Below are 60,948 nucleotides of genomic sequence, written 5' to 3'. Positions count from 1 at the left end.
CAAAATGTAAAATTTAAAGGCGATTGGACTTCCTAAATGCTTCACAAAATGCTATTATGACTCTTAACTGTATAGCTTCCCTGCTTTACAGCTAGGTAAGGCCTGGGACACATGGAGTTAGATGCTGGAAAGACTCAGGCCTTATCTGCATTTCTGTCTGGGTCCAAGGCTCCACATCTAGTACATAGTTAAAATTCCTTACTGACCCAGGCTTTCACCAAAAGTAAAAGTCACTTAGAGTTAACATTTTAATATGTAATTGAGACCACTGAAAAAATAAGTTTACAACAGTATTTTTAAGGAGAATAAAATGTGTTTTTGTAAGAGATTATAAAAAAGTATAGGAATGTAAATTTTTGACTAGGTTAGAGGGTTGAAGGATTGCTTACATAAAGCTAAAGATTTGAATAAGTTGTGAAAAGTTTATAGAAATTAATTTTAAGAGATTCTATGTGTGAAAATAGTGGCTAAAATTAAGATGGCATTATTCAGGTTTTGTTTTCCATAAATTGGACATTGGAATAGAAACACAACAGAGTTTTCTTAGCTCATTGTTCTGCTCTGAGGGAAAAATAATGTAAAGGAATGTAAAAGATTTATAAAAATCTTACATTATGGTCAAAATAATTAAAACTGAATAGATTTATTAAATGTTATTAACAACTAACTTAAAAATATATTAATGAAAACATAAAATTTGTATTTCTCTTTTCAAAAGGATTTTTATGTAATATTAAAAGATAATTAAATGTTTTTGTTTGCCTTCTAAGGAAATTACAAAAGAGAAAAGAGGTGGTAAGAAAGAAGGGAGACAGAGTCAGTCGCCCTCATGTTGTCTTCATTGGGTCTTGTTTGGAAAGCTGAGTCTCCTCTATATCAGAATAATGTTTTTTCCTTCAAAAATCTTTGAGTTATCATTTGAGCTAAATGAATGAATTATGTAACATAAGATTCTATTTTGTAATATCCAACATTTTAAACTTTTGGTATTGAACAAACCTTTCAAAATCAAGTTCTGCATTATCATGCTAAATCAGCCAACACTAAAATTGTTTAAATATACAATTTAAATGAACTCCATGGTCTAAGTCAAATGATTTATGATACCCCATTAGTTATCAGTGCTATGCACCTATATTGGATAAACAACTGGTATTTAAGAAGACATAAGTTCAATGGTAATCATGAACTCATGAAGAACCAGCAATCCCATTACTGGGTATTTACCCAAAGGAATATAAATTATTCTACTATAAAGACACATGCATATGTATGTTTATTGCAGTACTGTTTACAGTGGGAAAGACATGGAACCAACCCAAATACCCATCAATGATAGACCGTATAAAAAATAATGTACACAATGGTGTACTATGTAGCCATAAAAAGAAATGAGATCATGTCTTGCAGGGACATGGAAGCTGGAAGCCATTATCCTCAGCTAACTAACACAGGAACAGAAAACCAAACAAGGCATGTTCTCACTCATAAGTGGGAGTTGAACAATGAGAACACATGGGCACAGGGAAAAGAGCAACACACAATGGAACTTGTTGTGGGGTGGGGGATGAGGGGAGGGAGAGCAACCAGGACAAACAGCTAATGCATCAGTTCAGCAAATGTGCTGGCTGAATGTGAGGGTAATCAGTGAGGGATCATGCTTGAGTGATCACATAAAAATATTCAGTCAAATCAGTAAGGTATTGTAAAGTGAAGGATAATCTAACTTGTAAGGGATATTGAAACCAAAATCTTTCAACCAAGCATCTTGCTATTTTTCTCCCAGTTCAGCTACAGAAGAAAACCTTACCTGGTACTTGCAATATTATATGCAATAATAATAATGGTACATGTCTCTCAAGATAACCTAAAATTCTCAATATTGTAGTGAAATAAGATAAAGTTGTAATTTCAAGGTGCTTTCTTCTTTATTTCTATTTAGTGTTGAAACATCTCATGGGTAAAGAGAGTAGATTATTCTTATCTCTCTTTTACAGTTCAACAATAAAACGGACGTTTATAAAGTGCTTATCATTTGTAAGCCAAAGCAATAAAAAAAACATATTTTCAAGGAAAATAAACCCCACAGGACAAAGACTTCTACATATGCTAGCATTTTACAAGACTTGATTCAAAATATCCTGACTCTGTATGTAGCATTTCTTTTAGTACCAACGGATTTTACTGTTGATTACTAGAATACATCTTTTTAATAATCTTTTTCATAGCATTTTTTACCTCTTGATTCCTCAAGCTATAGATCAATGGATTTAGCATGGGAATCACCACTGCATAGAATACTGAGGCAAATTTGTCTTTATCTAGTGCATGGCTTGACTTAGGCTGTAGGTACATAAAACTGAGGGTCCCATAATATATGGAAATAGAAAACACATGAGAAGCGCAGGTAGAAAAGGCTTTCTGTCTTCCTGCAGCAGAGTGAATCCTTAGGATAGCAAAGACAATAAAAACATAGGAGATGAGAACAACAATAAGAGAACAAAAGACATTGAGCCCAGCAATAACGAGCAACATCAATTCCTTGACTTGTGTATCTGAACAAGACAGAGCAATCAGAGGAACATCATCACAGTAGAACTGGTTAACCACATTAGAGTCACAAAAAGACATGTGGAATGTGGCCATTGCTTGTATGAGTCCCACAGTGAATCCATAAATATATGAGCTAGTGACCATTTGAATGCAGAGCCTCCTAGGCATGAGAACTACATAGAGTAAAGGGTTGCAGATGGCAACATACCGATCATATGCCATGACAGAGAGCAACAATAATTCCCAAACTGAAAATGTGATAAAGCAACACACTTGACTGGCACATGCATAAAATGACATGCTTTTAATTTCACGCAAAGAGTTGACAAGGGTGTTTGGAGTGATAGCAGAGGTACCATAAAAATCCACAAAAGCCAGATGGCTAAGGAAAAAATACATTGGTGTGTGAAGCTGAGGACTGATTTGGATTAGCACAATTAAAGCAAGATTACCCATAACAGTAACTAAGTAAATCAGTAGGAATACACCAAAGAGAATGACTTGAAGTTTCGGATTATCTGTGAGCCCTAGGAGGATGAAGTCAGTCACCGATGAATGATTGCCTTTTGCCATGTAATGGATACAGGATTCTTCTAAAATAAACTCCAGAGCACACCTTCTGAATAATCTTGATGCTGTAAGAAATGATCAATTAAATGTAGCCATGACTTACCACAATATTATATTAAATTTAATTAAAGTTCTGATAAGTACTCTGAGTTATACATAAATTTTCCTTATGCTTTCAGAGTCACATAATTTGGTTCAGACTAAATTCTAAGATACGTAATTCATTAAGGAGTTTAAAATAAAATAATTTTAAAGAAAATACTGTAATTTATACAACAGCAAAATCTATGTTGCACTTTTCTTGAAAAACCAAACAAACAAACAAAAAAAAACGCACACATTGCAATGCTAAGAATGTAATAGTGACAATATATGTAAAATTATTTCTTAAATTATATGTTTATTTTATGAAATTATACACAGATGTATTTGTTCACAAGGATATCACAAATTAACAAAATTAAATGAGGACAATCTAACATAAAGAGTCAAAATCAAAATATTAACACTATTTATGTTTTTGGACATCCAGGTTAGAGAAATTTTAAAATTTTATTTTTTTCCTTATCTCTGTTTTTTCTTTAATTGATATTTAATATTAATATTAAACAATAACAGGATTTTTAAATATTCTGGCTTTGTCTTTCTGGAAGAGTACACACCCATGAACAATTTTACAGATTATAAACAGCGTTAGCTGACTGAAAAACATGATTTAACTTCTATCTTTAGATATCTAAATGGTCCAAAGTGTATAGCATTTGGACAGTGTTTTGAAGAGGTCAATTCTACAGGCCGTTTTCTCAAACCCAAACTGGTCTCTGACTGCTTGAAAATCGGCAGAATTAAATTGCTCCCTGCATTTCTCAAGCAGAGCACAGGATAAGTTAACTTGATTCTCCTTCATAATTATATTGTTTCAGGTTGCTTTACATGTATCTTGCAGATCTTTGAGGTAGGTAAAACACTCTTTTCTGTCACCTTCACTTCTCAGTCAAACATCTTAGCGCAGGCCTCCACTTTACCAATCATATTCATAACTTAACCGAATGTAATTTGCCTTCCTTTCGCAGTAAACCAAAACATCTCCTCACCAACTTCACTATTGACCTCACTATCCCCAAATCCAATCCAGCCTAGTTTTCTTTGGCAGAGTAGCAGACTGGATTCTGTTAATACACCTTAGGTTTCCAAAACAGAGTAGTCTCTAGGTTGTTTTTTTTGATTTTGTGCCTTGGAGGCTCTGCTTCTATTATATATGCTTTAGGTGACATGTACGTCAGATTCTAAACCCTGTGCTCTCTTCTTTACACTTTTCTTGTTCAGTGATTTTATTCAAGTCTATGTCGCCAGTAAGCGTCTATATTCTGGCTATGCACACATATATATTTCTATTTCAGATTTATTTTCTCTATTGGCATCTCTGCATGTTAAGCCTAATATTCAAGACTTTCTCTAAGTTAATAGTGACATTATTCACTCCGTTTTTCAAATCAGGGACCAATCATTTTTTACTATGCATTCCTGTTCCTTATGCCAATATTTTGTTGTTTCCAGGTACTAACAATGTTATATCTAACATGCTTTTAAAATCTGTTAACTTACATTTTTCTCTTGATGCAACAATAATTAGTTTTTTTGCTTTATTGTAACTGACAACTGACTCATATTCTTGCCCTCAGTCTTTCCTCCTTCCCTCGCTTCCTTACATCGCAGCTGAAATAAACTCTTTACAGATACAAACTTTATTCCAATATTCTCCTGGTTAAATCTCTTAATGACTTCTCCATTGCCCTTAAGATAAGTCCTAGGCTTCTTTCCTTTTTACTCTCTCTCTCTTTTTTTTAACATGGTTTATATAGCTCTTGGAAACCTAGGCCCTGACCAGACACGGTGGCTCACACCTGTAATCCCAGCACTCTGGGAGGCTGAGGTGGGCAGACAACGAGGTCAAGAGATCGAGACCATCTGGCCAACATGGTGAAACCCCATCTCTACTAAAAAAGAATACAAAAATTAGCTGGGCATGTTGGTGCACACCTGTAGTCTCAGCTACTTGGGAGGCTGAGGCAGAGAAATGCTAGAACCTGGGAGGTGGAAGTTGTAGTGAGCCAAGATCAAGCCACTGTACTTCAGCCTGGTGACAGAATGAGAGAAAGAATGAAAGAAAGAGAGAGAGAGAGAGAGAGAGAGGAAGGAAGGAAGGAAGACAGGAAAGAAGGAAGGAAGGGAGGGAGGGAGGGAGAGAGGGAGGGAGGAAGGAAGGAAGGAAGGAAGGAAGGAAGGAAGGAAGACAAGAAGTAAGGAAGGGAGGAAGGAAGGAAGGGAGGAAGGAAGGAAGGAAGGAAGGAAGGAAGACAAGAAGGAAGGAAGGGAGGGAGGGAGGGAGAGAGGGAGGGAGGAAGGAAGGAAGGAAGGAAGGAAGGAAGGAAGGAAGGAAGACAAGAAGGAAGGAAGGGAGGGAGGGAGAGAGGGAGGGAGGAAGGAAGGAAGGAAGGAAGGAAGGAAGGAAGGAAGGAAGGAAGGAAGGAAGGAAGGAAGACAAGAAGGAAGGAAGGGAGGGAGGGAGGAAGGAAGGAAGGAAGAAAAGAGAAAACCTAGGCCATGAGTCTCAGACCAGACTCATCTCTTGCAGCATTCCGCATGTGGCCTTCACATTCCAGATATAATCAACTATCGCAGTTATTCAAACATGATCTACATATCTATATGGGTTTCCTTCTGTGCCCAGAACACTTTTCTTCTGCTATTATTACCTATCCCTGATTTTTCTTCTACTTGACTTTAAATTATTCTGTTAAATAGTTTCCTCCTAGAGGGTTTCATGACCTTCTAGGCCAAAATTGGTGCTTCTCATATACACTATTCTGCATCCACTGATTGCTTTAAGCACTTACCACACTATATTGCAACAAACTGTTGACATTTCTGTAACACACCCTAAACTTGAAACTCTTCTTTTCAAGCAAATTTTAATTACTAAATTATACCCATTTTAAGTACTTACCTCTGGTAGTATCTAGTATAAACAAATCATCAATAATTATCTGTTAAGTGATTAAGTGAATAGAAGTAGTAGTCATATAAGTTTGATGCCTTTTTTGTTTTTTGTTTTTTCTACCTAATGCCTTTCTATATTCAAAACGTTGTCTTTCAGTTCAACAACAAATCTCCAAATAGTACATTGCACCTGAAAGCAAACTTTGTGAAGCCAGTAACATTTAAAATTACCTGGACGTGAGACAGCTTTGTATTATTTCTTTTTTATGGTCCCTCTGGAAACTTTGTATTTATTGTTACTTTTTTAAAACAAACATTGCAAAACAACATAATTATTATTCAGTAACAGGCAATTATTTGATGTTTAGTGTTTGGGGACAAAACTATTTCCCTTGAAATGGTAGAGTACTCTTTCAGCTATTAGTCAATAAATGAGTAGGGAGTAGAGGAATATTTTAATGATCTCTTTTGGGAAAACAATTTAATTAATGGCTATATCTGCTTTAATTATTTCCTACACTTGCTTTAATTTTGTTACATCGACTTTTTATTACAATTATTTAAAATAAATGTTGAGCTTGTGGGCCTCATATATAGCAGCAGATTTTATAAAGTTTTAGGGGAAAGATAACTTTTCCAGTTAATAACACTTAAATCTGCCTTCTGAGATTAATATCACAAAGTGTTGTTATAATTGGCATTGTAGTTCAACAGCAAGGATTAATTTAAAAAAAATTTATTGTCCTCCCTAGGAGAGGAATGCATACAAACCACAGATTAATTGTCACCTAGCATTGTCATTCAACAGAAATAGATGAACTCCTTCATCCAGAAGAATGTTTGCTAGTAATAGCTGAAGCTTGTTCTAGAAATTCTCTAAGATGGCTCCTTAAAGTCTATATTGAAAGATGCCAGACATTATATGAAACAGATAACTAGAAATACTCTCACATAGTAATGAAGACACACACAGGAAGAAAATTGAGAAATGTAGGAGTGTGATGATGGCTTTTTTATATAGAAATAAAAACTTATTACCTGACTATATTTTTAGGAAGTCACAGGAGACACTGTCTTTGCTCGGGCAATAAGGAACGCACTAGCATAGAGGGAACTGGTACAGTTTTCAGGGGCTCAGTAGTGGCTGTGCCTCCACTTTGGCCTGTGTGAATGGAGTGGCCCTGCAGACCTGTGCTCTCTAATAACACTAGGGATGTTGTCATTCTGAAATGGCGATAACAAGGTGGATGCAATACTGGCATTGGGTTATAATACTTTGTTAGGCTGTAACTGAGGTACTTAACCCAGTTTCTATGGTAATGGTTTATGGATCACAGTGTTCTTGGGTTTAGATGAATGGGCAGTTGATGTTGTTTAATAATTGTATATAATTCATAGTATTTTAAAATATTTTTTCCATTTGTGTATTTAGACAAAATACAGAGCTAGTGAGAAAAAAAAAAACTAATAACACCAGTCACAATGAACATTTTTTTCCTTAGGATTTTTTCCTAATTAAGTCCAAACATAGATTAAAGAGAACACATGGACACAGGCAGAGAACCATCATACACTGGGGCCTGTTGAGGAGTGGGGAGATAGGGGAGAGATAGCAGGGGGTGGGTTTTAGGGGAGGGATAGCATTAGGAGAAATACCTAATGTAGATGACAGGGTGATTGATGCAATCAACCACCATGGCACATGTATACCTATGTAACAAACCTGCACGTTCTGCACATGTGCCTCAGAACTTATAATAATAAAACTCTTTTATTGAAATGAGAACTGAATTTCCTTGAAGCAGGATCTTCCTAAACTACAGCATGTTAATGCAATAGCTCCTTTTCAGATTTTTTCCAAAGGAATATACAAAGTGCTTTGGATACGAACATACGAGAATATCAGAGACTTAATATGTCATAATTGGGAATGCTGCTCTAGCTCATTTTTCAGGCACAGTAGATTAATTAGTTGAATTAACAGCCCCAGTTTAAGGCTTCTCTGTAATCATGCTCTTTTTCTGTAAATGTGTAGTACTTCTGTATCCTGCCTATGACCTCAGTCCTGTGACTTGTTTTTAGCTGATGTTTTGATAGCAGACTTGACACAAATGTAGGCCTAAGAAAGGTGTAGTGTATTTCAACTTCCTGTCTTGCTCTTCTGCCTTTGTGAGGACCACAGATGCCTGCTAACCTGTTGGCAGATGAGAAGTCATGTGGTGCTAAAGCAGTTTTCACAGGTGGGGACATCTTAGGTCAGCTTGTTTCCAGGTAACTCACAAGCTGAGTACAAACTCATGAGTGGCTGCAGACAAGAGTAGCCAAGCATAGTCCAGTACAGAAACTGTCCTACGACATGTGGTAAATAACAAATTGCATTTGTTTAAGCCATTACGTTTTGGATTTTTGAATTCATCATTTTTGTGTCAATAGAAAACATTTATGTAATGCCAGTTGTGAATGGACACGGAGAAGATATGGGAGCTCCGAAACAGTCACAAACTGCAGTGCCCCTTTCCCTGCTACATAGGACAGGAGTTTTCTCAGGGATTCTTGTCTATGCCGAGTTTCCTGGGGGCATTTGCATTTCTGTTTAGGGCTAGGATCTTCATGATCTGTTCCACTCATCTTCGAGTTGTAGCTTTCCTAGTCCTTCAATGATTTCCCTAATCTTTATTTCCCTATCAATCTTTCCCTAATCTTTATTTCCTAAGATGCTCCATCATTCTTATTAGCCCTTATTCTTATAACAAGCCCTGTCTCTGTTTCTGTACAGAACTGTGGCACAGGAGTGAAGGAGAAAACAGGTATCTAAGGAAGGGAATGCCAGGCCAAAAGATGGCTTCTCAGTGGGCATTCATAATACCTTTTTAATCTTCTGACATTAAGTATGGAAATAGGGTATAGATGAAAAAGAGTGAAGAAAAAATATTAAATGATAGGTATGAGTCAGAAAATCAAACCTTTCTTAAGTTAAATGGTGGGAACACATAAACACATAGAGGAGAACAAAACATACTGGGGCCCTTTGGAGGCTGGAGGTTGGGAGGAAGGATTCAATCAGGAAAAATAACTAATGGGTACTAGGCTGAATACCTAGGTGATGAAAAAAATCTATACAACAAACCCCCATGACACAGTGTACGTACATAACAAACCTGCACTTCTACTCATGGCTTTAAATAAAGTTAAAAAAATACTTAAAGATTATTACACATACTCCCTCTATCACATTTATCAATTTATCAGCTGAGTTGTACAATAATCCTCATTTATAAATTGCTCCCTCAAGTTCACGAGACTTATAATTAGTAGGCTAGCTAGCATTCGAGTTTGCAGGTTCATAGAAGGAAGGGAAATGATATACAAGTGCCTACCATGAGCTATTACCCCTTTCCATGTTGCTTAGTCCTCAAAAGTCTCTAAACTGAGTAACATTATTCTCATTTACCTGATGAATAAACTGGTAAGAGCACACATGGAGCACAATGCCATGTTTGGAATCTGACCATGTTCTTTGACTATAAGCCGTGTGCTTATTCACTTAGCTACATTGCCTACTGGGTTCATTGTGTTATAAGCTATACCTTAATAAATAATGACCAGCTTACCTGAGCTTTGCCAAACACAGCTTTATATAATTCTTGTTACTGGTAAAATGATTTATGATGATTCAATGACTGTGAATATATTTGCTTGAATTATAATGCCCTCCCCGAATCCCTCCAGAATTCTATCCCTGAGTTGCCTTTTTCACATTTTGGGAAAAAGTATAATGAGATCTTGTAGGCATAAGAAAAGCATTCTCTTAAAAAATTAGTCTTCAGAGACAGAACAAGACTTCCAGGAATTAGAAGGCATATTTGATCAGTGCCATAGGTGAGCTTAGAAAGCAGTACTCTTTGTATAATAAAGGCGATATATTAAATGTATAAATATGGGACATTTTTATATTGTCATATCTTTTTTTAAAAAAATGAGGAATTGTGAAAGAAAATATTTAGATGATGTGTCTTTATTCTTCATGTGGGATATTGTAAATACAGCTTCAGAATCCTGAACTGGAGCTGGATGGGAGAAGAGTTAACCTTTGTCTGCGCTTTGAACACAACTAATTATATATCATGATGATGACTTTTTATGGACTCTTCATTTGAGAAATGGGAAAATTGGTATAAAATATTATGCAATACAATGAACAATTTTAATATATTTTTCATGTGAAAAATAAGAGAAGCAGTGTAAATTATTATAGTTACTTTTACACCAGACATTTTCAGAGAAATTCTCTGGAAAATTGTATTACACACCAAAAATATGTACATATAGATAGATCACATGTTAAGAAATAGCCATTCTGATAACTTCTACTGGGGAAAAAAAATCATACCATGACAAAGTTTATTTTTACTTATTCAAGTCACTTTCCTAATTTAATAAACACAAAAGTCTGGTTTTTATTGATGATGACTTTCTTCAGAGCTTCTTTCACCTCTTTATTCCGAAGGCTGTAGATCAGAGGATTCAACATGGGAATGATCACTGTGTAGAAGACAGAGGCCATCTTGTCTGTGTCCAGGGCATGGTTAGAGCTAGGCTGTAAGTACATAAAAATCAGGGTCCCATAGAATATGGTGACTGCCAGCATGTGAGAGCCACACGTTGAGAAAGCCTTCTGTCTTCCCTCAGCTGAGCGCATTCTCAGGATGGCAGAAATGATGAACATATAAGAGACAAAGACAATCAGAAGGGAGGAAATGGACATGATACCAGCACAGGCAAAGATCCACAGCTGTTTGGAGCTAGTGTCTGAGCAAGTTAGCCTGAGGAGAGGCATGTCATCACAATAGAAATGGTTGACAATATTGGAGTGGCAATAGGAGAAGCGGAAGGTGAGGATGGTGTGAAACAGTGCAACCAAGATGCTGTAGCTATAGGGAGCAGCCACAAGCTGAATGCAGATTCCTGGGGACATTATCAGTGTATATGTCAGAGGGTTACAAATGGCCACATACCGGTCATAGGCCATGGAAGCCAGTAGCAAGCACTCAGCTGTCATGAAGGTCAGGAAACAGCCCAACTGAGCAGCACATGCATTGAACGAAATAATATTTTGTTTGTACAAGAAATTCCCAAGCATTTTGGGTGTAATGACAGAAGAGTAACAGAAATCAACAAAGGCTAGGTTGCTAAGAAAAAAGTACATTGGTGTGTTGAGTTTTTCATCTGCTCTAATGAGTAGGATCAAACCCAGGTTGCCTACTACCGTGAAGAAGTAGATTGATAAGAATAGCACAAAGAGGGGTGTCTTCAACTCCTGACGATCTGTGAGGCCCACAAGAATAAACTCTGTCACCTGGGTGCAATTGATCTGAGTCATATCTCTTGAGGTGGTCTGGATAAAAAGAGAGTTTAATCAAGCTTAACATTGGTGTAAATTGTTTTAATACCTTAATATCCTTAAAATCAATTTTATTGTTAATATGTAAGTACTGATTTAGTGTTAAAATTATTAGCTCACTTAGGGTGTGGGGATGGGATGGGATGAAAGGTAAAGAAGATATTTTGCGGGGACACATTATTTCTCTCTGCACAAAGTATATTTATGAAGCTAAGAGCTGTAGTGGTAGTATAGCTTTGATCAACATTGGCTAGAAATCTGTTTAAAGTTCTGTGCATTATATTATTTAAAATTTAGCAGTAATTTTTAAATGTTTAAAACAATTATTGACATGTAATATTTATTGGAAAATGCTAGCAAAAAAAAAAAGCATAAAGGAAAACAAATCTTGTCTAATGACATCACTCTGACATATTTGTCATTGTATCTCCGCAACAGAAACTACACATTGCTGCAATTCTGACATATATAAAATGCTCTATTATTTTATTGTTCATTCATTACTTATCATGGAGAGATTGCTATCGCTTTCTATACAATCTTCATAATTGTTTTAATAATCCAAATACTGAAAAGACACAACAGTATGCTTCACAGATGTTTATTTCATTTTTTATCATGCCCATGTTAAAAATTAGGGGAAAAGTCACCGAGAGGTTAAGTACCTGAAGTAAGTAGAATGTAAATGTGTTTTTCTGACACAGGAGTCCATGTACGTCACTCTTATGTTTGTAATATATTAAATGTATTCCATCATTGCGTGTCTAAATTATCTCTCTAAATGTTCCTTGATACGTAGTTGCAGAAACATCTTTATATGTAAAGCATTAACTTACCTGACCAAATACAATGAATACTTACACTTTTAAAACAATATTTTGCCTAATTAAAATAAAGAGGCATTGGCTTTTCAATAGATTTACATCAATTTATCTGGGTCCTGCCTCTTTATCATAAATTAAAACATATACAGTCAGTCCTTCACATTTTTGTGTTTCACATCTGTGGCTTCAACCAACCTGAGATCAAAAGTATATATATATTATATATATATACACACACACACTCATATATATATGTATATGTATAAAAGTATATGTATGTGTATATATGTATATATACTGTGTGTGTGTGTGTGTGTGTGTGTATGTATTTGAACAAGTACTGAGTTTTTTGCTTGTCATAGCTTCCTAAGGGATTCAGTATAACAGTTTCCATAACATTTACATTGTATCAAGCATTGTAAGTGTTCTGAAGATAATTTAAAGTATACAGGAGAATATGTTTAGTTTATACGCAAATGCTATGTCATTTTATATAAGGGACTTAATAAGCATCTATGGTTTTTGGTATTTGTGGGAGTTCTGGAATCAATCCCCCTTGTATACCAAGGGATAACTGTATAATTTGAATTATTTTTATATTAACCATATTTTATTATTGTACCATCTTAAGTGGCATATTTTTATATTTACCTTTTGAATATGATATCATATTGTTTACCTATTATTTAATTAATTGCCTGTTATTTTGGCCTTTGTTCATAATTGGAATGTAAACATCATTAAAAAGTTCAGATTGGGACAACATAACATATATATTTTTGCTACTAAATCTCATAATGTAACATGTGATTTCTCTTGCTCTCTCTCTCTTTATATAAAAAATTTAAAACAACTTTGAGAAAAACGTAAATTTCGTTATCCACACTGGAAATTAGACTTGGTATACATATACAAATAAAGTAAGAACTCATATTTTCTAATTTTCTTTTCAACTAATGGCTCTTATATACTATAGCTCTTCCTTAAATTACTTTAAAGCAACTTCAGATTATGGATCTGTTTATTCATTTGCATTAATTTAAGATTTTTATTGAGCAACTATTTCTTAAGTAATTACTTTCCAGGTATGCTAATTTACTTTTAGCTTATGCTAAATAAAAAGGTTATATTCCCTCTTAGAATCCTGACACATAGATTACACGTTTTACATTATTTAGTGTTATAGTCCCTCTTGGCATAGTGTTTCAATATATAATGTTATTTATCATGTATTGACTGTAATTGACTGTGAGAAATGTGTGGTAAAATATCATAAATCATGTACTCAAAACAATACTCTCATAAGTAGATACATGGACACACAGATCCACCATGATTACCAAAATGCATTAATATCTTTTTAAAGATTGTATATTTCATTAAAATATGCATTGTATTCACCATCTAGTATGAATATACCCTGAGTGTAAAGTTATCCATTTTCAGTATTTGGATAATGTTTCATAAGGACAGTTTAGCTCAATGTCCTTCCCCACCTGAAGGTTAACAACCCAAAATGAAAACATACACTGCTTACTTACAAACACCTCCTAGTGGCAATATCTCTGGCTTTTCAGAAAAATTCTTTCAGTACTTTTCTGATATAAGTGTCACTTTTTCCTTGTACTTAGTACCTAGACTAATCATTTTTATTCTGTATTCCAATTAAAAGGAAATATATATATGTATATAGATATATATACACACACATATATATATGTGTGTATTTGTATTTATAACATATATAAACAAATACATATGTTACAGATATATGCTTGCAAATTAAGTTTCTGTTAACATTAAATCAAAATCATAAGGATTTTAATAATTTTTGCAGAAATATATATTACTGCCTTTTCTCCTAGAGCTTCTAGCACAGTGCTAAGCATTCAGTAGGTCCTCAGTAAATACTTGCTCAGTTAGATGAATCCTCTATCCTAACTCTTTACACCAATAGGCTTTCTTTTCATCATCAATTATAGTCTTACATGACAGCTGAGGCATACTGATTTTTTCTCCTAGTGCTACATTATTTTATAATATTTCATAGTATTGATAATGACCTTTCATAGTAAAGAGGCAATATGATATAGTATTAAAATATGAGATTATATTTTTAATTAAAGCAATGTCATGCAATAGTCATTGCACCTTTTAGTCAAGTTATTCAAGGTTTTTTTTTGGCTTTTTGCTGAAACATAAAAGAGTTAAATCTCATTCCATTTTTCCATGTATGTGAGTTTAAGGGGTTCTAGGGTGGTCTTGTTATATGGATCTATTGCACAGTTGTGAAGTCTGAGCTTTTAGTGTAACCATCACCTAAAAGGCATACATTTTACCCCGTCTGTAATTTTTCATTGTCACTTCCCTCCCAATCTTACTTTACATACTATGTCCATGTGTACATATTATTTAATTTCCACTTATAAGTGAGAACATGTGGTATTTTACTTTCTGAGTTCCTTCACTTAAGATAATGGCTTCCGTTTTCATCCATGTTGCTGCAAAAGATACAATTTCATTTTGTGTGTGTGTGTAGCAGAATAGTATTCAATTACCCTTAAAGAGTAAATGGGAATTTGTCATTACAGCTATGAGAAAGTAAATACAGTGAATTTTGATGAACTTAGCATCTTTCTAATAAACAATTGCATTTTAATGGTAGATAACTATTGAAAATGGCATTTTATTGACATTTAAGTCAAGCAGCATATAGTAGAAAGTACTCAAGGTAAAATTTGGAGAGTTGGAATTTATTTTCATCATTCTCTAGTTACATCAACATTGGCACATCAAAAATTCAGTTTGTTTTTTAGTTTCTAATCTAAAAAAGGTGCTATTTTCTATCTAAAATAATCATTGTTGCTACCAAAAGAAAGTTATCTCCAGCACATAACAGGTATAAATATATTTTAAATTAGAAAAAATGTAAAACCATAAAACTTGCTTCCCTGATGTATTAAAAGTTATATGCATGTAGAAGTCAGCATACTCACTTTTAAAATTCACTGACAGTTGGGTAGGTAATGCTATGGGTCAAGGTAATATACTTCCAGGACTTATACATAGGGAAGTCTGAAGAAATAAAAAACAAAAATAGTAAAAAACACATGGAAAATCCTTAACTGATGGAAGTAGATAGATATAGATAAACTTTTACATGTAATGTGTCTTTTAAGTTGAATAGAGAAAGTGTCCTAAAATTTTAGTTCCTGAAACATAATCTCAGCAAATAATAAATTAACAAAATAAACTAATTTATACGTTTTATTATTTCAGGAAACAGAAGGGGAATCTATCAGGAAATGTTAGATGTTCTTTATAAATTATGGACATGGGATTCAAAAATAAAAAGAAATTTGAGTATTTGTGCATGTATGTTTCTACCATTTTCTATGAAGAAGATAACCAAAGATAATATTGATCATTGCTGCTGCTGCTGCTGCTGCTTATTGTTATATGAAATAGGTGTATCATCCATCAAAGTTTTAAAAGATTTTTTGTTCAGCAATCCTTCCAAAATGTTTCAAGCAAAGATAGTAATGTCTTCAGTTTCTGAAATAAGGGCACCTTCATCAGATTATTTATCTATTTTTAGAAAAAGCTTGAGGCAAATGTGACTGATTTATAATGCTTTGAAAGGGATTACAGTACCACACAATGTCAAGCTAGAGTTAAACATACACTATTAGCTAAATAGGCACTTTTATGTATTTTATTTTTCATAATCACTGGTGACTGGTCAGTGTATTCCTCAATTTCCAAAATTTGTATAAATATCACAATTAGAAGAATGCCTGAGGTACTAAAGTTAGGTTGGCTATTTGTGTCTTAACACACATAAATACTATTGTTATTGCAACAAATGCCTTTTGAAACCATTTTCCATAATTGCAGATAGTTGTAAATTGCTTGCTTAATTTTTAGTAATTATTGCTGTTGACACCAGAGTTGTAGATTTTTGGTGTTGTTGAATGCAATAGAGAGATCTGTAAGATCAATAAAAGTAATTGGAAAATAAATATGAACCTCCCCTCCAAAAAAAGACTTTTTGGTATTCATACAAATACACGCATTTTGTTTTGAGATAATTAAGCAACGATTTGATTGAAAATTTAGTTTCCACCTCCAGAGATTTCAGGTAAGGCTGCACTGTTTGACAACTATAAGAAGTTTATTACCTCACCTCAAAGTACCACTTTATCTCATCTCAAAGGTAGAGTACTCATTATATTTGGAAAAATATATATACATGACCTTTTACAATATAGCCCATGATCTTTTCCATCAAAATTCCAGACACAAATCTTCCATCTGCCACTACCAACACCCAGTGATCAATTAAAAAGATTGTTTTGCAGTCCTCAAATACAACATGTGCTTACATGTTCCCCCACCTTTGTATGCCCTTTTGCTTCTGCTTATTTCCACCACATGAATGGCACATGGAGACCTGTAGTGAAAACTGTTCATACTTCAAGGTTTCCCTAATTTCTAGTTCCTATGTTGTGGTACCGTCTTTCATCTTTGTGTTCTAGAAACATTGTATACCTAATTCATTTACCTATATCACCTATATGGCAACTATCTGTTTTCATATATTTTATTTTGATAAACTGCTGACTCCATGGGTGGAAGCCATAAAATTTTAATTAATTTCTTAATGTAGCCCCTTTTAGATACTTGGTAATGGGAAAATAATAATTAATTTTTTTGCAATAACCTTTCAACATTTATTTCACTGGTTCACAATTAACGTTCTTTGCTTATAACAAACATATTAAGTGACATATTGATGACTTGGTTTTGATATGCTCACTTTCATTTGAGCAAAAATAGGAAGGATATTGTTGACGTAAATTGCAATCCAGTCAATTAACTGTCCAAATTTTCCAAGCAGTCTAATACATTTTATCTTGGTATTCCCAAACCATTTCTTTCCATCTCACACCAATGAGAAATATATTTTATATAACACATACATATATAACTGAAATAAGATGATATGAAACACTAGCCTTATTTCAGAAAATACCATCTCAAATACTATATTCTAAAGTTCATTATATTCTATGGTACTTTATTTTTAAATGCTTCTCTTGATCTTCATTTTGAAATATATTATTTGAACTTACTTGCATAAAGAGTGTTCCTATTTCTTCTCCAAGTGGGTTTGGGCAGCAACAGAATACAGAGTTTTGACAGTGACTCTGTCCCATAGGATCTTATTTAGAAGAATGATGCAAGGAAAAGTATCAGAAAAACAGTTAATAACCCAAGGGACTCCAAAGCAGACTAGAGAGAAATTAACATTATTATCTGGCTTTGAGGACCAAAGATCTATAGCTCTATTTTAGCATGACATTATTGCTGCAATGTTCTTATTTTTGGAATGCTATTTATCAATAATTTTATTATTAATAATGCTATTTATTTATACACTTTATAATGCTATTTATTCATGTTTTAATTGTTCATATTGTTGTTCTTATTGCTTATTTATTTGTTTGTATTCTTTTCCTTTTGTTGTTGTTGCTCAGTGATAGGGTTTAGACTTATATTTAAAAGAAAGATAAAAATTACCTTACAAAAGTTTTTACAATGTATCTTCCAAAGAACTAATACACAACTCCCAGTAACCTATTTCAGAATAATTTAACACATGATACTCTCTCTTTGGCTTATTCTTTGAAATGCTCATGAAATATTTTTGTCTTTTTTAAGGATATTGCTCTCTTTTATCATTTAATTTTTGTAGTTCCCTGGTCTACAGATTAGTCTTCCAAATTATTTTATTAGCCAATCTGTGGCCATGGCAAGAGAAGAACATTATTTTAATACTTACTACAGAACAATGCATCTGCTAGGAATTGAATTGTATCTCTCAAAATTAATATGTTGAAGCTCCAAACTCCCAGTGTGATGATATTTGGAGACAACACCTTTGGGAGGAAATTAACATTAGATAACTTTATGCGGGGGGGTCCTGATGATGGGGTTAGTGCCCTTATAAGAAGAGACACTAAAGTGTATGTTTGATCACTCTCTCTCTTTGTTCCTCTCTCTCTCTCCTGTAAGCTCACAAACAAGAGGTCATCTGAGCACACAGCAAGATGGTGACTGATTGCAAGTGATGAAAAGAGATCTAACTGGGAATGGAATCAGAAAGAATCTTGATCTTGGACTTCTTCAGAACTGTCAGAAAATAAATTTCTGTCATTTAGGCCACCGTGTCTAAGTTGTGTGTGTTTTTTTTGTTGTTTTTTTTTTTTGTGTGTGTGTGTGTGTTTTTTTTTTTTTTTTCTGTAGCCTGAGTTGAGCAAAACAAAATAATCATCTACAATGCAAAATGCTTTGTTGGGGGAGTGTTATGGGGAAGACAAGGGGTGGAAAGCAATTATAAAATTATTTTTTCTCCAAATATAGTATATTTTCTGCTATCTGAAAATGAAAATGGATGAGATTTCCCAAATATATCTTTTATAGACAGAATGTAAAAATCACAACTGAGTTTACACACAGTCAGCTGAAAAGACATAAATTAGAAGGCCAATAAGACATTTGACACAAATCCTGCTATCCAATCATTAGCTGATCCCTTAGCTAACTGAGCAGAACAGCCCAATGACCACACACTACAGGAAATACAGATTTTACAGAATTAGTCCAAAAAGTCATTAAGAAAACAAATGCTATCAATAAAAATTATAACAATATAAAAAGGACTGGGCAAAACCAACAAACCTATGGTGTGTGTGTGTGTGTGTGTGTGTGTGTGAGAGAGAGAGAGAGAGAGAGTGTGTGTGTGTGAGAGAGAGAGAGAGAGAGAGTGTGTGTGTGTGTGTGTGTGTAAGGTCTGATTGCTATAGTCGATACTAATGTAAAACCTCTAATTTCAATAAAAATTAGGAACAAAGAATTAGGAAATTAAGTTCCATTGATGAGGAAAAGAAAGCAATCAATAGAAACTTTCACCGAGGGAATCCTAGCTGTTGGTCTTTCTATACAAAAAACTGTAAAATCTCTGTTATAAAGTGTTAAAGAAAACAAAAGAGACCACAGGTATGAAGTTAAAGTATGAAAACAATATCTTACCAAATGGGGAAAATTTTTAAATATATGCTTTTTAAAGAACCAGGTAGAAAATTTGGAGATGAAAATACAATAACTGAAATGAAACGTGTTAGACCAAAGAGAATAGTGATAAAGTTGAAGACAGAATTAGTAAAATTAAAAATAGGTAAATAAATTTTGACTAATCCACAAAATAGAGAAAAAGAATATTACAGAAAAATGAAGAAAGTCCTGGAGACTCTAGGGCACCAGAAAGTGGTACCAATAAAGTGTGCCACATCAAGTGTACTAGTAAAACAAAAAATGGGAGTCCCAGAAGAAAGGAAGGGAAACGGGAAAATACTTGAAGAATAAATTACTGAAAATGTCTCCAATTTGTGAATAAAAAAACTAACATGTGGATCTAAGGAACTCAACCAACCACAAGTTAGATTAACACTAAGAAATCCTTAGGCTAATCAAAATCAAAGTGTTGAGTGGCAAAGAGAGCGAAAAATCTTGGAAGTTGTTGATAAATTCCATAGAAAACCAATAGAAAACCACAATAAGTTTAACAGGCGATTTCTTAAAAGGAAAAGATGGAATGTGATGGGATGACATGTCCAAACTGCTATAAGAAAATACTTGTTTACAAGGACTACTATATCCAGCCAAATTATATTGCAGAAATAAAGGTGAATTAAAGACTGGCCTGGGTAAATCAGATTAAAATAATTCATTGCTAGTAAATCTGTCTTATAATAAGTACAAAAGAATGTCTTTCAGAGTACAGGAAATTATTCTGTATGAGAATTTCAATCACAGAAATAAATGAAGCACAATGGAAATGGCAGGTATGTCAATCAATTTTTATATTTATTGACATATCAAGTCATATTACTGACATAAATAGTATTATATGTCGGTATATATACTGTGCATACATATTTTCCTCTTCATTTATATAAATGACATACAATTGCATGTTTCTTGTCTCCTCTTAATTTATCTTATTGATGTAAAATTGCATACATATTCAATTATGATAATACTGTCTTGAGGTTTATAAGTAGACATTGTCTATGTGTATATTTATGTCTGTATTTACATAGTGCTATGCTAGTATTAATCTGAAGTAGATTGTGATAAATTAAAATAGATATTTAAGTCCTTAGAGCAACCATCATTAATGCATGTCTGTGTATGTGTGTTTGTGTGCATATATATTTAACATATCAGAAATTAAATTTCTAACTTAAAAATTTTAATACAAGACATTAGAGCTCAAAAATGGAAATAAAAAAGACATGTTGTTAATATTTTAAATATTAACAACATAAATTCAACCATATCAGTAATCATGTTAAATATGAATGTGCTTTATGTTCTAATTAAAAGGAAGAGCTATTCAGAGTTAACTACAAAGACAAGATCCAACTATTGGCTGCTGTCAAGAGACAAAATTTACACTGACAGTCACAAATAAAATAAAAGCAAAATGATGGAATTCTATTTCATGCCTATAATAACCACAAGAGAGCTGAAGTACTTATATTGTCAGAAAAAAATAGAATTTTGGTCATTAAATGTTAACACAAAAAAGAAAGAGCATATAATAATGCTAATAAGAAAGGAAATCAGTAAATTGAGTAACTAGAAATTCACGCACAAATGACAAAGGAGCCCCAAAACATCTAAAATTAAAACCAACAGAAAATAAATGTAAATACAAAATTTAACTTGAGATTTTAATATCAGTCTTAAAAATCGATAGAGCAAATAAAGAGAAAACCATAATGTTACAAAAGGCTTCAGCAACCCTATCAACCAGCTTGATCTGAATGAATCGACAGAATGACTCTTGAGGAAAGAGTTATTTAAAGCAGGCTTTCTCAGCATTAGCACTACTAACACGTGGGGATGTACACTTTTTGAATGAGGGACCATGTTGTGAGTTGTAAAATATTTTGCAGCACACCTGGCCTCAACCCTCTAGATAGCAATAGCATTCCTTCATGATATCCTGTCATTGTGAAAATAAATAATAAGTCTAGGCATTGCCAAATGTGCCCCTGGGAGAAAAATTACCTCTATGTAAAGCCACTGTTTTACAGTTGCAGGTAATTTAATTAAATATAATTAAATTTAATTTTAAGTATACTGTAAAACACTCTTAGGAATGTATTAAAGAATTCATATAATCCTAAACTGGGCATTCAGAGTGCCTTCATTTTTTTCTATTCTTGGCAGTACCTAGTTGTATGACTATTAGATGAGACAATACATTTTTTAAATACATTTTTTACTGTGAGAAATGATGTAAATTCTTATGGTACTTTCTACATATGAAATATGATTTTAAGTCAAAAGAACTTAAAAAATGCAAAGAATGTTTTTACAGTAAACAGACCTTTATTTCTTACCAATTAAGAGCAAGGTACTCCAATAGTTTTACGAATATGGGGGAAAAACCGGTTATGAAAGAATGCCCATTTTTGTTTATTGAACTCATTTTCTCAGTTTCGGAAACATAGAAGCCTGGTTTCTATTGATGATGACTTTCTTCAGGGCATCTTTTACATCTTTGTTCCTGAGACTGTAAATCATTGGGTTCAGCATGGGAATGATCACTGTGTAGAAGACAGAGGCCATCTTGTCGGTGTCAAGAGAATGGCTTGAGCTTGGCTGCAAATACATAAAGATCAAGGTGCTGTAGAATATGGTGACTGCCAGCATGTGAGAGCTACATGTGGAGAAGGCTTTGCGTCTTCCCTCAGCTGAGCTCATCCTCAGGATGGCAAAAATAATGAACATGTAGGAGACAAAGACAATCAGAACAGAGCAGATGAATGTGATACCAGCACAGGCCAAAATCCACAGCTGTTTCAAGTGAGTGTCTGAGCAAGTTAGCCTGAGGAGAGGCATATCATCACAATAGAAATGGTTGACAATGTTGGAGCGGCAATAGGAGAGGCGGAAGGTGAGGATGGTGTGAAACAGTGCCATCAGGAAGCTATAGCTATAAGGAACTGCTACAAGTTGAACACAGATTCCTGGAGACATTGCAACCATATACAATAGAGGGTTACAAATGGCCACATACCGATCATAGGCCATGGAAGCCAGTAGCAAACACTCCGATATCATGAAGGTGAGAAAGCAGCACAGCTGAGTAGCACATGCATTGAAGGATATGACATTTTGTTTGTACAAGAAAGTCCCAAGCATTTTGGGTGTAATGACGGAAGAGTAACAGAAATCTACAAAGGCTAGGTTGCTAAGAAAGAAGTACATTGGTGTGTTGAGCCTTAAATCCGCTCTAATGAGTAGGATCAAACCCAAGTTGCCTACTACTGTGAATAAGTAGATGGATAAAAATAGCACAAAGAGGGGCATCTTCAGCTCCTGATGATCTGTGAGGCCTACAAGAATAAACTCTGCCACCTGGGTGCAATTGATGTGAGCCATGTCTTTTCTGGTAATCTAAATGTGGAAGTAGAGAAAACAGTTAAGTCTAAGTTATATTTTAAAACTGTAAATCCTATATGTGGTGTTTTTATATTTATTTTTTTGTAAAGAGATTAATTAATTAGATTTATTAATTTATTTAACTAATATGGGGATCGTTAGCATACTAGAATTCTGGAAATGTGATGAAGAGCAAAAATAATGCAACACCATATAAACATCATTGTATCTAATGCATGAACTTACATGAATGTAGGGAATAAAGCCTTACATAATTTTATCCTGTAAATTAGAGTAAATTTGACATTTGCTTTCCAAGAGATTTGAAAATTTATGTTTCTTTACAATTTAATTTGTTTCCTTTTAACCATTTATTAAAAAACTGATTTAATTACATTTTATGCATTAATTTTTGTTTTCCTACTTTATATATTTAAAGTTGTGTGTCACTCTCTTTTTCTTGTTCATTTTGACTAATCTTTATAATTGAATTACTGAATATCCAAATATTAGCAAATGTCTACATCTCTTCGACTCCCTTTTCTTCTCTCTCCCACCTTTACATCTAGTAATTGAAAACAAAGCTTTCCTTGAAAACCTATAAATTACATGCCCTGAAAATTACTATGTAAATAAATATATAAATAATATAAAAGCCTGTTTTTCTTCACTGTTCTTCAGACTTTACTAATAGCTCAGTTTATCAAAGAATCCATTTCAGTTATTTGTGGTTTGTATTAATAAACATATTTATTGGGCAACATTATGTGGTAAGTAATAACTTTCAAGAAATACTTATTTACCTTATTTTATTCTACACAAATTATATTTATTATACATATAAAATAGATATACAATATTTAAAACCAATGATATACAATATACAAAACCCTAATACAGGTGAAACTTTAATGTCTAATTATAGTAACATGGAAATTTGATGGATGAGGACCTAGGAATCCATAAATTCCAAATCTCTAATTGCATGTTAAAAACAAATGTTCACTCACAGATTGATATTAGATGGAGTTATTGAAAATGCCATTCCTCGAACTTTTAATAATATTCAAAAGTAGATGAATTCTCATGGCTGAATTTAATTTTACCATCAGAAACGAAACCTCATTATTATTATTACTTTTGTAATTATTCAGTAGCAGCAATATTCATTCAGTAGGCACATTATATATGTGAGGCATTATGCCACATGTTTTCAAAAACTGTCAAATTTCATTATCTATGAAATTTCTACCAAATAACTTTTTTTCTTTTGAGACAGAGTCTTATTCTGACATCTAGACTGGGGTACAGCGGCTCACTACAAACTCTGCCTCCCGGGTTCAGGCAATTCTCCTGCCCCAGCTTCCTGAATAACTGTGATTATAGGCACCTGCCACCACACCCAGCTAATTTTTGTATTTTTAGTACAGAGGGAGTTTCACCATGTTGGCAAGGCTGATCTCGAACTCCCGACCTCAAGTGATCTGCCCACTTCGGCATCCCAAAGTGCTGGGATTACAGGCATGAGCCACAGTGTCCAGCCCTAAACAAATTTTTTGTAGTTTCAATTCAATTGTTTCCTCTGTTTTGTCTATTAAGTTTTTATTTTTGAAAAGGTGAAACTCTAGGTTTTTTTTTTTTTTTTTTGATCAATATGCTAAACTTAAAACTAATTTTTTTGCAGTATGGGATATTTTTCCAGTGACTGTAACATAGATTTGACTCTTGCAATAAGCAATCAAACAAAAAGTAAGCAATCAAATAGCGATACCTGTGCTTACATCAGTGCCATTAGTTGACAGAAATGGAAGACGGGTGTGCCTAATGTACGGATGTGAGTACCCGCATCACCACAGTGTAGTTCTCATTAATCCTTGTAAGCAAAGTCCAGTGTTCTCTCCACTCTCTAATGAAAAATCTGTGTTTTCTCAACATCATTATTTTCCACTTTGACTTATATAGGTGGAGACTGGAAGGTTTATTTGTTTTAGTCCTCATTTTCAGGCTCTAGAGGGTTTAAAATAACGTGTACTTTTCTTCTAATGCCCTCAGAAAAGCCTCTACTGGGACATTGCTATTAATCTCACCTTTTCTCTTGAGTCGTGGGAGATTATGATGTGAGAGAACTTAACAGAGCCAGTGTAAACAAAGGACAAACATTACATAGTTTAGTGACTTTTTCATATTTAAGAAAATTCATAATACTGTACCACGAATAAATATGCAATTTCTGGAATCTCAAGTCTGTCATTGAAATGTCATTTCAATAATTAAGGAAATCATATTTTAGTTACGGCACACAAAATGACTCTCACTATCTAATTTTCCTCTAGGAAAATCATTAAAGATAAAATAGGTCTTGCTACCATAAGAAGAATAAACATTTATCTAAGGAACATGCGCTTTCTAGATTTTGAATTTTACCAGCCAACAGAATTTCCTTTTCCAATAGATGACTTATAATTGACAAATGAACCCTAGTGAACTTGGGCTTTTTTTTTTTCTTTGAGTGATACTGTAGTCAATAATATGGCTCTACATTTGAAGTATAAATGGTTCTAAGTGTTTTAAGGTGAGATTCATTCATGGTCAAAGGGCAATATTAGTGATAAAAACTTTATTGGCAAAGCAGAACTTATGGAGGCATCTTGGAGAATTAATGTTGGAAAATTACTAAACTTGGTGGGAGTGTAGATTACATTGTTACAGCTTCGGACAGCCTTTTGAGATGTATTTGAATTATATGGAGATGAGCATTGGCTGACATTTCTAAAACTATGCTAAGCTTGAACAGATAAACAGATTAGAGATAAGAAAGCCATGTATTCCACTCTCAGAGAAAGAAGTTGAAAATAATCAGTGGAGATGCCTAGAATGAGCACTGCGATGCTGGATTAAAAGCGGACTTATCACTATGTGCTTAAGCTTATCTAGATAGATATAATAGTGAAGTAGGTAGGCTAGAGAGATAGTTATAAAATATATATATATATAAAATATATATTGGTGTGTATATCAAAATATAAATTATACATATATATCTATTTCTGTTTACTATCAATATGACTTATCACTGCTAATGTCAGCTTTGATCATCTGGTTGGAATAGTGCTTGTCAGGTTTCTCCACTGAAAGAAAAGTTTCTCTTCTTGTTTTTTCTTTCTTTTTTTTTATTGCATTTTAGATTTGGGGGTACATGTGAAGAACATGCAAGATTGTTGCATAGGTACACACATGGCAGTGTGATTTGCTGTCTTCCTTCCCCTCAGCTATATCTGTCATTTCTCCCCATGCTATCTCTCCCCACCTCCCAACCCCAGTCCCTCCCCTATTTTCCCCCAACAGACCCCAGTGTGTAGTGCTTCCCTCCTCATGTCCATGTGTTCTCATTGTTCAACACCCATCTATGAGTGAGAACATGCAGTGTTTGATTTTCTGTTCTTGTGTCAGTTTGCTGAGAATGATGGTTTCCAGGTTCATCCATGTCCCTACAAAGGACACGAACTCATCACTTTTGATGGCTGCGTAATATTCCATGGTGTATATGTGCCACATTTTCCCTGTCCAGTCTATCATCAATGGGCATTTGGGTTGGTTCCAGGTCTTTGCTATTGTAAACAGTGCTGCAATGAACATTCGTGTGCATGTGTCCTTATAGTAGAATGATTTATAAGCCTATGGATATATACCCAGTAATGGGATCACTGGGTCAAATGGGATTTCTATATTTAGGTCATTGAGGAATCACCACACTGTCTTCCACAATGGTTGAACTAATTTACACTCCCATCAACAGTGTAATAGTGTTACTATTTCTCCACACCCTCTCCAGCATCTGTTGTTTCCAGATTTTTTAATGATCGCCATTCTAACTGGTGTGAGACAGTATCTCAATGTAGTTTTGATTTGCATTTCTCTAATGACCAGTGATGATGAGTATTTTTTCATATGTTTGTTGGCCTCCTGCATGTCTTCTTTTGTAAAGTGTCTGTTCATATCCTTCTCCCACTTTTGAATGGGCTTGTTTGTTATTACTTGTAGATCTGTTTTAGTTCTTTGTAAATTCTGGATATCAGCCCCTTGTCAGATGAGTAGACAGCAAAAATTTTTTCCCATTCTGTTGGTTGCCGATTCACTCTAATCACTGTTTCTTTTGCAATGCAGAAGCTGTGGAGTTTGATTAGAACCATCATCATAGATTATTACAAACAACTCTATGCACATAAACTAGTAAACCTGGAAGAAATGGATAAATTCCTGGACACCTGCATCCTCCCAAGCCTAAACCAGGAAGAAGTCAAAACCCTGAATAGACCCCCAATAACAAGGTCTGAAGTTGAGGCAGCAATTAAGAGCCTACAACCCAAAAAAAGCCCAGGTCCAGATGGGTTCACAGCAGAATTCTACCAGACATACAAAGAGGAGCTGGTACCATTCCTTCTGAAACTATTCCAGATAATCCAAAAAGGGAATCCTTCCCAAATCATTTTATGAGACAAATATCATCCTGATACCAAAACCTGGCAGAGACTCAACAAGAAAAGAAAACTTCAGGCCAATATCCAAGATGAACATAGATGCAAAAATCCTCAATAAAATACTGGCAAGCCTATTGCAACGGCACATCAAAAAGCTTATCCACCATGATCAAGTAGGATTCATCCCAGGGATGCAAGGCTGGTTCAACATATGCAAGTCCATAAACGTAATTCACCACATAAACAGAACCAAAGACAAAAACCACATGATAATCTCAATTGATGCAAAGAAGGCCTTTGAAAAAATTCAACAGCCCTTTATGCTAAAAACCCTCAATAAACTAGGTATTGATGGAACATATCTCAAAGTAATAAAAGCTATTTACGACAAACCAACAGCCAATATCATACTGAATGGGCAAAAACTGGAAGTATTCCCTTTGAAATCTGGTACTAGACATGGATGCCCTCTCTCACCACTCCCATTCAATATAGTACTGGAAGTTCTAGCCAGAGCAATCAGGCAAGAAAAAGAAATAACGGGTATTCAAATTGGAAAGGAGGATATCAAATTGTCTCTATTTGCAGATGACATGATTGTATATCTAAAAGACCCCATCATCTCAGCCCAAAATCTCCTGAAACTAATAAACAACTTCAGCAAAGTCTCAGGATACAAAATCAGGGTGCAAAAATCACATGCATTCCTATACACCATAACAGACTTAATGAGAGCCAAATCAGGAACGAACTGCCATTCACAATTGCTACATAAAGAATAAAATACCTAGGAATACAACTAACAAGGAACGTAAAGGACCTCTTCAAGGAAACTACAAGCCACTGCTCAAAGAAATAAGAGAGGGCAGAAACAGATGGAGAAACATCCCATGTTCCTGGTTAGGAAGAATCAACATCATGAAAATGGCCATACTGCCCAAAGTAATTTACAAATTCAATGCTATTCCCATTAAGCTACCAATGACCTTCTTCACAGAACTAGAAAAGAACACCTTAAACTTCATATGAAACCAAAAGAGAGCCTGCATAGCCAAGTCAATTCTAAGCAAAAAGAACAAAGCAGGAGGCATCACACTACCGGACATCAAACTATATTACAAGGGTACAGTAATCAAAACAGCATGGTACTGGTACCAAAACAGAGGTATAGACCAATGGAACAGAACAGAGGCCTCAGAGGAAACACAACATATCTACAACCATCCGATCTTTGACAAACCTGACAAAAACAAGCAATGGGGAAAGGATTCCTTGTTTAATATATGGTGTTGGGAAAACTGGCTAGCCATCTGCAGAAAGCAGAAACTGGACCCCTTTTTGACACCTTACACTAAAATTAACTCCAGATGGATTAAAGACTTAAACATCAGACCTAACACCATAAAAACCCTAGAAGAAAATCTAGGCAAAACCATTCAGGACATAGGCATAGGCAAGGACTTCATGACCAAAATGCCAAAAGCATTGGCAACAAAAGCCAAAATAGACAAATGGGATCTAATCAAACTCCACAGCTTCTGCACGGCAAAAGAAACAGTCATTAGAGTGAATCGGCAACCCACAGAATGGGAAAAAATTTTTGCAGTTTACCCGTCTGACAAAGGGCTAATATCCAGAATTTACAAAGAACTAAAACAGATTTACAAGAAAAATACAAGCCTATTCATAAGTGGTGAAGGATATGAACAGACACTTTAGAAAAGAAGACATACAGGAGGCCAACAAACATATGAAAAAATGCTCATCATCACTGGTCATTAGAGAAATGCAAATCAAAACCACATTGAGATACCATCTCACACCAGTTAGAATGGCAATCATTAAAAAATCTGGAGACAACAGATGCTGGAGAGGATGTGGAGAAATAGGAACACTTTTACACTGTTGGTGAGAGTGTAAATTAGTTCAACCATTGTGGAAGACAGTGTGGCGATTCCTCAATGACCTAAAAATAGAAATCCCATTTGACCCAGCAATCCCATTACTGGGTATATATCCATAGGCTTATAAATCATTCTACTTTAAGGACACATGCACATAAATGTTCATTGCAGCACTGTTTACAATAGCAAAGACCTGGAACCAACCCAAATGCCCAACGATGATACACTGGACAGGGAAAATATGGCACATATACACCATGGAATATTACGCAGCCATCAAAAGTGATGAGTTCGTGTCCTTTGTAGGGACATGGATGAACCTGGAAACCATCATTCTCAGCAAACTGACACAAGAACAGAAAATCAAACACTGCATGTTCTCACTCATAGGCGGGTGTTGAACAATGAGAACACATGGACACGGGGAGGGGAGCACTACACACTGGGGTCCGTTGGGGGAAAATGGAGGAGGGACGGGAGGTGGGGAGGTGGGGAGAGATAGCATGGGGAGAAATGACAGATATAGCTGAGGGGAAGGAAGACAGCAAATCACACTGCCATGTGTGTACCTATGCAACAATCTTGCATGTTCTTCACATGTGCCCCAAAACCTAAAATGCAATAAAAAAAAGAAACTTAAAAAAAAATTAATGGCAAAAATCACAATTACTTTTGCACCAATCTAATAAATTCATTTTACTCAATACCATCAATCTTACAAAATAACTCGTCATTCTACCCATTTTCTATAAGCTTCATAAAGACAGAAATGTTGTTTGACTTAACAATATATGTTTTCTGTAACTTGATAATATCTTCACACACAGTTCACAATTACTTAATCATCCTTAAGAATATTTTAACACAGTGCATTAAAATAGAGGGGTATAATCTAAGGTCAAAAAGTAACTAAAAAAATAGTGTAAATACCACCAAATGAGTTTACTTTCAATGGGGGAACATTTATTAGAAACATGGTATTCATACTGTGCCAACAATTTGTTTCACATACTTGTTAGCTGCAAAATGAATGCCGCAACTTTAAAGCATTCTAATCACCAGAACCTTAACTCAAGATTTAACTTAGCAACGGTAATAATGAACCAACTTGACAATATAAAATAGGGGTTGCAAAGAAAGTTAGGTATTTGTAGCAAAGGTTTTTATCCTGAATATAAACAATACTTTAGATATTACTTCCTGCTTATGGGAAACAAGCAATAAAGAAACATGGCAATGACAGAGAAAATAATTTCAAGATATTTAAAGAAATAAAGGTTTGATATTATTAAAAATTAATGTCATTAAGAGAGATATTATCATTATTAATATGATTAATATTATGAAAACCTACTGAAGAAATCCTAGGTAGATGCATAGACCCAGAGCGAGAGAGAGAGAGAGAGAGAGAGAGAAGGAAAGAAAGAATAAGAGAGAAAAAGAGAAAAAGCTGAAAGAAAAAGAGAGAGAGGGAGAAAGCAGATTTTTGTTTTGTTTTACCTGCATAACCCAGACAACAGATATTCACTATTCAGATTAAGTTAAATGTAGACCATTTAGAAAATTTGTAGAATCCACTTATTGTAATTATTATTTTAAAATACACCTACACACTCTGGTTTCTCTTCAGATCATATAAATCTTTTGCCTTTTACTAAAAATACTCTTATTTTTATTTTCTATTTCCTCAATTATATGTATCACTCTCTGTAATATATTTGAGTTGACAATGTTGTATGACATAGATATTATTATCCACATAATACCTGACATAGATAGACATCACTTTTTGGTACAGTAGGAAACTTTAAAACTGTATATCTCTATTGAAGGAAAAAAATTAAGATAAAACTATCAGAATCTACATTTTTAAGAATACTAGAAACTAGAATTTAGTAGAAAGTGTTGTTATGTTTCAACTCATCTGCCTACAAGGCCCATTCCCCGCACTGCGGCAACCACAAAGACGGTGACCCACATCATGGTGTGGCTGCCTGGTGACAGAGGGGGAAAAATAAGCCTTGTTCTCCGGGAATTGTAGTTGTGTTTTGAACTATCCAGCGGTTCCATGAAGGATCCACTCAGAGACTGGAGCTTTAGTAGTCTCCTGAGAGGACTTGGTTGAAAGTATTCAAAGGCACATATTCTAACTGCAGTTGTGTGGGGAAAGGGAATAACAAACAAGTCAGCAGCATATAGGCCAAAAAGGCCTAGAAAGAAGAGGCTAAGCAAGGAGATAAATGGGTGAATAAAAGCTTCAAAAGGCTTCAGAGAATTTTGAGAGCTAAACACGTCTAGGTCTATAAAATTGTTCAGAAAAGATCGGATAAAATCCTTAGATTTCAACTCTGGCTGAACTTTAGCCTCCACACAAGTCGGAAGTGAAGACTAAGGCAAGTTTTCAAATGGCCTCACTGAGAGATTAAGGCCTATCCCAAAACAGTCAGTGTTAAAAAAATATGATAAGTTTATTTTCTTTCTTTTGTTAAAACTTTTTGCTCTAGAAATTTAGTGATACCTCTGACAAATCACTGGCAGACAAATTGACAGAATAGACTTAAACATACGTAACAAAGAATTTTCTTTAAGAAAAAAATTAGAAAATTAAATTTATGAAAAATTTATTTAGAAGAACAATTTAGAAAAAAATTAAAACTACCATCCTCAACAACAAAGCAAAGCCTATAGAGGAAATAATATATGATTTCAGAGGAAACCTCATTAAAATACTCAAAAAGTTAAAGTTTAAATGAAAAAAAACGCATGCCAAGACACAAGAAAATATGTTTTATTCAGAAAAGTATAAAAAATAAATTGATAGAAACTATCCTAAGGAAACCCAGAAACTAGAGTTACTATACTAGAACTTTAACTGACTTATCAGCATAAGAATAATGAGAGTTTTGGAAGGAAAGACGAGAGAGAAGGAGAAAGAAAGAACACCTGGGGAAATAACAACAAAAATTTTTCACAAATTTGATGATATATATGAATATACACACACAAAGAAATGTAATCAAACCAACAGAGGATTGACAATGCAACATACTGCAATCAAAGTGTTAAAGCACTTTGTGTCTTATTGGTAGTAAGAACGAAGTGGCTTATCATGTAAAAGGTATTCTTAATAATATTAATAAGTAATTGTTCATACGATACTGTGAAGATCGAAGGGAGTAGAATGATATATTAAAGTGCTGAGAAAGGTATATCCAGTAAGAATTGTGTATCTGGCAAAATTATTCTTCAGAATTGAAGGCAAAATAAAGATACAAACAAAACTTGAGGGAGTTTGTCACTAGCAAATATGCCCTACAATCAACAATATAAAAAGTGCTTTAGGATAACATAAAAGGACCAACTAGACACCAACTAGAAGCCATACAGAGAAATAAAAAAACAACAGGAGAAATAACAAAATAGACAAATAAACAGGTGGTATGAAAGCTAATGTTATTGCTTGGAGGTTCCTAACTCCTCATTTTGCTCTTACATGATTTAAATACAAATTCATAAAATAATAATTATAAATTTTCATTAATTTGTGCACAATTTATAAAGATGCAATCTGTGAAATAGATAATTTGATAGTAGATTTGTCTAAACATTTTTAGATACTATTAATGTTCAGTAGGCATTCATTCAAATTAGGTTATTATAAATTTAGTTTAATTTTAATCCTCAATATATCACTAATAATAACAAAAATTTAGAAGGTGAAATAATACAACCTTGCAAGGTTGTATGTCTCCAGGGGTTCATTACACAGTAGGATGACTACAATTGAATTGAAGTTAACAGTAAAATTTGAGAAGGGATTTCAAAAGAAGGCATTGTTATCACAGAAGATGATAGCTCCATATATGTTATTGTCCCTATAGATGTTCCTGTGGGACAAGACATGGTGGAAGACAGTGATATTGATGATCCCAATCTTGTGTGGGTCTAGGCTAATGTGTGTGTGTGTGTGTGTTTTGTGTATGTGTGTGTGTGTATCTTCATTTTTGCATAAAAAGTAAAAAATAAATTAAAAAAATAGGAAAAAGCATATGGACTCAGTATACTAAAAAATAAAATATTTTTGTACAGCTATAAAATGTGTTTGTGTTTAAAACTGTTATCACAAGAGTCAAGAAGTTTAACATGTTTAAGGTTATAAAAAGTTTAAAATTTATAGTAAGAGCTAAGGTACTTAATTATTGAAGAAATAAAAATAATTTTTATAAATTTAGTGTGGCCTAAGTGTGTAGTGTTTATAAAGTTTGCACTTTTATACAATAATGTACTAGACCTTCACATTGACTTACCTGTCACTCACTGAGTCACCCAGAGCTACTTCTACTCCTGCGAGCTTCATTTTCAGTAAGTGTGCTGTACAGGTGTGCTATACAGGTATGCTATTTTTAATCTTTTATACCATATGTTTCCTGTACCATTTTTATGTTTAAATATGTTGAGATCCACAAATAATTATCATTGTGTTACAATTGCCTACATAATTCAGTACAGGTCCCAGTGACATCATCAACAGGTCAAAATAACAAAGAGGAAATGGAGGTTTTGCCTGAGCCCCCTCCTCCAATAAACAGGAAAAAGGACAAGAGACATGCTTCAGCTATAGGACTCTGTCTTAAGCAAGAAGCTTTAGAAGGGGATCTCTTGGCCTTCTTAGTAATGCAAAATCAGCAAAGTAAACAGTTGTATTCTTGTAAAAAGGAAAATGGTTTTAGAGGCTGAAACCATGCAGCCAAGCAGGCAGTGAGCAGAAGAAAAGGCTTCATGGCAGGGAAGCTCGCAGTGCCCTGGGCCAAAAAAAAGATCCATTTTATGGATGATATTTTACTGGCAGCTACCCAGTGGAGAAAGGAAGGCGCAGGAGGAAGAGGCGCAGACAAAAGGCAGCACTTAGGCAAGTGTAACATGGCTGCCAACCCAGGACCCATGCTGCTGCTCTCTGGCTCCTCGAGTGGCCCACAGCAAAATCATATGTTCCTTGATTACAAGTGATGTTCCAGATTATAATTCTCTGCTAAGATTTAAGTAAAACTTAATTTGTAAGACCTTTCTCTGACAATGGCCACAGTTGTTATTCCAACCCTATCTCTAACATAACTCTCTCCAAATCCTATTTAAGTAAAACAGTAACCTCTGAAGGGAGAGAACTTATGGAAAGCCCATGAACTAGTTGAGGCTAATTTGTAGCCCATAGGACTTCTGCAGTGGGGCCTCCCTTCCCCCACAATGATTCCTCCAGATTGGCCTATAGTTGTTGTTGACTTAAAAGACTGTTTATATATATTTCCTCTAGCAGAACAAGACAGAGAAAAATTTATGTTTACATTGCCAGCTATTAATAATGAAAGGCCAGCTTGTTGATTTCATTGGAAAATGCTGCCTCAAGGAATGCTGAACAGTCCTACTATGTGTCAGTATTTTGTGAATCAGTCTTCACTCCCTTGTAGAAAGAAATATCCCAATTGCAAAATTACTCATTTTATGGATGACATTTTACTTGCAGCCCCAGCAGAAACAGTACTTTTAAATTTATATAATTCTGTCTTAAAGAATACACACTTATCATTGCGTCTGAAAAAGTACAGAAGTCCTCTCCCTGAAAATATCTTGAAAACACACTGACTTTCCAGTAAGTAAGACCTCAAGGATTAAATTAAATACTACCAATTTACAAACCTTAAATAACTATCAGAAATTATTGGGAGATATAAACTGGCCCCATCCCACTTTAGGTATATCTACAGATAAATTATAAAACTTGTTTTCTATCCTAAAAGGCAATACAGCCCTAGAATCTCTCAGATGTTTTCTATCCTAAAAGGCAAAAAGAGAAATTGAGGAAATACAACAATCCTTATTTACCCTTCATTTTCTAAATTTAGATGACAAATTGCAATCAGTTGTAGGAAATCACTTTGCTAAGGTCGCGCGAGACAGCAGCAGAAACAATGGAGAGAAAAATAGAGGAAATGAATGAGTAAGAGAGAGACTAGAAGAGACAGGGATCAGAAAGAGACACAAAAAGCAAGGCAAACAAGAGAGAGAATGTAGGAAGAGGAGAAAGAAATGTTAAGAAAGTTAAAGATATATGAATGCACCTTTAGTAAGGAAGGTTATAAAAAAAGTCAGAAAATTAAGGCACATTGAAGATTGTCTGTGACAGTTGTAAAAATGTTATAAAAAGAAATTTATGCAAGAAATGTTGTATAATTTGTGTTTTGAAGCTACAAGCAAATTTTAAAATGTTAATTGTAAAAGAAATTCTGCATGTAATCATACTGGCTAAGGTTAAAGAAATATCATCCAGTTTTTCTGTAAACTAGATGTTAAAATAAAGTACAACAGATTTTTCTTATAGCACTAACCTGTTTTTTAATAAACATAATGAAAGAACTCTTAGCACAGGCACCACTCCTAGAATTTTCAGTACACCAGCACCAGCCTGGGGATTACATCCTTATCAAATGATGGAAAGAAAAAAATGCTCGAGCCAGACTAGGAAAGACCCTATGGAACCTGCATCTGCAGATGATACAACTTCTATGGACAAAACGGGTCCCAGAAATCAGTGGATTTATGTGAAAATCCTAAACAATATGAATCTGATATTGATATCATATATATATTTTTATTGTACTTTAAGTTCTGGGGTACATGTGCAGATCTTACAGAATTATTGCATAGGTACACACATGCCATTGTGGTTCGCTGTCTCCATCCCTGGTCACCTACATCAGGCATTTTCCCCAATGTTATCTCTCCCCATCCTTCCCATGCCCCGCTATTCCTCTCCTACCCCTCAGTGTGTGCTGTTTCTCTCCCTGTGCCCATGTATTCTCATTGTTCAATACCCATCTATGAGTGAGAACATGTGTTGTTTGGTTTTCTGTTCTTTTGTCAGTTTGCTGAGAATGATGGTATCCAGATTTATCCATGTCCCTACAAAGGATATAAACTCATCTTTTTTTATGGTTGCATAGTATTCCATAGTATACATGTGCCACATTTTCTTTGTCCATTCTATCATTGTTGGGCATTTGGGTTGGTTCCAGGTCTTTGTTATCGTAAACAGTGCCACAATGAACATATGTGTTCTTGTGTCTTTATAACAGAACAATTTATAATCCTTTGGGTATACACCAGTAATTGGATTGCTGGGTCAAATGGTATTTCTATTTCTAGGTCCTTGAGGAAGTGCCACACTGTCTTCGACAATGGTTGAACTAATTTACACTCCCACTAACAGTGTAAAAGTGTTCCTATTTCTCCACATTCTCTCTAACATCTGTTGTCTCCAGATTTTTTAATGATCACCATTCTAACTGGTGTGAGATGGTATCTCAATGTGGTTTTGATTTGCATTTCTCTAATGATCAGTGATGATGATCTTTTTTTTAATATGTTTATTGGCTTCATAAATGTCTCATTTGAAAGTGTCTGTTCATATCTTTTGCCCATTTTTGAAGGGGTTTGTTTGTTTTTTTCTTGTACATTTGTTTTAGTTCTTTGTAGATTCTGGATATTAGTCCTTTGTCAGATGGGTAGCTTGCAAAAATCTTTTCACATTTTGTTGGTTGCCAGTTCTCTCTAATGATTGTTTCTTTTTTTGTGTAGAAGCTCTTAAGTTTAATTCGATCTCATTTGTCTATTTTGGCTTATGTTGCCATTGCATTTGTTGTTTTAGTCATGAAGTCCTTGCCTATGCCTATGTCCTGAATTCTATTGCCTAGGTTTTCTTCTAGGATTTGTATGGTGTTAGGTCTTATGTTTAAATCTTTAATCCATCTGGAGTTAAATTTTGTGTTAGGTGTAAGGAAAGGGTCCAAGTTCTGCTTTCTGCACATGGCTAGCCAGTTTTCCCAACAGTATTTATTAAACAGGGAATCCTTTTCCCATTGCTTGTTTTCATCAGGTTTTTCATCAGGTTTGTCAAAGATCAGATGTCTGCAGATGTGTGGCATTATTTCTGAGACCTCTGTTCTGTTCCATTTATGTTTGTAGATATGTTGTGCTGCCTCCAAGGCCTCTGTTCTGTTACATTGGTCTATATCTCTGTCTTGGTACCAGTACCATGCTGTTTTGATTACTGTAGCCTTATAGTATAGCTTAAAGTTAGGTAGCAAGATGCCTCCAGCTTTGTTCTTTTGCTTAGAATTGTCTTGACTATGCAAGCTCTCTTTTGATTCCAAATGAACTTTAAGGTGGTTTTCTCCAGTTCTGTGAAGAAGTTCAATGGTAACTTGATGGGGATAGCATTAAATCTATAAATTACTTTGGGCAATGTGGCCATTTCACAATATTGATTCTTCCTAATCATGAGCATGGAATGTTTTTCCATCTGTTTTTGTCCTCCCTTATTTCCTTGCACACTTCTTTGTAGTTCCTTGAAGAGGTCCTTCACATCCTTTGTTAGTTATATTCCTAGGTATTTTATTATCTTTGTAGCAATTGTGAATGGGAGTTCTCTCATGATTTGGCTCTCTGTCTGTTGTTGGTGTATATGAATAACAAAGTTGGATATGTGCTCTTATAAAGGAATATTCTTATAAAGTAGACATAATGTATGTTTTAAGATGAACACACATGGTGTTATGTATCTAATTCTGGCATTCTAGGTTCTCACTCAACTATATGTTTTTGAACCGTATTGATTTTACTACAGACAGCCAATGGTTTTCTGAATTTTGCTGGAAAAATTATTATAATCTAGGTCAAACTTCATTTAACGTATGTTTGTTTTCATAGTAATAGGTATTCAGTTAGTTATCAATTCCTTACTTCTACATATATCACAATTAACAACTTTGTGTGTTCTCTACACTTGTTCATAAAAAAAAAAACTCTGTGAAAACTCTCCTGGAGTAGGGTCTCTGATTCACATAACAAATTTAATTTATTTAAATGAGGATAGACTCATTTCAAGATTATACTTATAATATGCATTTCACAATCAGGACACTTCAATTTTATACTCCTGATATCCAACTTCTGAATATGTAGTGATTATACAAATTGTAAGGAATTTCAATAAATAACCACATCATGTTAAGCTTATGAAGCTAAAATTCTTTTACTTGTTTTAATGTATTATTTTGTTAAGTAATCTAAATACTGGCCTGGATTTTAAATAGAAAGCTGCATTAAGAATAATCCATGTCAAAAACAACAGCAAGAAAACCACAGATTATAACAGAGACAGGTAAAAGTTGAAAAATGTGTGAAAACTATCAGAATCAAAAAGGAAGTTGCTCATCTAAAAAACAAAAACAGAAAATCAACCTTGACAGAGCTAGGGAAGTCTGTGAAGGAGGAGTTGTAATACTTATATATCTGATTTTTTAAAAATGATTGCAAAGGACTTGCAGAAACCACAGCCTTGCACAAAAGCTACCACAATTTTACCCATATAAAAATAATTCTGCAAGGACATCTGTCCAGCAACTGCTTGTTCAATCTTAAACTGGCATCATCATCATCATCATCATCATCATCATCATTGATGTTTGCAGCCAAGAATAATGATCTCCAAACAATTTTGTCGCCCCCCCGCCCCCACCTGCCTCCTGCATTTGTTCCTTTAAAATCCTTTTCTTCTCTTACCTCTCCAAATACGCACATAGTTTGGCATGTGTTTTCCTATTTCAATGCCTTTTCCCAAATAAAAATCATTTTCCTTCAGAGGGTCTGTCTTGGTTTGTTGTTTAGGTTTATATAAGTGGTGTCAGAAATGAGAACCGAAAAAGACTACTACTGCGAGAAACAGTAATTCTTGGAACTTGCGTGCAGTACTCACTTGAGCCCTTTGAGCTCTCCACCTGCACAGCTTCATCCTCGTGAGTCTTTTCTCAGGCTGAGCCTCCCTCCTTTTAGTAGAAGCTCTTGAATTTGTTAGGAATCTGATTTGGATAAGGCAGCCTTAACTCTATCTCTGAGGCATGTCTTTTCAGGGGAATTTACTTCTGGTTCTTTCTACATGTCTAATTTAACATTTTGTTTGATCTGCACATATAGGTTAATGTGCAGATCTGAATTGATCTGAATCACACAGTCCTCAGATTGGGTATGTTTCTAACCTTTCTGAAAATGTTATAACATAATTTATTTCCATACACTACCTTTATTTCACATTGACATTGTTTTCTTGTGTGGGTATGTGAGGTTGACATAACAACAATTAAACATATCCCACTGAAATAAATGGAATTTCTAACTATTTCTTGCCACATTAAAAAAAATAACAATTTTCAAAAAAAAGAAAAGCACTGAAGGAATATAGTTTTAGCTTTAAATTTACATTAGTTTGAGTGATCGGCATGGGTTTTCTAAGAATCTCTTTAGTGCAGCCTTCACGGTCTTGTTCCTGAGGCTGTAAATTAGGGGGTTCAACATTGGTATCACCAGGGTGTAGAAGACTGAGGCCATTTTGTCAGTATCTAATGAGTGATTAGTCCTTGGTTGTAAATACATGAAAAGGAGACTTCCATAGAACACAACCACAGCTGTCATATGAGAAGCACACGTGGAAAAGGCTTTCTGTCGTCCTTCTGTGGAATGTATCCTCAAAATGGTAATAACAATGTTGAAGTAGGATATTATGACAATAGTCATGGAGAAAAACAAGTTGGTCCCTGAAAAGATAAACACTGCTGTTTCTGGAATGTAGGTATCAGAACAGGACAGTGCTAGCAAAGGGACATTGTCACAGTAAAAATGGTTGATGATGTTGGAAGAACAGTATGACACAGAGAACACACAGGAAGAGACAGTCAGTGCCGTGATAAGACTCTGAAGGTATGTGAGGGACACCAGCAGATAACACAGTTTTGGAGACACCACTACTGCATAGAGCAGAGGGTGGCAAATAGCCACGTAGCGATCATAGGCCATTGCAGCCAGTATGAAAATCTCAGCCACAATGAAAAGCAAGAATCCACCTAGTTGGGTTGCACATCCATAGTAAGATATGATTTTCTTGGTAACCAGGAAGTTAACCAACATTTTAGGGGCAATGACAGTAGAATTGCAAAGATTGATGATAGCCAAGTGTCGGAGGAAAAAGTACATGGGTGTTTGAAGTTGAGGGTCAACACTGGTGAGGGTGATGATGCCCAGGTTCCCTGCCACAGTCAGCATATAAAGCACCAGGAAGACCAGGAAGAGGGGAATTTGGAGCTCTGGATCATCTGAGACTCCCACAAGAATAAACTCCATCAACCATGTGAGATTTCCTGAAGCCATTTATATTGTTGCCCTCATCTTTTATCTGAAAAAATTGAAATAAATTAGTAGATAATAAAATTGATGTTTCTATTAGACACTAGGTGGTTAAATATTTCATTTGAAATCAGTTTATATTTTTGACAAACCCTTAAAAGTTTCAGAACCTAATTGTTTCTCTCCCCATGTTTCATAAACTTCAGAAATAAAAATTCACCAGACAATTAAGAGTCTTAAAACTGTCTTAACAAGCCATTTATGTATTCACTATTGGATATAGTTTATATTGAGTAAATACATATTTATTTATTTTATGATATGTATTATGCATATATCAACTATATTAGCATATGATATTGATATTAATGTATATTCACATATATTATATGCACATATTAGCATTTGATATTAATGAATATATATACATATATACATATGTAATTTATTACTTACAATTTTTATTTGTGTGTTTCTGTTTGTATTTCAAATGATAAGAGAGAGCAGTCTTTAAAAAACTGGTGAGACAGAGTGACCACCAGTTATCTTTTTTTTAGCTTCCACTGGTGAGTTTTCTAGCTCATACCTTGTCATTAATAACCCTCGGAAATTTCAACGTTTCTATGGGAAACATTTTAAGTATTTTGGATTTTACTTTATCTGTTTCTACTACATAATGTTGCATTAGCCGCACAGAAGTAGGCCTACACCTCAATATTGTTCCTTCTGCGTGTAATTCTCAAAGTCAGAATTCTCTTTACTTAATCACATTTCATTACTTCTACTAAATGGGCTGGTCCTGTCCTATCATTATGACTTCTCTTAGACTCTTCTCTACTATTTTGTTCCAGAAGCCCTACTCTTCCTTCCATTTCTAGCTTATACATTTTCATTTTAAATTGTTAAAAAGTTGTTTTTTTAATTCTTATTACTTACAACTGTTATTTAAGTTTGATACCCTTGATTTATTATACTTATATAGAAAAACAAGTGGGGAAGACTATTAATATTTATTTAGAAAGTGAGAGAATTATGCTAGATATTTTGAAATAGTTATCTCGTTCTGCAGAAGTACCCTAGAATATAGGTAGATGGTAATTATTTTCATGTCTAATAAAATAATTGAGTCTCGGTGAAGTAAAACAACTCAAAAAAGACTATGTAAGACATTGGTCTAAACTTTGTGGTTTTATGATTTTGTTTTTGTGATTTTGTTTATGTGATTGCTTGGTTTGTGTTAATCTACCAATTAATACCTAGGTGATTTTTATCAGGCATTATATTTTTGTATTATTAAAATTAAATGAGATAATGCACATAAATAGATTTGTTTTTACAGAGCCTGGTACCAAGTGAATGCAAAATGGATGTTACCTTCAGTTTTTGTTATTAGTACACTTTGAATAATTTTTGATGTGAGTTCCTATTTCAGTTCTGATAATTCATTCTACCTTAGTGTGTTTCTATAATTGATATAGAAATAGCAAATGAATTACCATACTGCAAATTTTTTTAAAAGCTGGAATATGCAATACCTACCTACTGTTTTAACAAATAAAACATGATGTCTTGCAATCAGATTGTCTCTTAAATCTTCAGTGTTTCTTTGTTATGATACATTATTAAATACATCAAATTTGAGGCTGAGAAATTGATCTGATTATGTGTAGCATTTATTCTCTATCTTTTGCTTCTTGCCACTGTACCTGAAAATAACTGTATGTCTTATGAGCAGGCAAGCTTATGATGTAAAACATTGTGCTAACAATTACTTTGATCAAAATATTTCCTGTTTGGTTGCTACACAAAAAGCAACTCAATGCATTGTTCATTCTGATGTCTATTCTATAGATATCCTTCATTTAGCAACAAAAACAACATCATGAACAACAGCAATTATTTATTGGCTACTCTGAATTTGTGCAATTAGCTTAGGAAAGAAAGAGAATTTACAAATATTTAATATCGTTACTTATTATTAATTTCTCCTCTTCTGAAGCATGGCTGAGGCAGAGCTGGAGTTGATATTTATTTCAGCAAGTATATGCCATTGACATAAAGAGCCCTTAGAACAGACCCAGTTTTCTCCTATTGGGTTTTCTTTTTCTGGGATATTTTTGAGTTAGAATTTTCCTGTTAAAGGCTACTATAATATTTCACAAAAGGTTTTTTAAATTAGTTTTTGAAAAGAAATATTTTATAGGCCTTCCAATATTATGAATCTCAACATAAAAATATACCTAATGTTAATAATTTTAATATGTTTCTCTTTAAAAAGTGTCACCCTTTGGTTAAGGTATCATATTGCAAATTAACTCTTAAATAGCTTCTGAGATGATTTTGTGACTATATTTCATTGATATCTAACTGTGGAATTTGTGTTATGCTTGTTGAGACGTGGGTCTGGTTTGAGACAAGCACTGAATTTCAACATGAGTTTTTGGTGTCCATCAGAAAGATTGATTATTAGTACCAGGGAATGTTTTCATCCTAGGATTTTTCACCCCAGGGAATGCAAGAAGAAAAAGCTCATTTTTATTAGTATCAAGTATTTTCGAAAGCCCTTCTTTGAAACATCAAATCATATGCATTGGAGACACTTATGACACTTCCCTTATGATATAGAGTTCTCTCTAAACATCTCAGTTCTAAGGCAGAAAAAAATCATTACTCATATTAAAGTGGAATATACTAACCATAATGACTATTCATTATTTGGTATAAATGTTCAAGCAGTCTAGTTTATTAATAGAGATGCTGGATACTACTGTTTATGTTGTATTACTGTCACTTCCACTAAGAAATCAGTGGGCAGATATTTGAGTTACTTGGAACAGAAAACAAAAGATATCATTTCAGTCCTGAGTCTGATTTAAATCTGGGTTAAATCCTCAAAGATAATTGATTCTTACATGAAGCTTAGTAAGAAGTAAAATATTTGGTGTAACCTACCCGTGTAGAGATATCTGGTGAGACCCAGACCCAAGGCTCCTGCCCAAAGCATGATGAAGTTTTTTAAGTGTCTGAAGTTTCTGAAGGCCTTCATACTGCATTTGTTTGTTTCTAGTCCCAGTCCCCAAGCATGACAATAAGATTTTCCAAATGAAAATCTGATTCCCCACGGAAAGAAAGACAAACAACATTCATTAGCCAAGATTCCACTCGAAAGTTTACCCAACGAGTGAAAATGTGGAGATTGCCTAGGGACTCACTTAGATAATCCCATTGAATAAAAAAAGAATGCAATTACCTGTTTATAAATGGGGAATTGATGCTGTTGGCCCTGGGATGAAAACAATTAATAGTTAGATAACAGCACAGAATTCTGTTTCCAATGGTCAATTTTAATATGAATATTGGGAACAGGACTAAATGTAAAGTCCCCATTCTGCATCAAGAGCAACTCCTGCAAATAAGTAAAAAAGAAAAAACCAGGTGATATAAAACATAAATTTAACATGTGAATGAGTGATTATAAAAAAATTAATATCAATTTTTAATTGATTTCTTAATGTGACAAGGAGAACTATTAATTAAAATTCTTATTATGTTCATCATATATTTGGTCTTATTTGTAGTGATTAATTAAAATTATCTGGATGGAAAATATGTTTTTTTATATGAGCCTGTGATCTTCCCGGAACGCATACAGAAGCATCACAATTAAATACTGATACCTTTTTTTTTTACTTTTTGTGTGAAATTTTCTAGTCTGTAAGCATTGTAGGTGCAAAAGTTATGTCTATAATTACCTTCTAGACACTATATTTCTCTCACGCAAATTAATCAATAATTTTATATTATACGCCTTATTATTTTAAAATAATGCATCATTAAATACAATCTAATTTTCACTTATCCAACTTCTCCCATTTCTATTTCTTCCATTTTATTCAGAATTAACCACTTTTGACTATTACAACCTTTTATTCTCTTTTCAAGTCTTTATATTTTTAAGAACACTTACTATGAGATCTATCATCTTAAAAAGTTGGAACTATACATTGCAGCAATCTTACCTATAGGGATAACAATAACAAAAAAGAGATAAATAGAGGACGTCTCTGGAACTTAATCCTCTGGCATGACTGAAATGCTCTACCTGTTTTATAGTAACTCTCCATTTATGCCTGCCCCCTTGCTTCAGCACCTGGAAACTCCAATTCTCCTCTGTGCTTTTATGCCTTTGATTATTTTGCATACCTTATATAAGTGGTATCATAGAGTACTGGTCCTCCTCGGACTGACTTATTTTACTTAACACAATGTGTTCAAGGTTAATAAATACTATCTAGTTTTTAAAATAAAACCAATTTACTATTGTATTTTTGGTATGTAAATGATATGTATCATTTCTAGTTATGTAGTTTTAAATTTACATAAGTGAATTTATGATGTTCATATAATTTTTGATTCACTTATTTTTTCTTGGAATAATTTTATTTTATTTAAATATCTTGATGTAGATTTGTTTATGCATTTAAACTAGATAAAAAATTTAGTTGTGTTGTGTCTTCTGTATTACATGAAATAATGTGATTCACATCTTTTTGAGTCCTCATTTTCCTCTCATACAATATTCTACCAAGTCTATACACTTGGATGACACTTGGAAATTACTAGGCCATATAGTGTCAAAATTTTCAAATCTAGTCAGTTCAACAAAAATGTTTTAGTATTTCTATTTATAACATATCTCAATATTTACATTTGTAAATATTTAATGTTCATTTAGCCAAGAAAAAATTGGTAGTATTTTTCTACTCAGACCTCTAGCAGTTTTAATCATGCCAGGAAGCTCCTATTTTGCTAAGTAAAAGGAAACAATGAAATATCATTAAAATTTTACTTTGAACATTTAAATAATAATTAAAAACACATGTACTCTACTGGACAACTGATAATCACACACAAAATAATGAAGTAGAACCACTACATCTAATTTTACACAAAAATTAACTTCAAATCAGCACCCTAAATACAAGAGTAAAATTATAAAACTCTTAGAAGACAACGTGAGAGATAGTCTTTAGGACCTTCTCTGTGTTTGGCAATAGATTTCTAAACATTATACTCAAGCTACAAGCAACAATAACAAAAAATAGATCAATCAAACTTCATCAAAATTAAAAATAATTTGTTCATCATAGGACATTATCAAGACAGTGAAAAGACACCCTAAATAGTAGAAGAAAATATCTTCAAATACATTTAATAGGTATTGGATAACTAGAATGCGTCAAAAAACTACAACTGAACATTAAGGAGTCAAATAACCTTAGTAGTCTACTTAAAAATGACAAACATACTTGAATAAAAATTTCTCCAGAGAGACAAATGCCCAATAAACACATGAAAGTTACTCAACATTAGTTATTAGAGAATTGTAAATAAGAATTACAATGAAATACCAGCACTTTGGAAGGCCAAGGCAGGCGAATCATGAGGTCAGCAGACAGAGACCATCCTGAACAACATAGTGAAACCCCATATCTACTAAAAATATAAAAACTAGATGAGTGTGGTGGCACGTACCTGTAGTCCTAGCTACTTAGGAGGCTGAGGCAGGAGAATTGCTCTAACTAGGGAGTGGTATTTAAATATCTCTTCTATTCTAAATCATACATACACACAAGCACACACACAGAAACACACACATGCATGCATGCACATAGGGGTTGTCCTCATTTGCATGATTTGGCATGCACATATGATGAATATCAATGACCATAACTTAATTTTGACTTTTGAAGAAAAGAACCATGTAGTATGAGAGGAGACAGCCTCTAAATAGGAGAAAATAAATCCAGAAGTATTGGGTAAAAATATTTGTGGGAGGTGATACTCTATATTTGTACTTTTGAGGTGTGATTTAAATGTATTAATCACATTTTAGCAAAATATTTCTTATATGGAGATGAAAGACAATAATATACATTTTTAAGTAAAGATTACATACATAAATGCCTGTGAATGTGCATTTATGTGTATTTCGATTACTATCAGCATATATGTACATCGATATGTGAATACATGTACATGTATACATATGCAAAATATGTATGTATATATAACAATATATAAACATAGTAAAAAGAAAATAGATAACACAGATTTTTCTACGTGTAAGAACAGCATAGGTACAGGGTCACCTATGACCTTTATTTTAAAACATTCAAGTAAAAAACAGAATTACACTAATAAACATTTTCATTATTATCTAGGGAAAACTCTTGCTAACCAGGCTTTCCTCTACTGTCATATCACAATAATTGTCAACAAATTCAGTGACCAAATGTGTGGGGATTTCTTCCTCCCACACCATGCAGTAGACACAAACTTGGTGTCATCTAATTCATTAGCAACACTGTTTGCCTGGAGATCCCATAGGTTGAAAGTTCAGTCCTCAAAACTGCCTCCCAACACTTGAAGTAGAAACTGGTTTGTGTGTTTCAGACAAGAAATAGCAAGGAGAGGAGGGATATCACAAGTCCAGGTCTCTGGAACTTCTGACCAACCAGCTTCAAGTTGGAACTCTCATGACCCCCTCTTTGGGTATTATTAAATTACTGAAACAGCTCACAAAAGTCAGGGAAACATATTACTTGCTATGATACAGGATATTGCAAAGGAAACAGATGAAGGGATAAGAAAAGGGGTGCAGAGCTCCCATACCCTCCCTGACCTTGCCACCCTCTAGGAACTTCCACCTGTTCTGCTATCCAGAAGCTCATTGAATCCTATCCTCCTAGGTTTTATGGAAGCTTCAAGGCATCAGCATTATTTCCCACAGGGCGTAGGGTGGTACTCTCTCATGGGACAGTCCTAAGACTCACAATCAGTATGGTAAACATTGGAATCCTGCCTTGGGACAAGTGAAAGGAGGGCAGGAGAAGGTAAGAGGCCTGCCCCTGAGGCCTAACACACCCAACATTATAATAAAAGACTGTAACAAGAGCTATGAGAATTCTGGATGAAAGCCAGCATATATCATAACACCACAATGACATGCTCTTGGTACTGCAGTACAGAGTATCACTCTTAACTTTTTTAAATCTATTTTTTAGTATGAAAGTATACTTTATTGATATCCTGATTTTTTCCAAACATTTTTTTCATTGCCTCTTTTACATCTTTGTTCCTCAAACTGTAGATGATGGGATTCAGCATGGGAATCACAATGGTATAAAATATCGACACTATCATGTCATGCTCCAAAACATAGCTGGAACTTGGTCTCACGTACATGAAGAGGATTGTCCCATGATAAATTGACACTCCAGTTAGGTGAGCCCCACAGGTGGAGAAGACTTTTCTCCTCCCTTCCGCAGAATGCATCTTCAGAATGGCCAACAGAATGAAAAAATAGGAGATCAGGACAATCAGGATAGTGACTATCTCAATAGAGCCCACAAAGTAGAAGAGTAAAAGCTGGTTTGTGTGAGTGTCAGAACAAGAAATAGTAAGGAGAGGAGGGATATCACAGAAGACATGCCGAATTTCATTGGATCCACAGAAGGACAGGCTAAATGTAGCCACCGTATGTATAGTAGCATGCAGAATGCCAGCAACGTAGGAAGCAGTGATGAGTGGCACATAGACTCTGGGTGACATGTTCACTGAATACAGGAGTGGGTTGTAGATGGCTACATAGCGATCATAAGCCATTGCAGCCAAGAGAAAGCATTCTGTGGTTCCAAAAGTAATAAAGAGAAGCATCTGTGTTGCACATCCAAGAAATGAAATAGATTTATTTTTTGCCAGGAAATTGACCAACATTTTTGGAGTGACAACTGTCGAATAGCAGGCATCCAAGAACGATAAAACAGTAAGAAAATAGTACATGGGGTTGTGGAGCTGAGAATATCCAGTGACCAGTACAATCAGTCCTAAATTTCCCATGAGAGTTAGAATGTAGATTGCTAGAAACAGGAAGAAGAAGATGATCTGTAGTTCAAGATTGTCTGTGAAGCCCTTCAGTATGAATATGTTAACTTCAGTGACATTCTTCATGTTGAAATCTAGAACAAACTTGAAGATATTAATAAAATTACAGTTCATATTTTGACCAATAGAATGAACAATACCATGAATCAAGAGGGTGTTAAGTGTGCTCTTGTATATACTGTACAATATATTTTCAGCAGTGCATAATTTTCTAGTAGTGAATCAAAGGAAAGTGACAAACTGGTCAGTCATATGTTCATGCCACTCACTGCAGAATCAAATGGAAGAAATGAATGTTCATTAGTTGGCTGGACTTACTCTGTTTCTAAAATCATCAGGTCTACTGGTTAATGTACCATTGAATTGCATTATCTGTTTTCATATTAAATAATATTAAAGCACACAAAAAAGAGTGGCTTAAAAATATCCCCAAATGATTATAAATGGTTCTATTATAAAGACACATGCAAGTGTATGTTCATTGCAGCACTGTTTATAACAGCAGACCTGGAATCAACTCAAATGCCCATCAATGACAGATTGGACAAAGAAAATGTGGCAAATATACACCATGGAATACTATGCAGCCATAAAAATAAGTTCATGTACTTTGTAGGGACATGGATGAACCTGGAAACCATCATTCTCAGCAAACTGACACAAGAACAGAAAGTCAAACACTGCATGTTCTCACTCATAGGCAGGTGCTGAACAATGAGAACACAAGGGCACAGGGAGGGGAGCATCACACACTGCAGGGGGAGGAACAGTGTGGAGTGGGGAGGTTGGGGAAGGATAACAAGAGGAGAAATGCCAGATATAGGTGACGGAAGGATAGAGACAGCAAACCACCTTGCCATGTATGTACCTATGCAACAATCCTGCATGATCTGCACGCATACCCCAGAACCTAAAGTACAAAAAAAGGAAAAATCCTCTGGCATCCAAACACACAAGAGAGTGTATCAAGGGAAAGAGCATTGGAATACAATGTCAGAGTTTCAGAACTTTTAGCAGTTGTGCAAAATGATTTGCTATATTCTACTTATGTATAGAATGAGAATATTAATAGTTATTTTACAAGATTGGAGTAAATGTTGAAGGAAAATTACATTAATAAAATTGAATATAAAATAACTTTTATTATAGAATAGGCTGATTTAGGTTGGTTGTACAGAGTATTCTATCAAGATTTTAAATCCAATGAACAGTTACAATTTTCTTTCCTCTGCTCACTCAAATATCTCTGGATTATTCTTTGGAGAATGAAGAAGTTTTGTTAATTATTTGATCATTTTATGCCAAAAATAAACATTCAAATTACCTCGATCCCATTTCCTACATTGCAGTTGTCTTAATTTTGCTTTGTTCAAATAAGATACCTCAACTAACTTTCTCTTGAGACTGGTATTTCTACTAGATGCCAAAAGAAGTTATACTGGGTAAAAACTAAGTTAATATTAGCACAGAGTCAAAGATTCAGAGTTACAAAAGAATATGACTATGATTCTTGAAGATTGAATAATATAGAATCAACTTTTAAAGTTAATGTTAATCTATTTCTATGAATCAAATTTTAATGGAAGGCAGAAAACTTCAAATATCATGAATGTAATAATGAAACATTAAGTTTGCTAAATAATAGTCATTTATTTAGCACTTGCTGCAACAACAGAGTTTTTGTGCACATTACCTATTTCACCTTTATAGCAACTTTCATAGCTAATACTTTCCAGAGCCAAGATTCAATCCCAGGTTTCTCTCACTACACATGAAATTTTTGCATTTTTTCATGGCCTCATATTATACATGGCTTCATTCTGCAACTGGAACACTCTTCCTCCTACCCTTCTGCTGACCTCGGGGAAATAAAGATAAAGAAAAACATGATTCTTGATGTGTTTGTATTTTTTAAATCATTAAATCTAGAGCAACATAAAATAAGTAATAATCTGAAATGACTTCTAGATGAAACTACAGAAAACAAATTTAAAATAATTATTGATTGTTTTCCTTATTACCTAAAAATATAAGACCCCACATAAATGAATATGTCAAATGTTTTGTCCTTTATTGATATTGATAAATTTATTATCTTACTTTGAACTATCTTTATCTACCAGAAAAAATAAATCATAAACTCTATTAGAAGCTCTGTTATTTACCTCTACAAGTATAAATTCAATATTTGCTATTTTTTCTTGTTTTCTAGTAAGTGTTGGTTTTTAATTCTTAGGCATAACTCTAAATAAATCATATTTTAATGAATACACTTGATTCACATATGCAATAGTCTAGAACTGAAGTGTTTTGTTGTTGGTGTTTAGTACCTAAACAGTTTACTACAAAACAACATATATATTTTTTTGACATTGTAGTTTCTAGCTGCTAAAATATTCTTGAAATTATTTGAAATTTTCTCTTACCTGTGGAACAACAAATGCAGTTTTAGGTACTCTATGAATATGACCCATTTAGATTGTTTATATCTTTGTAATCAACCGTTGATGAAATCTACAGGCGAGGTCCCAAGAGGAATATGCCCCAATTATCTCCTGTGTCAAAATAGCAACATGATGATTTACTTAATAATCAAAAGTACATGATTCTGGAATAAGGCACAGCATGCTGCTACTTATTGCATGAATACAGTTATTTAGCCTCTGATTTCAAATGTTTCAGATTTGAATTTCCCTGATGACTACTGATGTTGAATATCTTTTCATATAACTGTCAGCCATTTGTATGTCTTCTTGGGAAAAAACTGTGTTCAAGTCCTTTGCCTATATTACAATAAGATTATTGTTACTGTTGCTATTGAGTTTATATGTTTTGATGTTAATCCCCTATTAGATATATCATTTACAAATATTTACTCCTGTTCTGTGGGATGCCTTTTTGCTTGGCTGATTGTTTTCTTCACTATGCAGAAGGCTTTAGCTTTGATGTAGTTTTACTTGTCTAATTTTGGTTTTGTTGCTTGGCTTTTTATGTTGTTGCTTGGCTTTTTATGTCATATCCAGCAAGTCCTTCCCAAGCCTAATGTCCTGAAGATTTTCCTTATGTTTTCTTATAGAGATGGTAGTTCTGGTTTTATATTTAAAATTTTAATCTACTTTGAGTTGGTTTTTTAATATGGTATAACACATGGGTCCAATTTCATTCTTTTTCATATGCATATTCAATTTTTCCTAACACCATTTGTTGAAGGGATAATCTTTTCCCCATTGCATATTCTTTTCATCCTTGTGAAAGGTCATTTGACTATATACATGTGGGATTGTTTCCAAGCTCTGTATTCTGTTCCATTTGTCTGTATGTCTGTCTTGAGTCCAGTACCATGCTATTTAATTACTGTAATTTTGTAACGTAGTTGAAATCAGAAAGTATGATGGTTTCCACTTTGTTTTCTTTCTCAAGATACCTTTGGCTATTTAAAGTCTTTTGTAATTGCATATAATTTTTGTGATTTTTTTCTATTTCTGTAAAAACTAGCACTAAGATTTTGCAGAAGATACATTGAATCTGAAGATCCCTTTGGGTAGTATGGAGATTTTAATTATTGAAGATCAAAACCACAATAATATATCCTTATACATATTTAATGACCAGTACCATGCTGTTTTGGTAACTATAGCCTTGTAATATAGTTTGAAGCCAGGTAATGTGATGCCTCCAGATTTTTTTTTTCAGTATTGTTGGGTCTCTTTTTTTGGTCCCATAATAATTTTAGGATTTATTTTTTGTACTGTGAATAATGATGATGGTAATGTAGGAAATTGCATGTGATCTGCAGATTGCTTTGGGCAGTATGGTCATTTTCACAGTATTGATTGTACCCATCCATAAGCATGAGATGTATAAGCTATTTCGTATTGCAATCAGCCGGTAAAGAGGATAAACACTAATAATGTAAAAGGCAATATATTTATGTGCAAATATAGCAAATGGATTTACAGAGACACAAACTCTTTATACTAACATTATTTTCAAATTATGAAGTGCTTATTCACAATAGAAAAGGCATAAAATCAATCTAAATGTCTATCAGTGGTAGACCAGATGAAGAAAATGTGGTACATATACATCATGAAACATTGCGAAACTATTTTAAAAAGAGAGATTTGTCAGGTTTGTCAAAGATCAGATGGTTGTAGATATGTTGTGTTACCTCCGAGGCCTCTGTTCTGTTCCATTGATCTATATCTCTGTTTTGGTACCAGTACCATGCTGTTTTGATTACTATAGCCTTGTAGTATACTTTGAAGTCTGGTAATGTGATGCCTCCCGCTTTGTTCTTTTTGCTTAGAATTGACTTGGCTATGTGGGTTCTCTTTGGTTCCATATGAAGTTTAAGGTGTTTTTTTCCAGTTCTGTGAAGAAGGTCATTGGTAGCTTGATGGGGATAGCGTTGAATCTGTAAATTACTTTGGGCAATATGGACATTTTCATGATATTGATTCTTCCTAACCATGAACATGGAATGTTTCTCCAACTGTTGTGTCCTCTCTTATTTTGTTGAGCAGTGGTTTGTAGTTCTCATTGAAGAGGTCCTTTATGTTCCTTGTTAGTTGTATTCCTAGGTATTTTATTCTCTTTGTGGCAATTGTGAATGGCAGTTCATTCTTGATTTGGCTCTCTTTAAATCTGTTACTGGTGTATAGGAAAGCTTGTGATTTTGCACATTGATTTTGTATCCTGCGACTTTGCTGAAGTTGCTTATCAGTTTCAGGAGATTTTGGGCTGAGATTATGGGGTCTTCTAGATAGACAATCATGTCATCTGCAAATAGAGACAATTTGACAAACCTGACAAAAACAAGCAATGGGGAAAGGATTCCATGTTTAATAAATGATGTTGGGAAAACTGGTTAGCCATGTGCAGAAAGCAGAAATTGGACCCCTTCCTGACACCTTACACCGAAATTAACTCCAGATGGATTAAAGACTTAAACATCAGACCTAACACCATAAAAACCCTAGAAGAAAATCTAGGCAAAACCATTCAGGACATAGGTGTAGGCAAGGACTTCATGACCAAAACACCAAAAGCATTGACAACAAAAGCCAAAATAGACAAATGCTTCTGCATAGCTTCTGCAGAGCAAAAGAAACAGTGATTAGAGTGAATTGGCAACCAACAGAATGGGAAAAGATTTTTGCAATCTACCCATCTGACAAAGGGCTGATATCCAGAATTTACAAAGAACTAAAACAGATTTACAAGAAAACAAACAAAAAAAAACCAAGCCCATTCAAAAATGGGCAAAGGATACAAACAGATACTTTACAAAAGAAGACATACATGAGGCCAACAAACATATGACAAAATGCTCATCATCACTGGTCATCAGAGAAATGCAAATCAAAACTACATTGAGATACCATCTCATGCCAGTTAGAATGACGATCATTAAAAAATCTGGAGACAACAGATGCTGGAGAGGATGTGGAGAAAAAGGAACACTTTTACACTGTTGGTGGGAGTGAAAATTAGTTCAACCATTGTGGAAGACAGTGTGGCGATTCCTCAGGGACCTAGAAATAAAAATTTCATTTGACCCAGCTATCCCATTATGGGGTATATATCCAAAGGATTATAAATCGTTCTGCTATAAGGACACATGCACACGAATGTTCATTGCAGCACTGTTTACAATAGCAAAGACCTGGAACCAACCCAAATACTCATCAGTGATAGACTGGACAGGGAAAATGTGGCACATATACACCATGGAATGTTATGCAGCCAGCAAAAACGATGAGTTCGTGTCCTTTGTAGGGACATGAATGAACCTGGAAACCATCATTCTCAGCAAACTGACACAAGAGCAGAAAATCAAACACCGCATGTTCTCACTCATAGGTGGGTGTTGAACAATGAGAACATATGGACACGGGGAGGGAACCATCAAACACTGGGTCCGTTGGGGGAAAATGGGGGAGGGATGGGGGGGTGGGGAGGTGGGGAGAGATAGCATGGGGAGAAATGACAGATATAGCTGAGGGGAAGGAAGGCAGCAAACCACACTGCCATGTGTGTACCTATGCAACAATCTTGCATGTTCTTCACATGTACCCCAAAACCTAAAATGCAATAAAAAAAAGAAGCTCTAACCTTGAATTTAAGACTAAAATATGTTCCTCACTATTTAAATGTAAGAAAGAGGATTCTATTTAATGTGAAGTTTATTACAAATTTAATCACATACTTTAAATGGGTGAAGGAAGTAATAAGTATGTTGTTTTAGCAATAGTTTATAAAAACAATTGTATTACTTGTTATTGGATGGTTTTTTATTTTATAGAAGTCTCAGAAATTATTTAAGAATTATAGTAAAAAGCTAACCATAATTCATTTTTGATATAAATACATCACAAAAATATACCCAAGGACTTCACAGGCATAATGATCAAATGATCATATAAATTGGCATATCTGACATTGGCATTGTTAAAATTTGAAAAATAATAATGATTAAAAATAAACTGCACAGGCCGAAATGAACAAATTGGTGATGTTTGTTTCAGGAAAGAAAAGTGAAAAACAAAAACGAAAATAAATGAAAAATGAACACCAAATTACTTTGGTATGCGAACAAGGTGTGTCTACCTCTAGAATCAAATCTCTTGTGTCTGCCACCATTCTGTAAGTAGTAAGGCAGTAGGATAAATGCCAATTTAAAAAAAAAAAAACAGTTTGAAATGGTTTGGTCAAAAAGACTGTCTCAAATGACAAATTTTAATGAAAGCCTAACTTATGGCATTTTCTAGTTATCTGGACATATTTAAATATTAAATAAATTCCATATTGTTTTCCTCATTTCAATACAACCCAATTTTATAATGTAGATACGATTGTTCCCATTTTTTAAATTAGGAAAATAAAGTCATTCAATAGACTTTACAAAACTTAGGAATAGCACTCAGTCTTTATGAATTTTGAAACAATATTAAAAACAGAGGGCAGTACATTTGGTAGAAAATGAACAGGAAATTAAACAGATTAAATAGACATATTTTTAACAAGATAGATTTAGCCCATGTTTGAATAAAATAATTTATTTAATTACAGTAATGCATCCATTTGGACACAGTTTTATCACCACCTATGCATTCACTGACAAGGATTTCATGTTGCTTTTCCAAGAAACAAACATGAGGATATAAGTGGATATGAGCTCTATTTTCACAGGCTATTGCCTTTAGAACATATAAATAATAGTTACAATGTCAGAGTTGCCTTTACATATGGATTTATACAAGCTTCAACTCAACAATTTTACTGAAGTCACCATGTTTCTATTAATGAGCTTCACAGAAGAATTTGAGGTGCAAGTCTTCCTATTTTTTTATTTTTAGCAATGTATCTTTTCACTTTAATAGGAAACTTAGGGCTGGTTGTATTGGTCATTGGGTATTCCCAGCTCCACAACCCCATGTACTATTTTCTTACTGTTTTATCGTTCTTGGATGTCTGCTATTCCACAGTTGTCACTCCCAAAATGTTGGTCAATTTCCTGGCAAAAAATAAATCTATTTCATTTATTGGATGTGCAACACAAATGTTTCTTGCTTGTGCTTTTGGAACCACAAAATGCTTTCTCTTGGCTGCAATGGCTTATGATCACTATGTAGCTAGCCATCTACAACCTGCTCCTGTATTCAGTGAACATGTCACCCAGAGTCTACGTGCCATTCACCACTGCTTCCTACGTTGCTGGTATTCTGCATGCTACTATACATACGGTGGCTACATTTAGCCTGTCCTTCTGTGGATCCAATGAAATTCGGCATGTCTTCTGTGATATCCCTCCTCTCCTTACTATTTCTTGTTCTGACACTCACACAAACCAGTTTCTACTCTTCTACTTTGTGGGCTCTATTGAGATAGTCACTATCCTGACTGTCCTGATCTCCCACTTTTTCATTCTGTTGGCCATTCTGAAGATGCATTCTGCGGAAGGGAGGAGAAAAATCTTCTCCACCTGTGGGGCTCACCTAACTGGAGTGTCAATTTATCATGGGACAATCCTCTTCATGTACGTGAGACCAAGTTCCAGCTATGTTTTGGAGCATGACATGATAGTGTCGATATTTTATACCATTGTGATTCCCATGCTGAATCCCATCATCTACAGTTTGAGGAACAAAGATGTAAAAGAGGCAATGAAAAAAATGTTTGGAAAAAATCAGGATACCAATAATGTATACTTTCATACTAAAAAATAGATTTAAAAAAATTAAGAGTGATTGATACTCTTTACCACAATATCAAGAGTGTGTCATTGTGATGTTATGATGTATGTTGGTTTTCATCTAGGGTTCCTGGCTCATAATTCCCATAGCCTTTGTTACAGTCTTTTGTTATTATGTTGGATGTTTTAGACCTCAGGGGCAGGCCTCTTACCTTCTCCTGCCCTCCTTCCACTTGTCCCAGGGCAGGATTCCAATGTTTGCCTTACTGATTGTGAGTCTTATGACTCTCCCATGAGAGAATACCACCCTACGCTCTGGGGGAAGGAATGTTGATACCTTGTAGCTTCCATAAAACCTAGGAGGATAGGTTTCATTGAGCTTCTGGATAGCAGAACAGGTGAAAATTCCTTCCTAGAGGGTGGCAAGGTCAGGGAGGGTGTGGAAGCTTTGCACCCCTTTCTTTATGCATTGCTCTACACATGCCTTCCCCTGTATCCTTTGCAATACCCTTTATCATAAGCCAGTAACATGTTTCCCTGAGTTTTGTGAGCTGCTTCAGTAATTTAATGAAACCCAAAGAGTGGGTTATGGAAATTCCAACTTGAAGCTGGTTGGTCAGAAATTTCAGAGATCTGGACTGAAACCCCTCCTTTCCTTGCTATTTCTGGTTCTGATACTCTCACAAATCAGCTTCTACTTCAAGTATTGTTGGGGGGCTAGTTTTGGGAAACTGAATCCTCAACTATGGAATCTGACACTATCTCTGGATAGACACTGTTGCAACTGAATTAGAGGATACCAAGTTGATGTCTACTGCATGGTGTAGGAGAAATCCCCACACAGAATTCTTCTGTGGGTCACAGAATTCTTCTGTGTTGATGATTATTGTGGTATGACAGTTGAGGAAAAGCCTGGTTAGCAAGAGTTATCCCTAGACAATAATGAAAAATTTTAATTTATTAGTGTAATTCTGTTTTTCTTGGATGTTTTAAAATAAAGGTCATAGGTGGCCATGTACCTATGCTGTTCTAACATGTGGAAAAATATGTGCCATCTGTTTTCTTTTTACTATGTTTATGTGTGGTGTTGCTTCTGAGGCCTCTGTTCTGTTCCATTTGTCTATGTCTCTGTTTTGGTACCAGGACCATGCTGTTTTGATTACTGTGTCCTTGTTTGAAGTCAGGTAGTGTGATGCCTCCAGCTTTGTTCTTTTTGCTTAGGATTGTCTTGGCTATGCGGGCTCTTTTTTGGTTCCATATGAAGTTTAAGGTGGTTTGTTCCAGTTCTATGAAGAAGGTCAGTGGTAGCTTGATGGGGATAGCATTGAATCTATAAATTACTTTTGGAAGTATGGCCATTTTCAGTATATTGATTCTTCCTAACCATGAGCATGAAATGTTTTTCCATCTGTTTGTGTCCTCTTATGTCCTTGAGCAGTGGTTTGTAGTTCTCCTTGAAGAGGTCCTTCATGTCCTTTGTTAGTTGTATTCCTAGGTATTTTATTCTTTTTGTAGCAATTGTGAATGGAAGTTCACTCATGATTTGATTCTCTGTCTGTTATTGGTGTATAGGAATGCTTATAATTTTTTCACACTGCTTTTTTATTCTGAGAGTTTGCTGAAGTTGCTTATCATCTTAAGGAGATTTTGGGCTGAGACAATGGGATCTTCTAAATATACAGTCATGTCATCTGTAAATAGAGATAATTTGACTTCCTCTTTTTTTATTTGAATACCCTTTATTTCTTTTTCTTGCCTGATTATTCTGGCTAGAACTTCCAATATTATGTTGAATTAGAATGGTGAGAGAAGGCACCTTTGTCTAGTGCCAGTTTTCAAAGGGAATGCTTCTAGTTTTTGCCCATTCAGTATGATACTGGCTGTGGGTTTGTTGTAAATAGCTTTTATTATTTTAAGGTAGGTTCCATCGATACCTAGTTTATTAAGAGTTTTTAGCATAAAGCGCTGTTGAATTTTGTCAAAGGCCTTCTCTGCATCTATTGAGATAATCATGTGGTTTTTGTCTTTGGTTCTATTTATGTGATGGATTATGTTTATAGATTTGTGTATGTTGAACCAGCCTTGCATCCCAGGGAAGAAGCCGACTTGATTGTGATGGATAAGCTTTTTGATGTGCTGTTCGATTCAGTTTGCCAATTTTTTATTGAAGATTTTGGCATTAATGATCATCATGGATATTGGCCTGAAATTTTCTTTTTTAGTGTGTCTCTGCTGGGTTTTGGTATCAGTACGATGTTGGTCTCATAAAATGAGTTAGGGAAGATTCCCTCTTTTTGTATTGCTTGGAATCATTTCAGAAGGAATGATACCAGCTCCTCTTTGTATGTCTGGTAGAATTCAGTTGTGAACCCATCTGGACCTGACTTATTTTGGTTGGTAGGCTATTAATTGCTGCATCTACTTTAGACCTTGTTATTGGTCTATTCAGGGATTCAACTTCTTTCTGGTTTAGTCTTGGGAGGGCGTAAGTGTCCAGACATTTATTCATTTTTTTCTAGATTTACTGGTTTATGTGCATAAAGTTGTTTGTAGTAATCTTTGATGGTAGTTTGTGTTTCTGTGGAATTGGTGGTGATATCCCCTGTATTATTTTTTATTGCATCTATTTGATTCTTCTCTCTTTTCTTTTTTATTAGTCTGGCTAGTGGTCTATCTATTTTGTTGAACTTTTCAAAAACCAGCTCCTGGATTTATTAATTTTTTGAAAGGTTTTGGGGCCCCTCTATCTCCTTCAGTTCTGCTCTGATTTTAGTTATTTCTTGCCTTCTGCTAGCTTTTGAATTTGTTCAGTCTTGTTCCTCTAGCTCTTTTAATTTTGATGATACGGTGTTGAATTTACACCTTTCCTTGCTTCTCACATGGACATTTATTGCTATAAATTTCCCTCTAGACACTGCCTTAAATCTGCCCCAGAGATTCTGGTAAGTTGTGTCTTCATCTCATTGGTTTCAAAGAACAATTTTATTTCTGTTTCATTATTTATCCAGTAGTCATTCAGAAGCAGTTTGTTCAGTTTTCATGTTGTTGTGTGGCTTTGAGTGAGTTTCTTAATCCTGACTTCTAATTTGATTGCACTGTGGTTTGAGAGACTAATTGTTATGATTTCTGTTCTTTTGCATTTGCTAAGGAGTGATTTACTTCTAATTATGTGGTCAATTTTAGAGTAAGTGCAATGTGGTGCTGAGAAAAATGTATAATCTGTGGATTTGTGTTGGAGTGTTCTGTAGATGTCTATCAGGTCTGGTTGCTATCCTAGTATTGCTGAAACCTAATAGTGGGAATAAAATCTCCCATGATCTTCTATTTGTTCAGGCTAATATGATAGAGTGGTATATTTAACTCTCAATTTAATAAAACTTTACTCAGTGTATCTCAGTTCAATTACTTTTCTCTCAGAAAATATCCTTTTGACTTACTCTATTCCCATGTGGCCTCTTTTTCTTATCACTTAGTAGTTTGTATTTAGATCTACAGCTATGCTGATATTGTAACTTTTATAAAGACAGGTATTGTGTCTGTTTGACATCAGAATTATATCTCTAAAGTATAAAAGAGCACCTAGAAAAAGTAGTTTATTGACAAAAAATGTTTATTGACTTAATGATGAGTTAATGAATTAGTTAGATATGTTCTTATGTGCTTAGTGTTCAATGCTCTTAGATTTGTTCTTTTCTGTTTATTAACATTATAGTGTATATCTTCTGCCTTTTTGCAGATGTTTTGCTACTCATATTCCAACTTCATTCTCCCCTCCACAACCACAAGCTCAGCTCTGAAGTTTTAAAATTTTCAATAAAGCTTCAGATGGGGGAAATGTTGGGGCTCAGAACACCATACCTTGAAGTATGGTACCTTGGATACTGAGTGCTTTGAACCAAATAAGACTGAAAGGTCTTCAGAATCTAGGTTTTTTGACTTTCTTCTACCTTCCTTTCTTCTGTGTCCCCTTTTCTCCCAAGGAAGGCCTTAAAAACTGGAGTTTCTCTTCCACAAGTTAAGTCATAGAAAATAGAATTCCTGTCTCCAAAGTAAGAAAAAATAAAAAACACCCTAACCTTCTGATTTCAGTGTAGGAGCTCATTGAAAAGAAATTATCTGATCTGTGTTGTCTGAAAGTTGGTCATAGACCCACATTTCAGAAGGGTCCTGTCCTATACCTAAGGTAAGGAAATGCTACACAGATAGGCAAAGAAGAATCTGAACACAGGGCTTGCTAGGTTACCGTCCTCCCACAGTCTTTTGCCATCAGATTATGTCCTTTTATCCAGTTCCATTTCTACATAGCTATTTGTTCTTCACTGAA

The 60,948-nt window shown here is 34.5% G+C and overlaps 6 protein-coding genes across 6 annotated transcripts; 1 reads left to right on the top strand and 5 right to left on the bottom strand.

The window, feature by feature from the left end:
• Positions 1–2,181: 2,181 nt before the first annotated feature.
• Positions 2,182–3,126, bottom strand: LOC120364561 (olfactory receptor 5AL1-like). The gene has a single exon (XM_039470344.2). The coding sequence runs from the start codon at positions 3,124–3,126 to the stop codon at positions 2,182–2,184; it is 945 nt and encodes a 314-aa protein (XP_039326278.2).
• Positions 3,127–10,543: 7,417 nt separating this feature from the next.
• Positions 10,544–11,503, bottom strand: LOC101040607 (olfactory receptor 8U9). Its single transcript, XM_003920097.3, has one exon. The coding sequence runs from the start codon at positions 11,501–11,503 to the stop codon at positions 10,544–10,546; it is 960 nt and encodes a 319-aa protein (XP_003920146.1).
• A 10,406-nt stretch (positions 11,504–21,909) lies between these two features.
• LOC101040283 (olfactory receptor 8U8) lies at positions 21,910–22,869 on the bottom strand. The gene has a single exon (XM_003920096.2). It carries the CDS (start codon positions 22,867–22,869, stop codon positions 21,910–21,912), a length of 960 nt encoding a protein of 319 aa, XP_003920145.2.
• A 16,513-nt stretch (positions 22,870–39,382) lies between these two features.
• Positions 39,383–40,528, bottom strand: LOC101039953 (olfactory receptor 8J2). The gene has a single exon (XM_003920095.2). The coding sequence runs from the start codon at positions 40,502–40,504 to the stop codon at positions 39,557–39,559; it is 948 nt and encodes a 315-aa protein (XP_003920144.1). The 5' UTR covers positions 40,505–40,528; the 3' UTR covers positions 39,383–39,556.
• A 7,008-nt stretch (positions 40,529–47,536) lies between these two features.
• Positions 47,537–48,493, bottom strand: OR5T2 (olfactory receptor family 5 subfamily T member 2). Its single transcript, XM_003920094.4, has one exon. The coding sequence runs from the start codon at positions 48,491–48,493 to the stop codon at positions 47,537–47,539; it is 957 nt and encodes a 318-aa protein (XP_003920143.3).
• Positions 48,494–55,602: 7,109 nt separating this feature from the next.
• Positions 55,603–56,658, top strand: LOC101044651 (olfactory receptor 5T1). The gene is given in 3 exon segments (XM_010337560.3): positions 55,603–55,774; positions 55,777–56,066; positions 56,068–56,658. Coding segments are annotated over 3 exon segments (999 nt in total). The 5' UTR covers positions 55,603–55,656.
• Positions 56,659–60,948: the final 4,290 nt, after the last annotated feature.

Source organism: Saimiri boliviensis, chromosome 6 (assembly GCF_048565385.1).
Source record: "Saimiri boliviensis isolate mSaiBol1 chromosome 6, mSaiBol1.pri, whole genome shotgun sequence".
In the NCBI taxonomy this organism is placed as follows: domain Eukaryota; kingdom Metazoa; phylum Chordata; class Mammalia; order Primates; family Cebidae; genus Saimiri; species Saimiri boliviensis.
The sequence above is the reverse complement of the archived record's forward strand: the minus strand, read 5'-3'. Positions and strand labels throughout refer to the sequence as shown.

Bases quoted from the DNA above. Each gene is read 5' to 3' on its own strand.
- LOC120364561 (XM_039470344.2), bottom strand. From the start codon at position 3,126: ATGGCAAAAGGCAATCATTCATCGGTGACTGACTTCATCCTCCTAGGG.
- LOC101040607 (XM_003920097.3), bottom strand. From the start codon at position 11,503: ATGACTCAGATCAATTGCACCCAGGTGACAGAGTTTATTCTTGTGGGC.
- LOC101040283 (XM_003920096.2), bottom strand. From the start codon at position 22,869: ATGGCTCACATCAATTGCACCCAGGTGGCAGAGTTTATTCTTGTAGGC.
- LOC101039953 (XM_003920095.2), bottom strand. From the start codon at position 40,504: ATGGCTTCAGGAAATCTCACATGGTTGATGGAGTTTATTCTTGTGGGA.
- OR5T2 (XM_003920094.4), bottom strand. From the start codon at position 48,493: ATGAAGAATGTCACTGAAGTTAACATATTCATACTGAAGGGCTTCACA.